The sequence below is a fragment of the Cherax quadricarinatus genome, unplaced genomic scaffold (genome assembly GCF_038502225.1).
Source record: "Cherax quadricarinatus isolate ZL_2023a unplaced genomic scaffold, ASM3850222v1 Contig162, whole genome shotgun sequence".
NCBI classification, from domain to species: domain Eukaryota; kingdom Metazoa; phylum Arthropoda; class Malacostraca; order Decapoda; family Parastacidae; genus Cherax; species Cherax quadricarinatus.
Window position 1 is genome coordinate 102,593 of NW_027195188.1, and position 72,089 is coordinate 174,681.

General features: G+C 45.4%; 1 long non-coding RNA gene across 2 annotated transcripts; it reads right to left on the reverse strand.

The window, feature by feature from the left end:
* Window positions 1-14,229: 14,229 nt before the first annotated feature.
* Window positions 14,230-50,360, reverse strand: LOC128695749 (uncharacterized). 2 transcript variants are annotated; one of them, XR_011391084.1, is made up of 3 exons: window positions 50,257-50,360; window positions 15,218-15,323; window positions 14,230-14,297 (listed from the first exon to the last, which is right to left on the reverse strand). It is a non-coding gene; the product is annotated as an uncharacterized lncRNA (long non-coding RNA). The 2 variants fall into 2 exon arrangements; XR_008408064.2 differs by lacking the exon at window positions 50,257-50,360 and having other exon boundaries at window positions 15,218-16,137.
* Window positions 50,361-72,089: the final 21,729 nt, after the last annotated feature.

The window sequence follows — 72,089 nt, forward strand, 5'->3', positions numbered from 1 at the left end:
ATACTAAGAGGAGGAGCCAGGAGCCCTCTCTCAACCCCTGCAAACAGATCGGAGCGAGCGAGCGCGCACACGCCAAACAGGCCAAGTGTCTTACCAACAAGTGCCTTTGACAATATGGTAACACACACATACACACATAAGATGAGGTATGATAAAGCTTATGAAGCAGTGTGACCCAGTAGCGACCACTCAAGAGGCGGGGCCAGGAGCTGTGAATCGACCCCTGCAACCACAACTAGGTGAGTACACACACACCATGAATCGACCCTTGTAACCACACTTAGGTGTGTACAATTAGGTGAGTACACACACACACGAACACTTTCAAATGGTTTGTCGAGACTGTTGAGGTCTGGTTGGTATTGTTTTAATGTCAGCGGTACAAGGTAAGCCAGCTAGCATGATCAGGGCCGTGACTCACAGCTAAGAGGCCCTATACAGCTGTTCCCTCCCCACCTACACAGTACTGTCACTCTTGACTTTATACTGAGGCAATGAAGAGTAATATGAACATTATCACCCGACTCCTGAACCGACATTAATAGTCGAAAATGTGACCTGGCTCAAACTATAGTTATTTGTGTGTGTTTGTGTACTCACCTAATTGTGGTTGCAGGGGTCGAGACTTAGCTCCTGGCCCCGTGGTGTGTGTGTGTGTGTGTGTGTATGCGCGCGCACACACACACACACAATTTATGTAATCTATGCCAATTTTTTTTTTATTTTTTAAAGGATTGAATTCCAGCTCAAAGGCCTATTTTTTATATTAAAAAGTATTAAACCCGCACGTGTCATACACAGTGGTGCTGGTATGTCTGTTGAGGTTGTGCTGCAGCGCCTGGGCCTTTTAAGAATATCTTCACAATGCCTCATTGCTCAAATTTTAACAAGTGTTGGAAAGTGTTGAGATCCAGCTCCTGAATCTTCTGGATGTAAATTTACAACTCCTGAGAGTACTGAAGTAAAGGTGCTGGGCTATAGCTGCTGGGCTCCTTGAACTGTGTTCCAGTTTCCTGAATTAAATCTGATTACCTTCCACATCCCCCCACAGGAGCTGTATAATCCTACGGGTTTAGCGCTTCCCCTTGATTATAATAATAATAATAATAATAATAATAATAATAATAATAATAATAATAAATACGATCTCATTTGCTTTGTCTGTTTCGTAAGGTGAAGTCCAGGATCTTCCCTTAATTCATGGTATAACTTAACAAATCTTCGTCGTCAGAGATTTACTAAGTTATACCATGAATTAAGAAAAGATCCTGGACTTCATCTTACGAAAGCAAACCAAATGGTACAATTCAGTTGTACCATAGCTCATTCTACCTCAAGACATAGTCAATACCAATTTCACTATATTAGACCATAGTGCAATTACTAGTGAGAGACTAGTGCTATTTTTAATTTGTACTTTTATATTATTAGATTAAACCTATTGTACTTTAGCTCATTCTAGCTCAAAACATAGACTCCACAAAAGTCATTATTAGACCTTAGTGCAATTACAAGTGAGAGTCTTGTTCTATTTTTAATTTGTATTTTTATATTACTAGTTTATACCTAGTTGTACTTTAGTTCATTCCAGCACAACACAGACAACATCAACTTCATTATGTGTAGTAGTGACTATACCCTACATGACCAAAATACTCTAGCTATATACTTGTCCAAACTTCCTACCACTACAGATATCAGTACTAGAACTCAACACACAACTCAGGATATAAATAACCATAATTTAAACCTAGAAGATGATTGATCACGTTGACCCTGATCTAAACCTCCATAATCTGACACCCAATCAAAACCTATTGGAAAGTAACTGCCTTTATTACACAGCATCACAAGCCACCACTATCCTAAACAATGCTAAAAGTCTATCAGTACTTAACTACAACATCAGGTCCTTAAGCAAACACTATGATGACCTCCTAGCACTCCTTGAATCACTAAAGACACCCTTCTCCTGCATTATTCTTACTGAGACCTGGCTTAAGCAGGACACAATAGATATCTACCCTCTACCAGGATACACAGCAATTCACAACTGCAGAACAAACCAAGTTGGGGGTGGTATTGCAATCTATTACTCTAACCAATTATCTTGTCTTAGCACCACTTGCTTTAGTGATGAATATGGGGAATACATTTTTGCTAATTTTACTGTAAAAAACCTTAAGACGCCTATAACAATCGGTGCCATTTACCGGATACCTCACACAAACATCTCAAATTTCAGTGAGAAATTAAAGTCACTAATAACAAACAGACAAATGAATAAGCACCACCTTCTCTTAGCTGGAGACTTCAACATCAACCTTGGCTTACTAGATGATCAGCCTGTAACTGATTTCATCAACAATATGAACAACACACTTCTCATACCAACAATAACTAAACCAACCAGGCTCACTGAGACAAGTGCAACCATAATAGACCACATATGGACAATATACTAGCCCCCCTTAAATCAGGGATAATCACAGATAGCACTACAGACCACTACCCTACCTTCCTCCTGACAAACATTAGTAAACCACCACTTGAATACAACAAAGTCTCATTTAGACTCCACGACAAGGCCTCAGTAAGGAAGTTCACAGCTGACCTAGAGACTGTTGATTGGCCTACAAAATTCTCCAAGGCCAATGGTATTGATGACCGGACAGACATTTTTCTTAACAAATTACTTAGACTATACAACAAACATTGTCCTATAAAAACAAAACAGATCACAAACAAATGGCTTGGTTGCCCATGGCTAACCAGCACCATTCTGAAATCCATTGACAAGAAACACCAATATGAAAAGCAATATAGACAGGGCTTAATACACAAAGATACTCTTAAACACTGTTCATCAGCTCTCACCAAAGTAATAAAAAAAGCCAGACAACTATACTAGTCCAGTAGATTCACAGACACTATAGGAGATATAAAAAAGTCCTGGAAAACACTCTCTCAGATTCTAGGGACCCACAAACTGAGAAAAACCAAGAATATTGTCCTAACTAAACCTAATGAAACACCACTACATCCCACTGACACAGCTAACAAGATAAACGACTTCTTCTCAAACATAGGATCTAATCTCGCCAGTAAAATCCCACATACCAATGCCCATGCCGGGGACTACCTAGATGGAAATTTCCCTAATTCCTTCTATTTTGCACCAACTGAGCCCACGGAAGTCATTGAGATCATAAAGTCACTTAAAAATAACTCGGGGAATCTGTCTCATGTCCCACCATTACTGTACAAGCGAGCGGCCCATGTCCTTTCGCATGCTATTTCATTACTTTTTAACAAGTCAATAGAGACTAGCACCTTCCCGAAACTACTCAAGATGGCAAGGGTTACACCAATACATAAAGGTGGTGACCCTACAGACTTAAACAACTATAGGCCAATATCTAACTTACCATTGCTATCCAAAATCTTTGAGAAACTCGTGCACAGGAGACTGTATTCATTTATAACGGCTCAAAACATACTCAACCCCTGCCAGTTTGGATTCAGGAAAAATAAAAGCACTAATGATGCAATCATAAAAATGCTAGATCTGCTTTACACAGCATTGGAAAATAAGGAATATCCACTAGGAATTTTTATTGACCTAAGAAAAGCTTTTGACACAGTAAACCACGACATCCTACTCCACAAACTTGATCACTACGGTATAAGAGGCCATGCGCTTGCTTATTTCAAATCTTACATTACTAATAGGTATCAGAACGTCACCATTAAAGACACAGCATCAGCAACACGGCCACTTGATACTGGAGTTCCGCAGGGAAGTGTCCTTGGTCCCCTGCTCTTCCTCATATACATCAATGACCTTCCAAACGTATCCCAACACCTGAAACCCATTCTCTTTGCTGATGACACGACTTATGTCATCTCTCACCCTAATCTTGCCACCCTCAACACCATTGTGAATGAGGAGCTGATTAAAATATCGACTTGGATGACAGCCAATAAACATAGGCTTAACACTGATAAAACCTACTATATTATGTTTGGTAAGAGAGCAGGAGATGCACAAATTAACATTAAGATTGGCAACACTCTAATTACCAGAAATAATGGGGGAAAATTCCTAGGCTTATACCTTGACAACAACCTGAATTTCAGCACCCATATCCAGCATATAGCCAAAAAAGTATCCAAAACGGTTGGGATCCTCTCCAAGATACGATACTACGTGCAGCAAAATGCCCTTCTCACACTATACCACTCACTTATTTATCCATACCTCACCTATGCTATTTGTGCTTGGGGATCAACTGCAGCAACACACCTAAAGCCAATAATAACCCAACAAAAAGCTGCAGTAAGAATAATCACTAAATCCCATCCCTGGCAACACACCCCCCCACTCTTCATAGATCTAAACTTACTCCCAGTTCAGTACATCCACACTTACTACTGTGCAATCTATATCTACAGGGCCTTAAACTCTAATATCAACCTTGACCTAAAATGCTTTCTTGTAGTTGTGACAGAACCCACAGGCATAACACCAGACACAAACATCTCTACGACATTCCCCGTGTCCGACTAAACCTTTACAAAAATTCAATGTATGTCAAAGGCCCTAAAATCTGGAATACCCTACCTGAGAACTCTAGAACTGCAGACACATTCATCACCTTCAAAACTACCATTAGAAAACATCTTATCTCCCTGATACACCCCGTCAACTAACTACACGAATACCACCTGGTGGTTCACACTTACACTCGCTCACTCATTTGACCATAAACAGAAATATTAATCTCAGTCTTAAAATAATGAATCCTGTGATACTCCAATACTGAAACTATGTACTGTGCCAAAACAAAAGCATTCACATTGCTAAACTCACAAACTAGTATTTAGTCACTTAGCCATAATACCAACTTACCTCATAATTTGTAATATTTTACAATTAAGAATAAAACTAAGTATGCCCGAAATCCCTAGCCATGCTAAGCGTTCTAGTGGTACACTCTGTAATCACAATTTTACTACATGTAAACCAAACAATAACCAAATTTCTGTAAACTCAGCATTGTAATCCTTATAGAGAATAAACTTTGAATTTGAATTTGAATTTGAAGGTAGATTATAGGGATAAATAAACATGATATTTGGAGACAGGGAACCTCAGGCGCCTCTTAAGATAAGATAAGGTAAGATTTCGTTCGGATTTTTAACCCCGGAGGGTTAGCCACCCAGGATAACCCAAGAAAGTCAGTGCGTCATCGAGGACTGTCTAACTTATTTCCATTGGGGTCCTTAATCTTGTCCCCCAGGATGCGACCCACACCAGTCGACTAACACCCAGGTACCTATTTTCTGCTAGGTGAACAGGACAACAGGTGTAAGGAAACGTGTCGAATGTTTCCACCCGCCGGGAATCGAACCCGGGCCCTCCGTGTGTGAAGCGAGAGCTTTAGCCACCAGGCCACCGGGCCACTAAGCCCCACTGTGTGAGTGTCAGTGAGAGTTCCATTTAACTCCACTTGCGTCTACCATCGTGTTGGTACCTACAAGTCCTTGAATCAAGAACATTTACTCTTTGGACCAATCGCCTTTCACATAAATAGTGTAAGTCAAGTTTATCAAAAACCGCAAGATGTTTCTGTCCATCCTGGAGCATTGTCGAGTCAAAATGGTCATAAAGTTACTCTCGTAAAAGCACTGCTTCTCTCCTGGTGAAGTGTTCGAGCCATGGTATCGTGGCTTCTTGTTCTTCAACACAGTCAATATCCCAGTCTTCGTATTACCTGGAGTTTACCTGGAGAGAGTTTCGGGGGTCAACGCCCCCGCGGCCCGGTCTGTGACCAGGCCTCCTGGTGGATCAGCGCCTGATCAACCAGGCTGTTGCTGCTGGCTGCACGCAAACCAACGTACGAGCCACAGCCCGGCTGATCAGGAACTGACTTTAGGTGCTTGTCCAGTGCCAGCTTGAAGACTGCCAGGGGTCTGTTGGTAATCCCCCTTATGTGTGCTGGGAGGCAGTTGAACAGTCTCGGGCCCCTGACACTTATTGTATGGTCTCTTAACGTGCTAGTGACACCCCTGCTTTTCATTGGGGGGATGGTGCATCGTCTGCCAAGTCTTTTGCTTTCGTAGTGAGTGATTTTCGTGTGCAAGTTCAGTACTAGTCCCTCTAGGATTTTCCAGGTGTATATAATCATGTATCTCTCCCTCCTGCATTCCAGGGAATACAGGTTTAGAAACCTCAAGCGCTCCCAGTAATTGAGGTGTTTTATCTCCGTTATGCGCGCCGTGAAAGTTCTCTGTACATTTTCTAGGTCGGCAATTTCACCTGCCTTGAAAGGTGCTGTTAGAGTGCAGCAATATTCCAGCCTAGATAGAACAAGTGACCTGAAGAGTGTCATCATGGGCTTGGCCTCCCTAGTTTTGAAGGTTCTCATTATCCATCCTGTCATTTTTCTAGCAGATGCGATTGATACAATGTTATGGTCCTTGAAGGTGAGATCCTCCGACATAATCACTCCCAGGTCTTTGACGTTGGTGTTTCGCTCTATTTTGTGGCCAGAATTTGTTTTGTACTCTGATGAAGATTTAATTTCCTCATGTTTACCATATCTGAGTAATTGAAATTTCTCATCGTTGAACTTCATATTGTTTTCTGCAGCCCACTGAAAGATTTGGTTGATGTCCGCCTGGAGCCTTGCAGTGTCTGCAATGGAAGACACTGTCATGCAGATTCGGGTGTCATCTGCAAAGGAAGACACGGTGCTGTGGCTGACATCCTTGTCTATGTCGGATATGAGGATGAGGAACAAGATGGGAGCTAGTACTGTGCCTTGTGGAACAGAGCTTTTCACCGTAGCTGCCTCGGACTTTACTCTGTTGACGACTACTCTCTGTGTTCTGTTAGTGAGGAAATTATAGATCCATCGACCGACTTTTCCTGTTATTCCTTTAGCGCGCATTTTGTGCGCTATTACGCCATGGTCACACTTGTCGAAGGCTTTTGCAAAGTCTGTATATATTACATCTGCATTTTTGAAAGTATTTGTTGACGGAGATGTATAGAAAAAACATGTAATACGAGATAAACTTAAGTTTATATACAAGGATGTGCCTATGAGTATACAGACACTAGGGCACAGATCAGTGTAGGTTAGGTTAGGCAAGGTTCCTCAGCAAACAGGACAAGTGTTTCCTGGCGCGGGTCTTAGTCATGTGATGACCTGCAGCTGGAACTTTTGGTCATCTGATCGAGGCCTCCCGCTGGCTTACCCCTCCATCCCTTTAGAAATTAAGGTTATGATTATAATAATTTTTCTTATATATTCAGTGTATATAAACTTGAAAGAACAGTTTATACCCACTGAACAGATATACCAGTGCAGTTATACTGAAGAAATACACCTGTGTATGAATAATGAGTTGTACACACACCAGAGACTCGTTTGTGTATACTGTATATACTGAAGAGAGATGCATGTATACACACACTGACGAGATTCACTGTGTACACACACTGACGAGAAACACTGCGCACATACTGACGAGATACACTGTGTACACACGCTGACGAGATACACTGCGCACATACTGACGAGATACACTGTGCACACACGCTGACGAGATACACTGCGCACATACTGACGAGATACAGTGTACACACACTGACGAGATGCACTGTGTACACACACTGACGAGATGCACTGTGTACACACACTGACGAGATACACTGTACACACACTGACGAGATACACTGTGTACACACACTGACGAGATACACTGTGTACACACACTGACGAGATACACTGTGTACACACACTGACGAGATACAGTGTGTACACACACTGACGAGATACAGTGTGTACACACACTGACGAGATACAGTGTGTACACACACTGACGAGATACAGTGTGTACACACACTGACGAGATACACTGTGTACACACACTGACGAGATACACTGTGTTCACACACTGACGAGATACACTGTGTACACACACTGACGAGATACACTGTACACACACTGACGAGATACACTGTGTACACACACTGACGAGATACACTGTGTACACACACTGACGAGATACACTGTGTACACACACTGACGAGATACACTGTGTACACACACTGACGAGATACACTGTGTACACACACTGACGAGATACACTGTGTACACACACTGACGAGATACACTGTGTACACACTGACGAGATACACTGTGTACACACACTGACGAGATACACTGTGTACACACACTGACGAGATACACTGTGTACACACACTGACGAGATACACTGTGTACACACACTGACGAGATACACTGTGTACACACACTGACGAGATACACTGTGTACACACACAGAGGAAAATGACACTTGTGAAGCTAACTGTACACAAGTGTTCTCTAAGCACTGAAAACATCCACACATCTGTGTATACAGACCGACGAATGCACCTGTACCCGCTTGTGTACATACACAGGGTACGTACATGTGTACATATACAGGATATACACATCTGTGCAGATTTTTAGGTTTTGGGTACATAATCTACATTATAGTCGCATAAAGTATGTAAAATTAACTTAGGATAACCAGAGATAACCTAGGATAACAAAAAAATAACCTAGGATAAAAACTAGGAGAGCCAAAAATAAAGCATAAATATGACACAGGATAACCAAAAATAACCTAGAATAATCAAAGATAATCTAAGATAACCAAATAGCCTAGGATAACCCAAAATAACAAAGTTTAACCTAGGATAATCAAAGATAACCTAGAATCATACAATCTAGGATTACCAAATAACCTAAGATACCCAAACAACCTAGGATAACCAAACATAACCTAGAATAACCAAGTATAACCTACCTGGAGGTTGTTCTGGTGGTCCTCGACCAGGCCATCCGGTGGTCTGGACCTGATCAGCCAGGCTGTTACTGCTGACTCAGGATAACCAAATAACCCAATAAAGACAATGCGACTTGTATCCAGTTAGTCCCAATACAGATACACTTTCCAGCAAATACACAACAAATCAGGGCTCCCAGATTCTTCAACTCATCGACACCGTCATGAAGCTTCTCTCTTCGTCGACCCCCAGATATTTATTATACGTAAATAAATTAATAAATATATAGGTAATGAGTTGGTAGACAGCAACTCCCAGGGAGGTACTACCGTCCTGTGGTAGTTGGTAGACAGCAACCACCCAGGGAGGTACTACCGTCCTGTGGTAGTTGGTTGACAGCAACCCCCAGGGAGGTACTACCGTCCTGTGGTAGTTGGTAGACAGCAACCCCCCAGGGAGGTACTACCGTCCTGTGGTAGTTGGTAGACAGCAACCACCCAGGGAGGTACTACCGTCCTGTGGTAGTTGGTTGACAGCAACCCCCAGGGAGGTACTACCGTCCTGTGGTAGTTGGTAGACAGCAACCCCCAGGGAGGTACTACCGTCCTGTGGTAGTTGGTAGACAGCAACCCCCAGGGAGGTACTACCGTCCTGTGGTAGTTGGTTGACAGCAACCCCCAGGGAGATACTACCGTCCTGTGGTAATTGGTTGACAGCAACCCCCCAGAGGTACTACCGTCTTGTGGTAGTTAGTTGACAGCAACCCCCAGGGAGGTACTACCGTCCTGTGGTAGTTGGTAGACAGCAACCACCCAGGGAGGTACTACCGTCCTGTGGTAGTTGGTTGACAGCAACCCCCAGGGAGGTACTACCGTCCTGTGGTAGTTGGTAGACAGCAACCCCCAGGGAGGTACTACCGTCCTGTGGTAGTTGGTTGACAGCAACCCCCAGGGAGGTACTACCGTCCTGTGGTAGTTGGTTGACAGCAACCCCCAGGGAGATACTACCGTCCTGTGGTAATTGGTTGACAGCAACCCCCCAGGGAGGTACTACCGTCTTGTGGTAGTTAGTTGACAGCAACCCCCAGGGAGGTACTACCGTCCTGTGGTAGTTGGTAGACAGCAACCACCCAGGGAGGTACTACCGTCCTGTGGTAGTTGGTTGACAGCAACCCCCAGGGAGGTACTACCGTCCTGTGGTAGTTGGTAGACAGCAACCCCCCAGGGAGGTACTACCGTCCTGTGGTAGTTGGTAGACAGCAACCACCCAGGGAGGTACTACCGTCCTGTGGTAGTTGGTTGACAGCAACCCCCAGGGAGGTACTACCGTCCTGTGGTAGTTGGTAGACAGCAACCCCCAGGGAGGTACTACCGTCCTGTGGTAGTTGGTTGACAGCAACCCCCAGGGAGGTACTACCGTCCTGTGGTAGTTGGTTGACAGCAACCCCCAGGGAGATACTACCGTCCTTTGGTAATTGGTTGACAGCAACCCCCCAGGGAGGTACTACCGTCTTGTGGTAGTTAGTTGACAGCAACCCCCAGGGAGGTACTACCGTCCTGTGGTAGTTGGTAGACAGCAACCCCCCAGGGAGGTACTACCGTCCTGTGGTAGTTGGTAGACAGCAACCCCCCAGGGAGGTACTATCGTAAAGGGTTCTTGAATGGAGATATCGTAGGTTGAAGATAGACACACTTGTAGGATGGTAAATGTATTGTCAGACTGAGATGAGGGATGGAGCCCCAGCTGCCTTGCCTGTCTACGCCTGTATGGTCTGCCGCCGAGTGAGGCTGGGACAGAGGAATGGGCCTCCTCGTGTGCATCCCGTGACGTCACACAAAGCCACAGGCCTACGAGGGGTCTCGTGTCTAAAGCACATGGATGATGCTACTGCTATGCTATATAATACTGGGAATACAGGGATCAGCAACTATGCTGACAGTACTACCGTCCTGTGGTAGTTGGTAGACAGCAACCCCCCAGGAGGTACTACCGTCCTGTGGTAGTTGGTAGACAGCAACCACCCTGGGAGGTACTACCGTCCTGTGGAAGTTGGCAGACAGCAACCACCCAGGGAGGTACTACCGTCCTGTGGTAGTTGGTAGACAGCAACCACCCAGGGAGGTACTACCGTCCTGTGGTAGTTGGTAGACAGCAACCCCCCAGGGAGGTACTACCGTCCTGTGGTAGTTGGTAGACAGCAACCCCCCAGGGAGGTACTACCGTCCTGTGGTAGTTGGTAGACAGCAACCCCCAGGGAGGTACTACCGTCCTGTGGTAGTTGGTAGACAGCAACCCCCCAGGGAGGTACTACCGTCCTGTGGTAGTTGGTTGACAGCAACCCCCAGGGAGGTACTACCGTCCTGTGGTAGTTGGTAGACAGCAACCCCCCAGGGAGGTACTACCGTCCTGTGGTAGTTGGTAGACAGCAACCCCCAGGGAGGTACTACCGTCCTGTGGTAGTTGGTAGACAGCAACCCCCCAGGGAGGTACTACCGGCCTGTGGTAGCTGGTAGACAGCAACCCCCAGGGAGGTACTCCTTGTATGACCCACACGAGTTTAGTTTCTTTTATATAATAATCCATTTCGTACATTAACATTAAAAGTTGTCACAAGAGTTGAATGTACGATTTACTGAAATAGTTTGTGTATTACGGTTTGTGTTTGCTAGGGTCTTGTCTGCTTGTTGTGCAGACTGAATAAGTAAGTTTTTTCAGGTATACACAAATACAGTTACATAGATTATCATACATAGCAGCAGTATTAGTATTAACATTAGTATTTTTTGAACCTTTCATAATGAAGTAGCTATTTGTTCTTATTCTTGTGTCTGGTACTTCTGTGTATCATATTCAAATAAATAAATAAATAAAACTGGTCCATCCATTTAAAAATTATGGTTACGATTATAACCTTTTAACATTCTACAGCAGCTTCAAAGATTTTCTTGCAGCACAGCGTGAGTTGTAAGTGGGAATTATCTCTCAGCATGGTATATTCCACCGTTAGCAAGACAGGAGAATATAGCCCAGCTGGGTGAGACTAGGGTGTTCCGGTCATGTGATACTCATTAATCCCCGCCCCTCCACCTTTATCCTACTCCTCCTCCTCTATCCTACTCCTCCTCCTCTATCCTACCCCTCCACCTCTATCCTACCCCTCCTCTATCCTACTCCTCCTCCTCTATCCTACCCCTCCACCTCTATCCTACCCCTCCACCTCTATCCTACCCCTCCTCCTCTATCCTACCCCTCCTCCTCTATCCTACCCCTCCTCTATCCTACTCCTCCTCTATCCTACCCCTCCACCTCTATCCTACCCCTCCTCTATCCTACCCCCCCTCCTCTATCCTACCCCTCCTCCTCTATCCTACCCCTCCTCCTCTATCCTACGCCTCCTCCTCTATCCTACGCCTCCTCCTCTATCCTACCCCTCCTCCTCTATCCTACCCCTCCTCTATCCTACCCCTCCTCCTCTATCCTACCCCTCCTCCTCTATCCTACCCATCCTCCTCTATCCCACCCATCCTCCTCTATCCCACCCCTCCTCCTCTATCCCTCCCGCTCTATCCTACCCCTCCCGCTCTATCCTACCCCTCCCGCTCTATCCTACCCCTCCCCCTCTATCCCACCCCTCCACTCCTATCCCACCTCTATCCTACCCCTCCTCCTCTATCCTACCCCTCCTCCTCTATCCTACCCCTCCTCCTCTATCCTACCCATCCTCCTCTATCCCACCCCTCCTCCTCTATCCCTCCCGCTCTATCCTACCCCTCCACCTCTATCCCACCCCTTCTCCTCTATCTTACTCCTCCACCTCCATCCTCCCCCTCCACCTCCATCCCACCCCTCCACCTCCATCCCACCCCTCCACCTCCATCCCACCCCTCCACCTCCATCCCACCCCTCCACCTCCATCCCACCCCTCCACCTCCATCCTACCCCCATACCGCCGCAGTTGCTCCTATTCCGCCTCAGCGCCGCTCAACCAGCTGAAGATGCAACCCACACCAAGACCTGTTTAGGCAGTGACGTACCAGACATAGCAGTGATAGGCGGAAGGATGCTCATTACTGCTGCAAGTACCTGGTAATGACGTGTGGTGCTCCCAAGCTCAAGGTATTTCAAGAGAAATTTAAGATACCGTTTTGTTCGGATTTTTAACCCGGAGAGTTAGCCACCCAGGATAACCCAAGAAAATCAGTGCGGTTCTTTAACTCACTAAAGAGAGAGAGAGATTTCGTTCGGATTTTTAACCCCGGAGGGTTAGCCACCCAGGATAACCCAAGAAAGTCAGTGCGTCATCGAGGACTGTCTAACTTATTTCCATTGGGGTCCTTAATCTTGTCCCCCAGGATGCGACCCACACCAGTCGACTAACACCCAGGTACCTATTTGCTGCTAGGTGAACAGGACAACAGGTGTAAGGAAACGTGTCGAAATGTTTCCACCCGCCGGGAATCGAACCCGGGCCCTCCGTGTGTGAAGCGGGAGCTTTAGCCACCAGGCTAAAGCTGTATATTTTGTAGAATGGTCTGAAGTATATTTAATTTGGAAACCTACGCGCGCCCTATTATACGACCTAGAGAGCTTGCATTTAGCCACGAGGTACCTACCCGAGCCACGAGGTACCTACCCAAGCCACCTACCCGAGCCACGAGGTACCTATCCGAGCTACGAGGTACCTACCCGAGCCACTAGGTACCTACCCGAGCCACTAGGTACCTACCCGAGCCACTAGGTACCTACCCGAGCCACTAGGTACCTACCCGAGCCACTAGGTACCTACTCGAGCCACTAGGTACCTACCCGAGCCACGAGGTACCTACCCAAGCCACCTACCCGAGCCACGAGGTACCTACCCGAGCCACGAGGTACCTACCCGAGCCACTAGGTACCTACCCGAGCCACGAGGTACCTACCCGAGCCACTAGGTACCTACCCGAGCCACGAGGTACCTACCCGAGCCACGAGGTACCTACCCAAGCCACCTACCCGAGCCACGAGGTACCTATCCGAGCCACGAGGTACATACCCGAGCCACGAGGTACCTACCCGAGCCACGAGGTACCTACACGAGCCACTAGGTGCCTACCCGAGCCACTAGGTACCTACCCGAGCCACGAGGTGCCTACCCGAGCCACGAGGTACCTACCCGAGCCACTAGGTACCTACCCGAGCCACTAGGTACCTACCCGAGCCACGAGGTACCTACCCGAGCCACGAGGTACCTACCCGAGCCACGAGGTACCTACCCGAGCCACTAGGTACCTACCCGAGCCACTAGGTACCTACCCGAGCCACGAGGTACCTACCCGAGCCACTAGGTACCTACCCAAGCCACTAGGTACCCACCCTAGCCAAAAAATAAACGTAATACTCACCACGGAAGGAGTGAGCGTAGGTGCCCATGTTGGTAAGTATCCTCAGCTCACTTAACAGTGGTAGTACTCTGTAAACCAATGAAAAGGTACACATGTAATTCTAATTTATCCGTACTACAATATACACAAAAACTTTAATTAAACTTAGGCCTTAACAGTAGTTTTCTGTAAAAATGATTTACAGAATATAATAGCACCTATAATTAAGTTACAAATCTTACTATAGAAAGTATTTTTATTATTATAATCAAAAAGAAGCGCTAAGCCACAAGGGCTAAACAGCACTGTAGAAAGTAGAAATCTAAAATTATTGTAAAAAGGGACATTTCTAGCCCTCCGTTGCAAAAAAAAAAAAAAAAAAAAAAAAAAATGGGTAAGCATTACGATGTAAAGTGTAATTAACATATAATTTTTTTTTTTACTTCATGTTATAAGGGTCATAATGGATACATGTTACTTATATTCGACTTTTTGTTGCTATCCTTGGTAATTGTAAGAAGCCAAACATTGTGTAAATGTAACTAAAACCTACTTAAATGCATAAGAATTTTACAATGGTGTTAAAGACATTTTATCCTAGGATTATCTATGTAATTTACACATACCTTATTGTACTAACCAAGGATAAGTGGAGTTAAACAATGCGACTTACTCCCACAGGTGTCACAATGACAGTGTAACGAGAGCTACATAACCCAGTCCACTATTACATAATGTAAAGGGCATAATACCGTGACTGGAACAATAAACAGATAATCCGCATATAGGAGAGAGGAGCTTACGAAGACGTTTTGGTCCGACTTGGACCAGTGAGTTAAATGGTCCAAGCCGGACCGAAACGTCGTCGTAAGCTCCACTATATTTCTGTAAAGCACTAAAACCGTTTAGATCATTCAGAACGGTGGTAGAGGACTGATCATGAGTCTACAGCACGCTAATACAACTACCCAGCTGTGACAACTAGCCTTCACTAAGCTAGAATACTCACCTTTAACAGCTGAAGATGAGGTTTAGTGGTGGAGGTGGTGAGTGTTGATAATGAAGGTGGTGGTGATGTGAGTGTTGGAGCTGGCTCCTCTCCTGCACTTCCAACACTGCGCACACAAACAATTTACCTCAATATATCTTATTAAATTCATATATACTTTCTGCTTAAGTCACAGAATAATAACAAAATAATGAAACTATGCCTTAAGACATGTTCTAACGATAGTACAACGTTTATGAGTGCAAGAATAATGTAAACAATAAAACTATAACTGGCTCCACTACTAGGAGCAGTTGCCTCTCCCATCCATATTACACTATTGGTCTGCCTATATTAGCCTCTAAACTCTTGCCCACTGTGTCTTTATAAGATGAATTTAACGTTCTTTTTAATTGTGCATTGTATGGGATCTCTAATTACTATATATATCATACAATCATCTGATATAAAGAATTGTTTTGAATTTGTGGCGTTGCCAGATTGGTAGTTCAAACTCCAGGCGTGTTAGAACGTGCTGTGATGTGTTAGTACGTGCTGTGACGTGTTAGTACATGCCGTGATGTTAGTACGTGCTGTGACGTGTTAATACATGCTGTGACGTGTTAGTATGTGCTGTGACGTGTTAGTATGTGCTGTGACGTATTAGTACTTGCTGATGTGTTAGTACGTGCTGTGACGTGTTAGTATGTGCTGTGACGTTACTACGTGCTGTGACGTGTTACTACGTGCTGTGACGTGTTACTACGTGCTTGACGTGTTAGTACATGCTGTGACGTGAATACTTCACTTCGTTGTATACACTGTCAGAGAGTATATATATAAATTTACCAGTGTCTGTATATACATAAACTCAATGGAAATAAGTCGATGACTTTTTTTTGGGTTATCCTAGGTAATCTAAACCGTATGATAATTGTACTTAAGTGCGCCTGTGCTTAAATAAACATTACTTAGTTAATCTCAAAACAAACAAATTTTATTTCTTTGTGTACTATACAAAATGTAGTTTACATGAAATAAAATATTGTTAAGCACAAAGAAAGCCACTAGCGTACATACACAGTTTTACTGAATCCAAATTCTAGGTCATATAAAAATATTACTCCAGGTGTTGAAATGCGTATTTGCTGACGCAGCTACACAAGAGTCGCAATAAAACTAACTACGGCGCGACAAAACGTGATTTAATATATATCTTGGTGAAGAACTAATCCCATGTGGGTTATTTGGCTCAAGGAGTGGTGGAGGCTCGATCCTCTGTACGGTCCATAGCTGACATTTTTCTTCACCCGAATAAACACACACACACACACACACACACACACTCGACCCCCGCAACCTCAACTAGGTGAGTACACACACACACACACACACGCACACACGCACACACACACACACACACATATATATATATATATATATATATATATATATATATATATATATATATATATATATATATATATATATATATATATATATATATATATATATATATATATATATATATATATATATATATATATATATATATATATATATATTGTTAAGACCCGCGTCAGGAAACACTTGTCCTATTTCCTGACAAATTTTACCGAATCCTAACCATATATTCTGATAATATATATCCATACAAACATTACTGCTTTTTATCTTTTTTACTTGTAAAATCCGTGGTTACTTTTGTACTAAATTGTACTAAAATTGTAGGATATATATATATATATATCGTGCCGAATAGGCAGAACTTGCGATCTTGGCTTAAATAGCAACGCTCATCTTGCCATATAGGACAAGTGAAAATTTGTGTATGCAATAATTTCGCCAAAATCATTCTTAACCTAACGAAAAAAAATATATTTCACTGTGTTTGTTTAGTATTAAATTATTGTAAACAAATCTAAAATATATTTAGTTGGGTTAGGCTAAAATAAATTGTTCTTGTTATAATAAGGTTAGGTAAGTTTTCTAAGATTCTCTTGGAGCAAAATTAAATTTTTTTACATTAACATTAATGAAAAAAATATATCTTAAAATGTATAAGAGAAAATTTTAGAAAGGATTTAATTTTAAATGAGTTCTTGCTAAATGACCAGTTTTACATATTCGGCACGACATATATATATATATATATATATATATATATATATATATATATATATATATTATATATATATATATATATATATATATATATATATATATGTTTTTTTTTTTTGGTTGACCTTGGCAGCAGGCTTCTGTAGTGGAATGCATGTGACTAAGATACTGAGACATTTGAAGAGGTAGAGATTTTGATGTTTTTCAATCCCTCAGTTTCCAATACCTTAAGTTATCTCTGAAGAATCCTCCTGCGCAGGCAAAACGTTTTGGCAATGACGATTAAGTTTATTCAGGTATACACAAATACAATTACATAGATTATCATACATAGCAGCATATGTGTAGAGAACCTAGGATAACCCAAAAAAGTCAAAGTGACTTATTTCCATGCAAATTACTCCTCTACTTGTTGGTATTGTGTGCCATTGTAATGAAACTTGTCTGAAACAGGAAGTATGGGTAATGGGCGATGAGGAAGTTGTAAATAGAATGACCTGGAAATCTGGGATAGTCCCAAACAGTGCTGCGTTCCTTGCTTTGTCAGTGCAAAGTGGTGTATTTACGTCACAGTTGTGGTGGGTTGCTTAGTGTGTGTGTGTGAAGGTGTGCCAGCCCCGCTGGCACCACACCAGGTAACCTTTCTACACTGTTTACAAACATGTATCAGCATGGGAAGAGGTCAAACTGGTTCAGATTACACTGGTTCATTTAAAAACTCGGATGTTATATATATGTACATAGTAACATTTGCAAGAGATATTATCTGTTAGCGGTAATCTACACATCTGCTGCTATGTATGATAATTTATATAACTATTTATGTGTACCTGTTGTAAAAACGTTGGTAAGACATACCGACAAGTTGGTTTAGAAAGACACGTAAGCAAACACTAGGACAAAGATGATTTAAGGTACGCTTGTGTCCCCCACAGGGACTCCACGGGACATTTGATGAATTGGGATGAGGCACAGTTTGTCCACACCGAACAAGATCTCGGACGTTGACGATGGTGCCGGTGACTGATAATTGCAGTCACCGACACCATAGAACATAATACTGGAAACTACAAAATTTCTAACACATTCGCACACATGATACTCAACCACGCAAAGCACCACCTACCTAACAACACAGGAGTCACATGATCACATTGTCTACCTGTCCTCATCCCAATGTAGCATTCTTCGGGTCACTATGTCACTTACCTCACTCTCCTCCTATATATACTATCTTTTTAACCTCTATATGTTAGAAATGATCAAGGTCCCAGCACCGAAACGTTTTCTAATAAATGTCCTAGTGTTTGCTGACATGTGTACCTACTATCTGAGTCAACTTACTAGCGTTATAACAAATGGTAGGGACCTCAGCTCACACAGAGAACCGGGTTCGAGCCCTGGACAAGTGGAAATGTTGGGTAATATTTAAGAAAGAATGAGCACTGAAGCAGGCCTACTGGCCCGTTCTAGGCAAGTCCAAGTCACCTACTGGCTTGATTTCCTTACACTTGCCGCCCCTATTCATCTAGCAGTAAATAGATACTAGGGTGTTAGGCGACTGTTGTGGGCTGAATCAATACACAGCATTTCCCATAGTACACTTTAAATATTTTTAAAGGGGTGGACCGGTAAGCCAGCGGAAGGCCTCGGTCAGATAACCAAAGCTCCAAAGGCGAGTCATCATCTGACTAAGACCCGTGTCAGGAAACACTTGTAATGTTTCCTGACAAACCTTACCTAACCTAACCTAGCATTTCCCATATTATGTCATATTCTCACTGAGTACACTTGTACCACTGTTCACTTTATAATACTTTTGTATGTTAAAATCTATTAAAATAGGCCTACAACCCACTTGCATTTTTTTGTCCTCATGAAAGTGTCTACAAAAACTATGCAAAAAACAATATACTATTAAGACTGAAGTGGTACACGCATATTGAGTATAATGGTATCTGTATGTGCGATACAGGATTAACGTTACATAATATGATACAGGATTAATGGTACATATGTGATACAGGACTGACAGGACATGTGTGATATAGGACTGACAGGACATGTGTGATATAGGACTGACAGGACATGAGTGATACAGGACGGACGGGACATGTGTAATACAAGACTAACAGGACATGTGTAATACAAGACTGACAGGACATGTGTAATACAAGACTGACAGGACATGTGTAATACAAGACTGACAGGACATGTGTAATACAAGACTGACAGGACATGTGTAATACAAGACTGACAGGACATGTGTAATACAAGACTGACAGGACATGTGTAATACAAGACTGACAGGACATGTGTAATACAAGACTGACAGGACATGTGTAATACAAGACTGACAGGACATGTGTAATACAAGACTGACAGGACATGTGTAATACAAGACTGACAGGACATGTGTAATACAAGACTGACAGGACATGTGTGATACAAGACTGACAGGACATGTGTGATACAAGACTGACAGGGCATGTGTGATACAAGACTGACAGGACATGTTTAATACAAGACTGACAGGACATGTGTAATACAGGACTGACAGGACATGTGTGATACAAGACTGACAGGACATGTGTGATACAAGACTGACAGGACATGTGTGATGCAAGACTGACAGGACATGTGTGATGCAAGACTGACAGGACATGTGTGATACAAGACAGACAGGACATGTGTGATACAAGACTGACAGGACATGTGTGATACAAGAATGACAGGACATGTGTGATACAAGAATGACAGGACATGTGTGATACAAGACTAAGAGGACGTATTTGATGCAAGGCTAACGGTACATACATGTGATACAGGACCAGCGGTACTTATGTGATACATGACTAACGGTATGCACATGTGATACATGATTAACGGTGCACAGGTGTATGATACATCAGTAACCTTGAGGAGAGTGGAAAAGAAAGAAGCAGGGTGTCCCTCACTGTGCTCAGGCTACACTGAGGCTGAGGCTACACTGTGCTGAGGCTACACTGAGGCTGAGGCTACACTGAGGCTGAGGCTACACTGTGCTGAGGCTACACTGTGCTGAGGCTACACTGAGGCTGAGGCTACACTGTGCTGAGGCTACACTGAGGCTGAGGCTACACTGAGGCTGAGGCTACACTGTGCTGAGGCTACACTGTGCTGAGGCTACACTGAGGCTGAGGCTACACTGTGCTGAGGCTACACTGAGGCTGAGGCTACACTGAGGCTGAGGCTACACTGTGCTGAGGCTACACTGAGGCTGAGGCTACACTGTGCTGAGGCTACACTGAGGCTGAGGCTACACTGTGCTGAGGCTACACTGTGCTGAGGCTACACTGTGCTGAGGCTACACTGAGGCTGTGGCTACACTGTGCTGAGGCTACACTGAGGCTGAGGCTACACTGTGCTGAGGCTACACTGAGGCTGAGGCTACACTGTGCTGGGGCTACACTGTGCTGAGGCTACACTGTGCTGAGGCTACACTGTGCTGAGGCTACACTGTGCTGAGGCTACACTGAGGCTGAGGCTACACTGTGCTGAGGCTACACTGTGCTGAGGCTACACTGAGGCTGAGGCTACACTGTGCTGAGGCTACACTGAGGCTGAGGCTACACTGAGGCTGAGGCTACACTGTGCTGAGGCTACACTGAGGCTGAGGCTACACTGAGGCTGAGGCTACACTGTGCTGAGGCTACACTGAGGCTGAGGCTACACTGTGCTGAGGCTACACTGAGGCTGAGGCTACACTGTGCTGAGGCTACACTGTGCTGAGGCTACACTGTGCTGAGGCTACACTGAGGCTGAGGCTACACTGTGCTGAGGCTACACTGAGGCTGAGGCTACACTGTGCTGAGGCTACACTGAGGCTGAGGCTACACTGTGCTGAGGCTGAGGCTACACTGTGCTGAGGCTACACTGTGCTGAGGCTACACTGTGCTGAGGCTACACTGTGCTGAGGCTACACTGAGGCTGAGGCTACACTGTGCTGAGGCTACACTGTGCTGAGGCTACACTGAGGCTGAGGCTACACTGTGCTGAGGCTACACTGAGGCTGAGGCTACACTGAGGCTGAGGCTACACTGTGCTGAGGCTACACTGAGGCTGAGGCTACACTGTGCTGAGGCTACACTGTGCTGAGGCTACACTGAGGCTGAGGCTACACTGTGCTGAGGCTACACTGTGCTGAGGCTACACTGAGGCTGAGGCTACACTGTGCTGAGGCTGAGGCTACACTGAGGCTGAGGCTACACTGAGGCTGAGGCTACACTGTGCTGAGGCTACACTGAAGCTGAGGCTACACTGTGCTGAGGCTACAATGAGGCTGAGGCTACACTGTGCTGAAACTACACTGAGGCTGAGGCTACACTGTGCTGAGGCTACACTGAGGCTGAGGCTACACTGAGGCTGAGGCTACACTGTGCTGAGGCTACACTGTGCTGAGGCTACACTGAGGCTGAGGCTACACTGTGCTGAGGCTACACTGAGGCTGAGGCTACACTGAGGCTGAGGCTACACTGTGCTGAGGCTACACTGAAGCTGAGGCTCCACTGTGCTGAGGCTACACTGAGGCTGAGGCTACACTGTGCTGAGGCTACACTGAGGCTGAGGCTACACTGAGGCTGAGGCTACACTGTGCTGAGGCTACACTGAAGCTGAGGCTCCACTGTGCTGAGGCTACACTGAGGCTGAGGCTACACTGAGGCTGAGGCTACACTGTGCTGAGGCTACACTGAGGCTGAGGCTACACTGAGGCTGAGGCTACACTGTGCTGAGGCTACACTGAGGCTGAGGCTACACTGAGGCTGAGGCTACACTGTGCTGAGGCTACACTGAGGCTGAGGCTACACTGAGGCTGAGGCTACACTGTGCTGAGGCTACACTGAAGCTGAGGCTACACTGTGCTGAGGCTACACTGAGGCTGAGGCTACACTGTGTGAAACTACACTGAGGCTACACTGAGGCTGAGGCTACACTGTGCTGAAGCTACACTGAGGATGAGGCTACACTGTGCTGAAGCTACACTGAGGCTGAGGCTACACTGAGCTGAGGCTACACTGAGGTTGAGGCTACACTGAGGTTGAGGCTACACTGTGCTGAAGCTACACTGAGGCTGAGGCTACACTGTGCTGAGGCTACACTGAGGCTGAGGCTACACTGTGCTGAGGCTACACTGAGGCTGAGGCTACACTGCTGAGGCTACACTGTGCTGAGGCTACACTGAGGCTGAGGCTACACTGTGCTGAGGCTACACTGTGCTGAGGCTACACTGTGCCGAGGTTACACTGAGGCTGAGGCTACACTGAGGCTGAGGCTACACTGAGGCTGAGGCTACACTGAGGCTGAAGCTACACTGAGGCTGAGGCTACACTGTGCTGAGGCTACACTGTGCTGAGGCTACACTGTGCTGAGGCTACACTGAGGCTGAGGCTACACTGTGCTGAGGCTACACTGAGGCTGAGGCTACACTGTGCTGAGGCTACACTGAGGCTGAGGCTACACTGAGGCTGAAGCTACACTGAGGCTGAGGCTACACTGTGCTGAGGCTACACTGAGGCTGAGGCTACACTGTGCTGAGGCTACACTGAGGCTGAGGCTACACTGTGCTGAGGCTACACTGAGGCTGAGGCTACACTGAGGCTGAGGCTACACTGTGCTGAGGCTACACTGAGGCTGAGGCTACACTGTGCTGAGGCTACACTGAGGCTGAGGCTACACTGAGGCTGAGGCTACACTGTGCTGAGGCTACACTGTGCTGAGGCTACACTGAGGCTGAGGCTACACTGTGCTGAGGCTACACTGAGGCTGAGGCTACACTGAGGCTGAGGCTACACTGTGCTGAGGCTACACTGAGGCTGAGGCTACACTGTGCTGAGGCTACACTGAGGCTGAGGCTACACTGTGCTGAGGCTACACTGTGCTGAGGCTACACTGTGCTGAGGCTACACTGAGGCTGTGGCTACACTGTGCTGAGGCTACACTGAGGCTGAGGCTACACTGTGCTGAGGCTACACTGAGGCTGAGGCTACACTGTGCTGAGGCTACACTGTGCTGAGGCTACACTGTGCTGAGGCTACACTGTGCTGAGGCTACACTGAGGCTGAGGCTACACTGTGCTGAGGCTACACTGAGGCTGAGGCTACACTGTGCTGAGGCTACACTGAGGCTGAGGCTACACTGTGCTGAGGCTACACTGAGGCTGAGGCTACACTGAGGCTGAGGCTACACTGTGCTGAGGCTACACTGAGGCTGAGGCTACACTGTGCTGAGGCTACACTGTGCTGAGGCTACACTGAGGCTGAGGCTACACTGTGCTGAGGCTACACTGTGCTGAGGCTACACTGAGGCTGAGGCTACACTGTGCTGAGGCTACACTGTGCTGAGGCTACACTGTGATGAGGCTACACTGAGGCTGAGGCTACACTGAGGCTGAGGCTACACTGTGCTGAGGCTACACTGAAGCTGAGGCTACACTGTGCTGAGGCTACACTGAGGCTGAGGCTACACTGTGCTGAAACTACACTGAGGCTGAGGCTACACTGTGCTGAGGCTACACTGAGGCTGAGGCTACACTGAGGCTGAGGCTACACTGTGCTGAGGCTACACTGTGCTGAGGCTACACTGAGGCTGAGGCTACACTGTGCTGAGGCTACACTGAGGCTGAGGCTACACTGAGGCTGAGGCTACACTGTGCTGAGGCTACACTGAAGCTGAGGCTACACTGTGCTGAGGCTACACTGAGGCTGAGGCTACACTGAGGCTGAGGCTACACTGTGCTGAGGCTACACTGAGGCTGAGGCTACACTGAGGCTGAGGCTACACTGTGCTGAGGCTACACTGAAGCTGAGGCTACACTGTGCTGAGGCTACACTGAGGCTGAGGCTACACTGTGCTGAAACTACACTGAGGTTGAGGCTACACTGAGGTTGAGGCTACACTGTGCTGAAGCTACACTGAGGATGAGGCTACACTGTGCTGAAGCTACACTGAGGCTGAGGCTACACTGAGCTGAGGCTACACTGAGGTTGAGGCTACACTGAGGTTGAGGCTACACTGTGCTGAAGCTACACTGAGGCTGAGGCTACACTGTGCTGAGGCTACACTGAGGCTGAGGCTACACTGAGCTGAGGCTACACTGAGGCTGAGGCTACACTGTGCTGAGGCTACACTGTGCTGAGGCTACACTGTGCTGAAGCTACACTGTGCTGAGGCTACACTGTGCTGAGGCTACACTGAGGCTGAGGCTACACTGTGCTGAGGCTACACTGAGGCTGAGGCTACACTGTGCTGAGGCTACACTGCGCTGAGGCTACACTGTGCTGAGGCTACACTGTGCTGAGGCTACACTGTGCTGAGGCTACACTGAGGCTGAGGCTACACTGTGCTGAGGCTACACTGAGGCTGAGGCTACACTGTTCTGAGGCTACACTGAGGCTGAGGCTACACTGTGCTGAGGCTACACTGAGGCTGAGGCTACACTGAGGCTGAGGCTACACTGTGCTGAGGCTACACTGAGGCTGAGGCTACACTGAGGCTGAGGCTACACTGTGCTGAGGCTACACTGAAGCTGAGGCTACACTGTGCTGAGGCTACACTGAGGCTGAGGCTACACTGTGCTGAAACTACACTGAGGTTGAGGCTACACTGAGGTTGAGGCTACACTGTGCTGAAGCTACACTGAGGCTGAGGCTACACTGTGCTGAGGCTACACTGAGGCTGAGGCTACACTGAGCTGAGGCTACATTGAGGTTGAGGCTACACTGAGGTTGAGGCTACACTGTGCTGAAGCTACACTGAGGCTGAGGCTACACTGTGCTGAGGCTACACTGAGGCTGAGGCTACACTGAGCTGAGGCTACACTGAGGCTGAGGCTACACTGTGCTGAGGCTACACTGTGCTGAGGCTACACTGTGCTGAAGCTACACTGTGCTGAGGCTACACTGTGCTGAGGCTACACTGAGGCTGAGGCTACACTGTGCTGAGGCTACACTGAGGCTGAGGCTACACTGTGCTGAGGCTACACTGTGCTGAGGCTACACTGTGCTGAGGCTACACTGTGCTGAGGCTACACTGTGCTGAGGCTACACTGAGGCTGAGGCTACACTGTGCTGAGGCTACACTGAGGCTGAGGCTACACTGTTCTGAGGCTACACTGAGGCTGAGGCTACACTGTGCTGAGGCTACACTGAGGCTGAGGCTACACTGAGGCTGAGGCTACACTGTGCTGAGGCTACACTGAGGCTGAGGCTACACTGTGCTGAGGCTACACTGTGCTGAGGCTACACTGAGGCTGAGGCTACACTGTGCTGAGGCTACACTGTGCTGAGGCTACACTGAGGCTGAGGCTACACTGTGGTGAGGCTACACTGTGCTGAGGCTACACTGTGCTGAGGCTACACTGAGGCTGAGGCTACACTGAGGCTGAGGCTACACTGTGCTGAGGCTACACTGAAGCTGAGGCTACACTTTGCTGAGGCTACACTGAGGCTGAGGCTACACTGTGCTGAAACTACACTGAGGCTGAGGCTACACTGTGCTGAGGCTACACTGAGGCTGAGGCTACACTGAGGCTGAGGCTACACTGTGCTGAGGCTACACTGTGCTGAGGCTACATTGAGGCTGAGGCTACACTGTGCTGAGGCTACACTGAGGCTGAGGCTACACTGAGGCTGAGGCTTGACTGTGCTGAGGCTACACTGAAGCTGAGGCTACACTGTGCTGAGGCTACACTGAGGCTGAGGCTACACTGAGGCTGAGGCTACACTGTGCTGAGGCTACACTGAGGCTGAGGCTACACTGAGGCTGAGGCTACACTGTGCTGAGGCTACACTGAAGCTGAGGCTACACTGTGCTGAGGCTACACTGAGGCTGAGGCTACACTGTGCTGAAACTACACTGAGGTTGAGGCTACACTGAGGTTGAGGCTACACTGTGCTGAAGCTACACTGAGGCTGAGGCTACACTGTGCTGAGGCTACACTGAGGCTGAGGCTACACTGAGCTGAGGCTACACTGAGGTTGAGGCTACACTGAGGCTGAGGCTACACTGTGCTGAGGCTACACTGAGGCTGAGGCTACACTGTGCTGAGGCTACACTGTGCTGAGGCTACACTGAGGCTGAGGCTACACTGAGGCTGAGGCTACACTGAGGCTGAGGCTACACTGAGGCTGAGGCTACACTGAGGCTGAGGCTACACTCCCTATTCTACATCACACCACTTCCAAGTCCTCTTGTGTTAACTTGTTCTCGTCAGTACTGCTAACGTAGACATCCATTCACTGTCCACACTGAACTGTGCTAAATTCTTGCCTCGTCGAACAAATTAAGCAATTTATTTCGTTATATGAGGTAAATTATGCATATACGTATTGTATTGTTTTTATGTAATGCCATACTACTCATAGGCTTTCTTATTCATCCGTTAGTTTTCCTACTCTTCTGCTCTCTTAACCTTCTTCATCACCTTTCAAGTTTCTTCTCATATTTCCGTACCGTTGCCTTCTTCCCACCCCCGCTAAACATCAGATACTCCCTTCTCCTCTCACTTTCCTCTCTCTCCGCCTCCATTCTCTGTTCCTTCCTCCCTCTTCCTCGGCTCATTTCCTCCACCCCCTTTTCCCCCTCCCTCCGTTCCTCCTTCCTTTCTTCCTGCCTCATGGAGCACGAAACACAGCAACCTCAAGTAACACAAAGGAAACTATCCCACTTCGACATATCTTAAAATAGTTTCATCTAACTTAACAAAAATAAGGGACAACAGAATAATTTAAGGAAATTAAACTATCTATATGTTACTTTAATCTAACTTTCCTAATCTAACTATAATTGACCTTATCTAATTTTATGTTTTTTTTTTTAACTTAGCATAAAGTAGATAATTTTACTAAATAAACTAAGGTAGTCTAATCAAATTTAACTTAATCTTGCCTTAGGTGCCCCGCGGCCTGATGCCTAAAACTCTCGCTTCACACGGCGATGTCCAGGTTAGATTCCCGGCGAGGGTAGAAACATTGGGTATTTTTCCTTACGCCGGTTGTCTATTTTCCTCATCAGTAAAATGGGTACCCGGGTGTTAGTTGACTGGCGTGGGTCGCATTCTGGCACAAAACTGACATAATTTGCCTGAAATGCTCTGCATAACAAGGGGCTTTCTATATAGTATGTCACTGATGTCAGCTAGGACTGTACACCTTGTACATGTACTTGTAGAAATATTATTATTATTATTATTATTATTATTATTATTATTATTATTATTATTATTATTATTATTATTATTATTATTATTATTATTAGCTAATTCAGCATAACATAGCTAAATTTTACTTAGCTTAGGCTAAGATAAGTTAGCCTAAGCTAAGTTACCTTAGGCTTAGCTAACCTAAGGTAAACTAAGCCTTGGCTAAACAGAATGTAAGACTTTTATCCAGAACGGGACGGATCAATACGCTTATGCAGTTTGTTGGAGTGTTTGTACTCATAAGCTGTACTCACATATATATAGTTACAGGGGTCGATTCACAGCTCCTGACCCCGCCTCTTCGCTGGTCGCTACTACGTCACTCTCTTTCTCTGCTCCTAGAGCCTTATCATACCTCATCTTAATGCTATGGATGGGACGCGCCTCTACTACTTCACTCTCCAGATTATTCCACTTCCTGACAGCTCTAAGGCTAAAGAGATACTTCCTAACATCCCTATGACTCATTTGGATTTTCGGCTTCCAGTTGGGGCCCCTTGTTCCTGTGTACAACCTCTAAAACATTTGGCTGTACTCCTGCAATCGTTGTCCTTCTCCAAGCTTCATGATTTTGCACTTGGTGGGGTTCAGCTCCAGAGGCCATTTGTTGGACCAATCTTGCAGTCTGTCCAGACCCTCTTGTGGACTTACATGATCTTTGTCTGCTTGTATTCTCCTCATTAGTTTCACATCGTCTGTAAACAGGGACACCTCTGAATGTATCTCTTCCGTCACGTCATTCACATATACCAGAAACAGCACCAGACCTAGGACTAACCCTTATGGAACTCCACTCGACACCTCGTCATGTACCAACACACGTTGTTTCCTTCTTGTTAGGTATTCCCTGATCCACTGCAGTACTTTCCCTGCTGTTCCTGCCTGCTCCTCTAGCTTTTCAACCAATCTCTTGTTTGGTACTATGTCGAAAGCCTTCTTACAGTCCAAGAAGATGCAGTCTACCCATCCCTCTCTCTCCTGCCTTACTTATGTTACCTTGTTATAGAACTCCAGTAGGTCTGTGACGCAGGATTTTTTTTGTATTAATGTTGGTAGAATTACCCACAATATGTTAGGTAAAAGGACTCAGTTGCAACTAATGTGACATTTTATTGTGGCAACGTTTCGCTCTCCAGAAGCCGTATATATAGGCTTCAGAGTGTATATATAGGCTTAGAGTGAAGTGCAGTACTTTCCCTGCTGTTCCTGCCTGCTCCTCTAGCTTTTCAACCAATCTCTTGTTTGGTACTATGTTGAAAGCCTTCTTACAGTCCAAGAAGATGCAGTCTACCCATCCCTCTCTCTCCTGCCTTACTTATGTTACCTTGTTATAGAACTCCAGTAGGTCTGTGACGCAGGATTTTCTTTGTATTAATGTTGGTAGAATTACCCACAATATGTTAGGTAAAAGGACTCAGTTGCAACTAATGTGACAGTGAGTGAGTGAAGTACCACCACCCACCCTACACCACCACCCACCCTACACCCACCACCCACCCTGCACCACCACCCACCCTGCACCACCACCCACCCTGCACCACCACCCACCCTACACCCACCACCCACCCTACACCCACCCTACACCACCACCCACATACTGCAAACTTGGTTCGTATAAATACATCTTGCATATTACTGGCACCAGCAAGAGAAAGGTAAAGTGGAAATCAGTTTTCTTCCGTGGCATACAGTGTAGTAGGATACAGACAGGATGTCAGCACAGCATATCTGTGGGACATGTAAAAAAATCCTTGGAAGGAATTCCAGAATCACATGCAACCTATGCTCTTCCAAACACCATATCTCTTGTACTAGACTAAATATAGCCTCAAAAAATGACCTTGAACTAGCAAGGTGCTTCTGGTTGTGCAATAAAGATGTAGAACTTTGGGCAGGTATCAGAAAGGTACTAAGGAGAGTAATAAATGATAAAAATAATCAAGAAAACAAGGATGACCTCTTGGATAGTCTACCAAAAATATATAAAACATGGGAGAAAGAGATAGTGTATCAAAAAATGCAGAATGTCCATACCACAACAGATGACTCGAAACTACCTAGTCACCCACATGGTGCTAAGCCAGACCCATCCCCCAGTCTTAGCACTAATACCCACAGTGATGGTGCTGGCCCAAGCTCCCCCAGGCATAGCACCAATACCCTCAGTGCTGGTGCTGGCCCAGACCCAGCCCCACCCCCAGCCCCAGTGCTGACCCAGACCCAGCCCCCAGCCCTACTGCCAGCCCAGACTCTCCTAGGGACACTACCCAAACCACCACAAAAACAGTAAATATACAACCATCATTGCACAAGACCGTGGCCCACAGTACAGATGTTGGAGAGGAGTCTCCTCCTTCCTCTACTGGGGAAAGTAGATGGAATCCAGGACGGGGTGGGCCTGGCTTGGATACTGAGGATTATAGTGCAGTCCCAGAACCTGCAGAAATTGACAACACACCTCCCAACAATTCTCAACCAAAGGTGAATTTGTGCAAATATTATGCTTGGGGCATCTGTAAGCATGGAATAACAGGGAAAAAAATGGGACATGCTACTTTGACCATCCCAAAAAATGTAGCGACCTCCTGTCTAAAGGAGTGTGTCGTTCTTCTTCCTGTACTTTCTTTCACCCAAAAATGTGCCACTCCTCGGTCCTCCAGAAGCAGTGTTACAACATCGAATGCCCTGCATACCATCTAAAAGGGACCAGGAGGCACAGACCCCACAAGACAAACAATAGTAGCTACGACAACCCAACTCCAGGTGATTTTTTAGTGGCAGGAAACGAAAAAAGAAAATGGAAGGAAATAACAAAAATAGTCCACCACCTTGGAGCCTTGTTGGACTGGAGGCGCAGCCAGTGGCCACCCATGGCCCTCCAGAATTATTACAACTACTGATGCCAATAACAAAATCCCCCCAACAAACACAGAATACAACCTCGTTCATATTTGCTAATATACAGGGCCTTAAGCCATCCACCAACAACAAAATACCTTTTATCAGTGGACTTCTAGTGGAGTCTAATGCAATGTTTGCAGCCTTCACAGAGACTCACACAAAAGATCACTTTGACAGTGAAATATGGATAAGTGGTTACAACCTTTTTAGATGCGACAGAAAAAACAGGCAACAAGGGGGGGTTGGCCTGTATGTCAAAGAGTTCCTTATCTGCACGGAGTTGCTGAACACCACAAATGAGGTAGTTGAAGTTCTATCAATAAAGATCGAGAACCAAAACCTAGTCATTGTGGTTGTATACAAGCCACCAGATGCAACCTCCCAACAGTTCAAGGAACAGCTACTGAAAATCGATTACTGTTTGGAAAACCTTCCAGCTCCATCCCCAAACATCTTACTGCTTGGTGATTTCAACCTAAGGCATACAAAATGGAAGAATGTAGCAAATAATGTTATAGCTGAAACAATCCCTGGAGGTAGCGCAGATGAAAGGTCACACACACATGAGCTACTAAGTCTCTGCGAAAAACACACCTTAAGCCAGCAGATAGTGGAGCCAACAAGACTAGAAAACACACTTGACCTTATCTTCACAAATAATGAGGACCTGATAAGAGACATAAGAATATCAAAAACAACTAATTCCGATCACAATCTAATCGAAGTCCAGACATACATGCATAGGGGTCCTGAACAACAGAATGCATGTACCTGTGAAGGTGTCTTCACAAAATACAATTTCAACAACAAGAACATCAACTGGGACCAGGTAAACCATGTCCTAAACGAAACATGTTGGGAAGATGTCTTAAATGACATGGACCCAAACCAGTGCCTTGAAAGGATCAACTGCCTGGTAGCCGAAGCATGTTCTAGGCATATTCCCCTAAGAAAGAAGAAGAGCAGGAGTAAACTGGAGAGAAAAAGACGCTCCCTCTACAGAAGACGACGAAGAGTCACTGAGCTCCTCAGGAGTGCTAGAATATCTGATACACGAAGGGAGGCGCTGACCAGGGAAGTGGAAACTATCGAACTTAAGCTAAATGACTCTTACAGGAACCAGGAGAGGCAGGAGGAGCTTAAAGCTATTAGTGAAATTGAAAGAAATTCAAAATATTTCTTTTCATATGCCAAAAACAAGGCAAATACCACATCTAGTATCGGGCCCTTACTCAGACAGGATGGGACTTACACAGACGACAATAAGGAAATGAGTGAAATATTGAAATCCCAGTATGACTCTGTGTTTAGTGAACCACTAATCGGTCCGAGGATCGACGACCCAAATGATTTCTTCATGAATGAGCCTCAAAACTCCATAAATGTATGCCAGATTTCCGACATTACCCTAACTCCGATAGATTTCGGAAAAGCCATTGACAACATGCCTATGCACTCAGCCCCGGGCCCAGACTCGTGGAACTCTGTTTTCATTAAGAACTGCAAGAAACCCCTCTCGCGTGCCCTAAGTACACTATGGAGGAGGAGCTTGGACATGGGTGAAATTCCACAGTCACTTAAAACAACGGATATAGCCCCACTCCATAAAGGTGGCAGCAAAGCATTAGCTAAGAACTATAGACCAATAGCTCTGACATCCCACATCATAAAAATCTTTGAAAGAGTGCTAAGAAGCAGGATTGCAAATCACCTGGATTCCCAAAATCTGCACAATCCAGGGCAACATGGGTTCAGGGCAGGTCGCTCCTGCCTCTCACAACTACTGGATCACTATGACATGGCCTTGGATGCACTGGAAGAAAATCAGAATGCAGATGTAATATACACAGACTTTGCAAAAGCATTTGACAAATGCGATCATGGCATAATAGCCCATAAAATACGTGCTAAAGGAATAACTGGGAAAGTGGGGAGATGGATCTTCAACTTCCTAACAAATCGAACACAAAGAGTAGTGGTCAACAGAGTTAAATCGGAGGTTGCCATAGTGAAGAGCTCTGTTCCACAAGGTACAGTACTCGCCCCCATCTTATTCCTTATCCTCATATCAGACATAAACAGAGATATACACCACAGCACCGTATCGTCCTTTGCGGATGATACTAGGATCTGCATGAGGCTGTCATCTGCTGAGGACGCGGTTAACCTCCAAGAAGATATAAACAAAGTTTTCCAGTGGGCAACGGTAAACAATATGATGTTCAATGAGGACAAATTCCAACTACTCCGTTATGGAAAACTGGAGGAGATAATAACTAGAACAGAGTATACTACTGACTCCGGCCATACAATAGAGCGGAAAAATAATGTAAGGGACCTGGGAGTAGTAATGTCTGAGGATCTCACTTTCAAGGATCACAACAGTGCCACGATCGCACGTGCAAAGAAAATGATAGGATGGATAATGAGAACTTTCAAAACGAGAGATGCCAAGCCCATGATGATCCTTTTCAAATCACTTGTTCTCTCTAGGCTGGAATACTGCTGTACATTAACATCTCCATACAAAGCAGGTGAAATCGCAGATCTAGAGAGTGTACAGAGATCCTTTACTGCACGTATAAGTTCTGTCAAGCACCTTAACTACTGGGAACGCTTGGAAGCACTTGACTTGTACTCGTTGGAACGCAGGAGGGAGAGATATATCATAATCTACACTTGGAAAATCTTGGAAGGAATGGTCCCAAATCTGCACACAGAAATCACTCCCTACGAAAGTAAAAGACTGGGCAGGCGATGCAAAATGCCGCCAATAAAAAGTAGGGGCGCCATTGGTACACTAAGAGAAAACACCATAAGTGTCCGGGGCCCAAAACTGTTCAACAGCCTCCCATCAAGCATTAGGGGAATTGCCAATAAACCCCTGGCTGCCTTCAAGAGAGAGCTGGACAGATACCTAAAGTCGGTGCCGGATCAGCCGGGCTGTGGCTCGTACGTCGGACTGCGTGCGGCCAGCAGTAACAGCCTAGTTGATCAGGCCCTGATCCATCGGGAGGCCTGGTCGTGGACCGGGCCGCGGGGGCGTTGATCCCCGGAATAACCTCCAGGTAACCTCCAGGTAACCACTAGTATTATTACACCTCACTCTAAGCCTATATATACCCTCTGTGTCCATGTATTGTTTGTAAAGCCTTGATAAAGATCATGGAGACCGAAATGTTGCTACAATAAATTGTCACATTAGTTGCACTTGTGCCCATTTACCTAACAGGATTTTCCTTCCCTGAAGCCGTGCTTGTTGTCATGTATAAGCCCGTTCCTTTCTAGGTCTCCCACCACTATTCTCCTGATAATCTTCTCCATAACTTTACATACTATACATGCCAGCTACACTGGTTTGTACTTAAATGCTGTCTGTCTATCTCCTTTCTTAAAAATTGGGAAACTTTTTCTGTCTTCCACACCTCAGGCAGTTGCCCAGTTTCGATAGATTTATTGAAGATTGTTGTTAGCGGTACACACAGTGAGTCTGCTCCCTCTCTCAGGACATACGGAGAGATATATTTTCTGGGCTCACTGCCTTCGAAGTATCTACTTCACCTAGCAGTTGCTTCACCTCTTCCTCGATTGTATGCAGTATGTCCAGCACATAATGGTGCACCCTACAGCCTCGGTGTGCTGGAAGCCTCTGTCTCCACTGTGAATTCCTCCCTAAATCCTGAGCTGAGCTCCTCACATACTTCCGGGTCGCTACCTGTGAGCTCCCCTTCTTCCTTCCTTAGCCTGATTACCTGGTCCTTACCTGATTGGATTAGATTTGGCTTTTGACACTGTCGTTGTAGTATTGCCGCTGGGCCTCTCTCCTTATCCATGCATATTTATTTCTGGCTCCTTGGCTTAATTACTTGTTTTTCTGAGTCCTTTGCCTTCTATATATTTTTTCCATGCTCTAGCACACCTGGCTTTGGCCTCTCCACACCTCCGGGTAAACTATGGGCTCAATCTGGTCTTCCCATTGTTTCTGTTGTTGCCCCATGGTACGAACTTTTCAGCTTTCCTGCATTTGTGGTCACGTGTACTCACCTATTTGTGGTTGTAGGGGTCGATACATAGCTTCTGGCCCCGTGTGTGTGTGTGTGTGTGTGTGTACTTACATAATTGTGTGTGTGTGTGTGTGTGTTTGTATGTACGCACCTGTTTGTGGTTGCAGGGTTCGAATCGCACCTCTTGGCTCCGCCTCTTCACTGATCGCATATGTGTGTACTTACCTGTATGTGGTTGTAGGGGTTTAGTCCTACCTCCTGACCTTGCTTCTCAACTTGCTGCTTGCCAGATCCATTCAATCCCTCTTCGTATCTCCTTTTAAAGCTAAGTATGGAGCCTGCCCCCACCACTTCTTCGTCGAGGTCAATCCAATTTCCGACCATTTTGAGACTGAAGAGATACTCCCTGACGTCACCGTGATTCATGTATGTCTTTAACTTCAGACATGTACAGACATGTAGTAGATAAAAGAACAGCATATGTGTGGAGAATGAGCTTATACAGTGTGGACAGGTGAGGTGAAGGCGTCGTAGGCGGTGTTACCTTGGACAAACTAACAGGTTGAAGTAGGTCATGCTTATAGGTTAGGCAAGCGTAGAATTCCCTGTATCAAGATCCCAAGAAGTTGCTGTGTCTGAGAGGACTGTAGATAAATAGTTCAGAGAACCTACAGGATGATGAATTAGACACTTGTGTAACACTTGGGTATCTGCACTGAACTGAAGAATCCGTTGACTGGCGAAACGTTTCTACAATAAAGATACCCAAGTGTTGCACAAGTGTCTAATTCATCATCTTGTTGGCTTTATTGCCCACTTATCTACATTCCTGTCAGACACAGCAACATCTTTTGAATTTTATACAGGAAGAGAGTGAGAGAGGGAAGGAGGGAGGGGGAGAAGGAAGGAGGGAGGGATGGAAAGCGAAGGAAGGAGGGAGGGAGAAAGGAGCCTGCTTATTTCATTATCTTTCCTCATACTCTCGACTTCCCAGATCTCATGATTTGTTTTCCCATCTGATAATTTCAGTATAGACCAAATTATCTCTGTCTCTCTCTCTTTCTCTCACCGATTGTAAACCAATATAGATTCACAATAATACTAGATTTGTAAGTAAGTATATTCAGGTATACACAAATACAGTTACATAGATTATCATACATAGCAGCATATGTGTAGAGAACCTAGGATTACCCCAAAAAAGTCAAAGTGACTTATTTCCATTGAAAATGATACCGACAAGTTGAAGAGTAAGACACATATGCAATAGTTAAGATAAGATTTGTTCGGGTTTTTAACCCAGGGGAGGGTTAGCCACCCAGGATAACCCAAGAAAGTAAGTGTGTAATCGAGGACTGTCTGTCTAATTTCCACTGCGGTCCTTTAATCTTGTCCCCCAGGATGCGACCCACAACAGTCGACTTACATCCAGGTATCTACCTACTTCTAGGTGAACAGGGACAGCGGGTGTAAGAACACATGCTCAACGTTTTCACCCTTGCCGGGGATTGAACCACGGACACTCAGTGTGTGTGTGGCGAGTGTTTCGCATACGAAGTAGGCTTCTTGTTAAATATAAAGGTGAATAAATTGGAGGCATCATGATGATTGATGATGATGATGATGATGATGATGATGATGATGATGATGATGATGATGATGATGATGATGATGATGATGATGATGATGATGATGATGATGATGATGATGATGATGATGATGATGATGATGTGTGATTTGCCGGAGTAATTATCACCATAATTTTTAAAGGGGTGGACCGGTAAGCCAGAAGAAGGCCTCTGTCAGATGACCAAAAGCTCCAGTGGCGGGTCATCATATGACTAAGACCCGCGTCAGGAAACAACTGTCATGTTTTCTGACAAATCTACTTAATGTAGTCCCCGTCCGGGTCTTGTTCATGAGGTGACCGGACACTGAAGGAACCTCCAGACTATGTCGCTGAACTCTTCTCCAGGCTGAGGGACCGGCCACCTAAAACACTACCTCTCTAAGGTTGATGGAATGATTACATCATCATTACCTCGCCACTGCTCCTACTGCTTACAGTTTTTTCTCCTCTGTGTTTGACTGAAGAAGCCTACTGAGTAGGCGAAGTGTTTTAGTCAACAATAAAGATACCGAGCTGTTGCACACTTGTCTTAACTCTTCAAAACTAGATTTGTTTCGGCCGCTGTGTGAACCAAGAAAGGTGTCTCCGGATCTCTGCCTCAGTACACGAAAAAGAAATATTACAGCGAACATTTCTGAGGATGTTAATAAAACGAAATAATGTTTCGAAGACAGTTCATTACATTTTTTTTATGAAAAGAGGAATGAAAAATAAAGTAAAATACAAATATACAACCAGTTGGAAAATTAGACTCAAATATAAAATACATACACATAAAATTATGCCAAACTAAATCAAACATTATTATTATCATTATTATAAGCAAAACATAAACTGAAAATGAATCATCGACACCATGCCTAACCCTTCTAGGGTAAGGTAGGTGCCTGAGCCGGAGCTTGCAGCTCACAACACTGTCATTCCCATTAGTCCCCTTGGGGCGGGGATGGCAGACCAGAGAGGCCTAGCTTCTGGCTAGGCCTGGGGACAGTTGGTCCCAAGATGAGGTACTTGTGCCTCCTCCCATGGAGACCTAGGTCTCAGACACTCACTAAAGAGGGAGCCAAGGCCGGGCCACCACTTGGAAAAGGCCCGGGCCGGGAGAATACCGGCGAATCTTTAATAATAATGAAAATGAATCTGCTCTATCATGAAGCAACCCATGATAGTGGTCTTGCTCTCATCCACTCTGGATAACACGCTAATTCGTGTCTTGGTTGGTAGAGCGTCCTCAGCTCACACATACTGAAGGGTCTGGGATCGACCCTCTACAGGGGTAAAATGCTGGGCATGTTTCCTAACACCTGCTGTCCCTGTAAGCAGTAAGTAGGTACCTGGGTGGCAGTTGACACCCACCGTTGTGGGTCGCATCCTGGAGGACAAGATTAACCAAGTTGCCCGAAATGCTCTGTATAACCAGGGGCTTTGTACATAGATAGTCATGATGCCAGCTAGGTCTGTATCAGTTTTATCATATACTTGTAGAAATAAAGATTATTATTATTATTTATTAAAGTGACATACAGAATCGCCCTGGAAGATGGAAGCAGAAGATTTTGTCACCTCAAACTGAAGACAGATCTACACACCCGTGGTAGGATAGGTCTGAGCCCTAATGAGCACACGCAAGGTGTAGTGTAGAAAAACTCAAGCACAGATCTGAGGAAACCCTTCAGTGAAGCTGTGGACCAGCTGGCCGAAGTCTCGCATCAATACAAGGAGGTAATAAGTAGACAGAAGAGTAAGTATATTAGATGCAGGTACACATAAGTACAATTATCATACATAGTTTAACATATGTGTAAATTACCTAGGATAACCACTAAGAGTCCAAGTGACTTATTCTCACTGGGGTCCTTGAGGAGAAGCATAGCTCCTAGAATGATAGTCTCACATTTATGTCGACTTGATTTCCACAGACACAGGATATGAATTGATGGTAGATTAGTTCTCTGACTTGTTTTTAACCAAAATCAAAATGGATCATTCAGTCCCTCGAAATTTTGCTGCCCTTTTCAAAACACTCAGGCCGGGGAAGAAAAACGCATACAAGTGTTATCATAACGACCAGTGGTTCCCTCACTTGATAATCTGAAGACTAAAGATGGATGAAATAAAAATTAAGTATAATTTTACGTTAAAAAACAAGGTACCACAAAATCAAGACGGATAACAACTGTCTGGAAATTTATGTACATAGATCCCCACAATAGGCTAGTAAATATTAAGTATTTCGTATCTTGAGTTGCATGCACGTAACAGTATAGTTACCCTTCAAGTGCCAGGAACCCTTGGACTATAAACCCTAACACTTTTCAGGGGCTTTAGACCTTAGTATTAACCCTTAAACAGTCCAAACGTATATATACGTTTTTTTTCAACATTTGAAAGTATGTAAAAAAATGTACATCATCTTTTTTTTTTTTTACATTTGAAAATGTGTAAAAAAACTTTTATCTACTTTTTTGTTATATTTGAAAATATGTAAAAAGAAAACATAGATCTACTTTTGGAGCACTACGGATTTGAACGTCGATCTATTTGGACCGTTTTTAATTCAAAAGGTTTTGAGTCATTATTAAATAATACTAGAACTGTGGAAAATAATTTCCCAAAATAATGCTGTATATTTTTTATAATGTAAATATACCTAATTAATACATTACTATTGCTCTAAAGTGTATTTTAAAGAAGTGAACGGACAGGGAAGCTCTGCGCCTGTGCTGGGGAGCAGAGGAGACGCCATTGTTTTGAATGTGGTACAGGCACGCTAGTGAAATGTGCATAAATTTCGTTGCTCTGGAAGTTAAATTGTGTTTGAAACTTCCCAAATAGGAGCCGAAATTGTTGGATTTGCAGTTCTGCATAACATGAGCATTAAGCAGATGGACAGGACAGCTTAGGAACCCCAGCTAAGTCGTTGTCTATTTATGTTGAGATTCTGGCCATTATTTTCTTCATATTTAGGCAGGGGTTTGTGTAGGATACACAATAATCTCCAGACAAATTGGTGAGTGTTATGATTATAAATTCTCCTTCTGTTACATAAATGTGTATATGTAATCATTTATTAATTTTAATATACAGTCCACATATTTATATTAATGTTTTTACCAGAATTTCTGGTGATGTATATTTCATTTGAAATTAATATAGGTCCAGAGTGACTTGTGGAGAGATAGATTATAGCAGGCATCGAAGGGGGACATTTTTTACGACCTAGGTGTCCTAAAATTCCTATTTGTCTCTGTAACCTTGATAAAGAATAATTATCTTTGTTACCATTTACTGGTATATATCTTATGAATTACATCCAGGTAAATTTAATTTTCCACAAGAACTATCAGAATAATTTAGGATATTAATATTAGATCATTACCTTTGGAAACGAAATTTAGTGGTACCTGCGCTGCAATAACAGTTCTAATCGTCTCGTCTACATAGGATACATTCCTGGTGAAAGTTTGAAGACGATCGTAAGAAGCTTTCTCAAATTATTGCACAGAAACCAGATTCAGGCATGGCTTAAAATGTTGACAGAAATGAACCTGACCATCCTATTAGTACCGTGAACTTTCCTTAGTTATAATTCATTGTAAGCTCCTTGTAGATATTTCAAAGATCTCGCCAAACTCATTGACATCATCAGCATTTGTGAGAGCCTCAAGACACTAAACCAATAATTTCCTCTGAGTAACTCACCATCCAGCCTACATAGCAGTAATGGTATATAATACTGACAATACACAGATAACCTGCACATAGGGGACTGAAACTTATGAAGATGTTTCGGTCCAACTGAACCACAGTATTGTGCCTTTTATTCTTTATAATATCAACAGGATAATAAGACATGTGCAGCACCTTGGTATCTTTATTCTAAAGACGTTTCGCCAACCAATGGTTTTATCAATTTATTGCAGAAGTTATTTGACAGTGTTGAAACTACAAACAATAAAAGACAAGGGAATCAGTCCCTCAGCCTAGATGAAGGTGTTCACCACCGTAGTCTTGAATCTGAAGCAGATTCAAGACTACGGAAGTAGGTCATGCCCAAGAGATGGGCCATGGAATCCTGGTACAAAGGAATACTTTCTTCGATCTCTAGCTCAACTCTTGGGCATGATCTACTTGTACCAATGGGGCCGCTCATCATGACGATGCCTTCAACTGCTGCACCTCATCTTACTCCTACATAAGCGACCATCTTCCTGCTTTTGCAACAGATTCATCAAGACTGTGGTGGTGAGTACCTTTATCTAGGATGAGGGACTGATCACCTCGTCTTCTACTGTCTCTAGTTTCAACGCCTTCAAATAACCTATATACTGAATCGAAAAGCAACTGGTTGGCGAAACCTCTTCAGATGTTGCACATGTGTCTTAGCCTCATCCTAGACGTGCTATCTCTCACCCTCTCCCACGCCTCACACTGCTTGGGGACTAAGTCCAACACAGTGTTTTGTACCCAGGTAAATATGTTAACGAAAGTCAGACATTCAAGAGTCTTTCGATTTAACCCATTTCTTCGTTGACACTTCAAAACGCAGGATCCTAGAATCGTTACTAATCAGCATATTAGACAATTTCAACGATAACAGCGGCTTCCACAGCGTAGTTGAACCTCTTGCCAGAAAGCTTCTACATCGTTTTCCCGCTTAACGATAGAATGGAGCATTGCGGTAGATATACTGGCCCACGCGAGACAGATCTGTCTCAAATTCCAATCTTGCCCAGTCATACACTTCCCTGACTGTTTTTGGAACTCCCTTGCTACGCTCCCAAACATTTCGCCCACGCAGTGGGCTTTAGCAAGTCACAGAGAAACCTACATGAAAACACACACACACACACACAGACCTTGTCCTACGAAGAAAGGTTAAGGGAAATAGGTCTGACGACACTGCAGGACAGGAGGGTCAGGGGAGACATGATAACGATATCAAATACTGCGAGGAGTTGACAAAGTGGAATAAGACAGGATAAGGCAGGAAATGGCAGAAATCGTACACCAAATCCAGTCATTCCTGGAGTGGAACCACAGTCGATAGCCTCCACTCCAAACCAACAGATACAGATACTAATGCCGGAAAAAAAATCCCCCCCCAGTACCAACAATACCACCAGTCCGATAACATTCTTCTTTGCAAATATACAGGGTCTAAAGCCAGCAACAAACAACAAAATACCTTTCATCCGTGGACTGCTTGCAGAGGCAAAGGCAATGTTCGCGGCTTTCACTGAGACCCACATAAAGGATCACTTGGACAACGAAATATGGATCCCAGGTTACAACCTATACAGATGTGACAGAGTGAACAGGCAAAAGGAAGGGGGGGTTGGCCTGTACATTGCAGAGTCACTTGTTTGCACAGAACTGCTTAATGCCTCAAATGATGTAGTGGAAGTTTTAGCAGTAAAGGTCGAGAACCAAAACCTAGTCATTGTGGTAGTCTACAAGCCTCCGGATGCAACATCCCAGCAATTCCAGGAACAGCTGTTAAAAATTGACCACTGTCTGGAAAACCTTCCAGCTCCTGCACCCAACATCTTGCTCCTGGGGGATTTCAACTTAAGGCACCTAAAATGGAGGAATATAGCAAATAATATTGTTGCAGTAATAACACAAGGAGGCAGCTCTGATGAAAACTCACACTCACACGAGCTTTTAAATCTCTGCACAAAATTCAATTTAAACCAGCAAATAATAGAGCCTACTAGACTGGAGAATACACTAGACCTCATCTTCACTAACAATGATGATCTGATAAGAAATGTCACCATATCAAAAACAATATACTCAGATCACAACATAATTGAGGTTCAGTCATGTATGCGCGGAGCCCCAGACCGACATAATGAGATTAGTCACGAGGGAACATTCACCAAATTCAACTTCAATAACAAAAACATAAAGTGGGACCAAGTAAACCAAGTCCTAACCGATATAAGCTGGGAAGATATACTAAGCAACACAGACCCCAACTTATGCCTAGAACAGATTAACTCGGTGGCACTCGATGTATGCACAAGGCTTATTCCTCTAAGAAAAAGGAGGAGTAGATGTAAAACAGAAAGAGACAGGCGCTCCCTTTACAGGCGACGGAAAAGAATAACAGAGCGGCTAAAAGAGGTCAATATATCTGAAATGCGTAGGGAGACACTGGTCAGAGAAATAGCAAGCATCGAACTTAAGCTAAAAGAATCCTTTAGGAGTCAGGAATCGCGGGGAGAACTAAAAGCCATAAATGAAATCGAAAGAAACCCAAAGTATTTCTTCTCCTATTCCAAATCAAAATCGAGAACAACGTCCAGTATTGGGCCCCTACTTAAACAAGATGGGTCCTACACAGATGACAGCAAGGAAATGAGTGAGCTACTCAAGTCCCAATATGACTCAGTTTTTAGCGAGCCGCTAACCAGACTGAGAGTCGAAGATCAAAATGAATTTTTTATGAGAGAGCCACAAAATTTGATTAACACAAGCCTATCCGATGTTATCCTGACGCCAAATGACTTCGAACAGGCGATAAATGACATGCCCATGCACTCTGCCCCAGGGCCAGACTTATGGAACTCTGTGTTCATCAAGAACTGCAAGAAGCCCCTATCACGAGCCTTTTCCATCCTATGGAGAGGGAGCATGGACACGGGGGTCGTCCCACAGTTACTAAAAACAACAGACATAGCCCCACTCCACAAAGGGGGCAGTAAAACAACAGCAAAGAATTACAGACCGAGAGCACTAACATCCCATATCATAAAAATCTTTGAAAGGGTCCTAAGAAGCAAGATCACCACCCATCTAGAAACCCATCAGTTACACAACCCAGGGCAACATGGGTTTAGAACAGCTCGCTCCTGTCTGTCTCAACTATTGGATCACTACGACAAGGTCCTAAATGCACTAGAAGACAAAAAGAATGCAGATGTAATATATACAGACTTTGCAAAAGCCTTCGACAAGTGTGACCATGGCGTAATAGCGCACAAAATGCGTGCTAAAGGAATAACAGGAAAAGTCGGTCGATGGATCTATAATTTCCTCACTAACAGAACACAGAGAGTAGTCGTCAACAGAGTAAAGTCCGAGGCAGCTACGGTGAAAAGCTCTGTTCCACAAGGCACAGTACTCGCTCCCATCTTGTTCCTCATCCTCATATCTGACATAGACAAGGATGTCAGCCACAGCACCGTGTCTTCCTTTGCAGATGACACCCGAATCTGCATGACAGTGTCTTCCATTGCAGACACTGCAAAGCTCCAGGCGGACATCAACCAAATCTTTCAGTGGGCTGCAGAAAACAATATGAAGTTCAACGATGAGAAATTTCAATTACTCAGATATGGTAAACATGAGGAAATTAAATCTTCATCAGAGTACAAAACAAATTCTGGCCACAAAATAGAGCGAAACACCAACGTCAAAGACCTGGGAGTGATCATGTCAGAGGATCTCACCTTCAAGGACCATAACATTGTATCAATCGCATCTGCTAGAAAAATGACAGGATGGATAATGAGAACCTTCAAAACTAGGGAGGCCAAGCCCATGATGACACTCTTCAGGTCACTTGTTCTGTCTAGGCTGGAATATTGCTGCACACTAACAGCACCTTTCAAGGCAGGTGAAATTGCCGACCTAGAAAATGTACAGAGAACTTTCACGGCGCGCACAAAGGAGATAAAACATCTCAATTATTGGGAGCGCTTGAGGTTCCTAAACCTGTATTCCCTGGAACGCAGGAGGGAGAGATACATGATTATATACACCTGGAAAATCCTAGAGGGACTAGTACCGAACTTGCACACGAAAATCACTCACTACGAAAGCAAAAGACTTGGCAGACGATGCACCATCCCCCCAATGAAAAGCAGGGGTGTCACTAGCACGTTAAGAGACCATACAATAAGTGTCAGGGGCCCGAGACTGTTCAACTGCCTCCCAGCACACATAAGGGGGATTACCAACAGACCCCTGGCAGTCTTCAAGCTGGCACTGGACAAGCACCTAAAGTCAGTTCCGGATCAGCCGGGCTGTGGCTCGTACGTTGGTTTGCGTGCAGCCAGCAGCAACAGCCTGGTTGATCAGGCTCTGATCCACCAGGAGGCCTGGTCACAGACCGGGCCGCGGGGGCGTTGACCCCCGGAACTCTCTCCAGGTAAACTCCAGGTTCCAGAGATGGGACACAGAAACAAGGGGTCACAATTGGAAGTTGAAGACTCCGATAAGTCAAAGGGATGTTAGAAAGTATTTCTTCAGTCATAGAGCTGTCAGGAAGTGGAAAAGCCTAGATTCTTTATCTTTAAATCCCACACCTCTTCCCAACACTCAAGCATTCACTTCTCTTACAACCCCATCTATAAATATATTGAAAAACCATGCTAAAATCACACATCCTTGTCTAAGGCCTACTTTCAGTGAGAAATAATCTCTCCTACATACTCTAACCTGAGCCTCACTGAAAGTGACGTAGTGGAGGCAGGGACCATACATAGTTTTAAGACGAAGTTTGATATGTATATATATATATATATATATATATATATATATATATATATATATATATATATATATATATATATATATATACATACTAGTATAATCTAATCTTTAGACTGCCACCCAGAGGATAAATATGGTAAGGCTGAGGGACTGACCACCTGCTCAATATTTTCTCCAAGGTTGATGGACTGATTACATCATCTTTACTAAACCACTACTGCTGCCTACAATCCATTCTAGTCGGTATTTCACTGAAGAAGTCTACTACCTAAGCTAAACGTTTCAACAATTAAGATACCAAACTATTGCACATGTGTCTTACTCATCATGGTGACTACCACCCACATGGCAGATACTGAGGAACTACCACCCACATGGCAGATACTGAGGAACTACCACCCACATGACAGATACTGAGGAACTACCACCCACATGCCAGATACTGAGGAACTACCACCCACATGGCAGATACTGAGGAACTACCACCCACATGGCAGATACTGAGGAACTACCACCCACGTGGCAGATACTGAGGAACTACCACCCACATGGCAGATACTGAGGAACTACCACCCACATGGCAGATACTGAGGAACTACCACCCACATGGCAGATACTGAGGAACTACCACCCACATGGCAGATACTGAGGAACTACCACCCACATGACAGATACTGAGGAACTACCACCCACATGGCAGATACTGAGGAACTACCACCCACATGGCAGATACTGAGGAACTACCACCCACATGGCAGATACTGAGGAACTACCACCCACGTGGCAGATACTGAGGAACTACCACCCACATGGCAGATACTGAGGAACTACCACCCACATGGCAGATACTGAGGAACTACCACCCACATGGCAGATACTGAGGAACTACCACCCACGTGGCAGATACTGAGGAACTACCACCCACATGGCAGATACTGAGGAACTACCACCCACATGGCAGATACTGAGGAACTACCACCCACATGGCAGATACTGAGGAACTACCACCCACATGGCAGATACTGAGGAACTACCACCCACATGGCAGATACTGAGGAACTACCACCCACATGGCAGATACTGAGGAACTACCACCCACATGGCAGATACTGAGGAACTACCACCCACATGGCAGATACTGAGGAACTACCACCCACATGGCAGATACTGAGGAACTACCACCCACATGGCAGATACTGAGGAACTACCACCCACATGGCAGATACTGAGGAACTACCACCCACATGGCAGATACTGAGGAACTACCACCCACATGGCAGATACTGAGGAACTACCACCCACATGGCAGATACTGAGGAACTACCACCCACATGGCAGATACTGAGGAACTACCACCCACATGGCAGATACTGAGGAACTACCACCCACATGGCAGATACTGAGGAACTACCACCCACGTGGCAGATACTGAGGAACTACCACCCACATGGCAGATACTGAGGAACTACCACCCACATGGCAGATACTGAGGAACTACCACCCACATGGCAGATACTGAGGAACTACCACCCACGTGGCAGATACTGAGGAACTACCACCCACATGGCAGATACTGAGGAACTACCACCCACATGGCAGATACTGAGGAACTACCACCCACATGGCAGATACTGAGGAACTACCACCCACATGGCAGATACTGAGGAACTACCACCCACATGGCAGATACTGAGGAACTACCACCCACATGGCAGATACTGAGGAACTACCACCCACATGGCAGATACTGAGGAACTACCACCCACATGGCAGATACTGAGGAACTACCACCCACATGGCAGATACTGAGGAACTACCACCCACATGGCAGATACTGAGGAACTACCACCCACGTGGCAGATACTGAGGAACTACCACCCACGTGGCAGATACTGAGGAACTACCACCCACGTGGCAGATACTGAGGAACTACCACCCACGTGGCAGATACTGAGGAACTACCACCCACATGGCAGATACTGAGGAACTACCACCCACATGGCAGATACTGAGGAACTACCACCCACATGGCAGATACTGAGGAACTACCACCCACATGGCAGATACTGAGGAACTACCACCCACATGGCAGATACTGAGGAACTACCACCCACATGGCAGATACTGAGGAACTACCACCCACATGGCAGATACTGAGGAACTACCACCCACGTGGCAGATACTGAGGAACTACCACCCACGTGGCAGATACTGAGGAACTACCACCCACGTGGCAGATACTGAGGAACTACCACCCACATGGCAGATACTGAGGAACTACCACCCACATGGCAGATACTGAGGAACTACCACCCACGTGGCAGATACTGAGGAACTACCACCCACGTGGCAGATACTGAGGAACTACCACCCACGTGGCAGATACTGAGGAACTACCACCCACATAACAGATACTGAGGAACTACCACCCACATGGCAGATACTGAGGAACTACCACCCACATGGCAGATACTGAGGAACTACCACCCACATGACAGATACTGAGGAACTACCACCCACATGGCAGATACTGAGGAACTACCACCCACATGACAGATACTGAGGAACTACCACCCACATGGCAGATACTGAGGAACTACCACCCACATGGCAGATACTGAGGAACTACCACCCACATGGCAGATACTGAGGAACTACCACCCACATGACAGATACTGAGGAACTACCACCCACATGGAAGATACTGAGGAACTACCACCCACATGACAGATACTGAGGAACTACCACCCACATGGCAGATACTGAGGAACTACCACCCACATGGCAGATACTGAGGAACTACCACCCACATGGCAGATACTGAGGAACTACCACCCACATGGCAGATACTGAGGAACTACCACCCACATGGCAGATACTGAGGAACTACCACCAACATGGCAGATACTGAGGAACTACCACCCACATGGCAGATACTGAGGAACTACCACCCACATGGCAGATACTGAGGAACTACCACCCACATGGCAGATACTGAGGAACTACCACCCACATGGCAGATACTGAGGAACTACCACCCACGTGGCAGATACTGAGGAACTACCACCCACATGGCAGATACTGAGGAACTACCACCCACATGGCAGATACTGGGGAACTACCACCCACATGGCAGATACTGAGGAACTACCACCCACGTGGCAGATACTGAGGAACTACCACCCACATGGCAGATACTGAGGAACTACCACCCACATGGCAGACACTGAGGAACTACCACCCACGTGGCAGATACTGAGGAACTACCACCCACGTGGCAGATACTGAGGAACTACCACCCACATGGCAGATACTGAGGAACTACCACCCACATGGCAGATACTGAGGAACTACCACCCACATGGCAGATACTGAGGAACTACCACCCACATGGCAGATACTGAGGAACTACCACCCACGTGGCAGATACTGAGGAACTACCACCCACGTGGCAGATACTGAGGAACTACCACCCACGTGGCAGATACTGAGGAACTACCACCCACATGGCAGATACTGAGGAACTACCACCCACATGGCAGATACTGAGGAACTACCACCCACGTGGCAGATACTGAGGAACTACCACCCACGTGGCAGATACTGAGGAACTACCACCCACATGGCAGATACTGAGGAACTACCACCCACATGGCAGATACTGAGGAACTACCACCCACATGGCAGATACTGAGGAACTACCACCCACATGGCAGATACTGAGGAACTACCACCCACGTGGCAGATACTGAGGAACTACCACCCACGTGGCAGATACTGAGGAACTACCACCCACGTGGCAGATACTGAGGAACTACCACCCACGTGGCAGATACTGAGGAACTACCACCCACATGGCAGATACTGAGGAACTACCACCCACATGGCAGATACTGAGGAACTACCACCCACGTGGCAGATACTGAGGAACTACCACCCACGTGGCAGATACTGAGGAACTACCACCCACATGGCAGATACTGAGGAACTACCACCCACATGGCAGATACTGAGGAACTACCACCCACATGGCAGATACTGAGGAACTACCACCCACATGGCAGATACTGAGGAACTACCACCCACGTGGCAGATACTGAGGAACTACCACCCACGTGGCAGATACTGAGGAACTACCACCCACGTGGCAGATACTGAGGAACTACCACCCACATGGCAGATACTGAGGAACTACCACCCACATGGCAGATACTGAGGAACTACCACCCACATGGCAGATACTGAGGAACTACCACCCACGTGGCAGATACTGAGGAACTACCACCCACATGGCAGATACTGAGGAACTACCACCCACATGGCAGATACTGAGGAACTACCACCCACATGGCAGATACTGAGGAACTACCACCCACATGGCAGATACTGAGGAACTACCACCCACATGGCAGATACTGAGGAACTACCACCCACATGGCAGATACTGAGGAACTACCACCCACATGGCAGATACTGAGGAACTACCACCCACATGGCAGATACTGAGGAACTACCACCCACATGGCAGATACTGAGGAACTACCACCCACATGGCAGATACTGAGGAACTACCACCCACATGGCAGATACTGAGGAACTACCACTCACAGGACATACTGAGGAACTACCACCCTCATGGCAGATACTGAGGAACTACCACCCACATGGCAGATACTGAGGAACTACCACCCACATGGCAGATACTGAAGAACTACCACCCACATGGCAGATACTGAGGAACTACCACCCACATGGCAGATACTGAGGAACTACCACCCACATGGCAGATACTGAAGAACTACCGCCTACATGACAGATACTGAGGAACTACCGCCCTCATGGCAGATACTGAGGAACTACCACCCACATGGCAGATACTGAGGAACTACGACCCACATGGCAGATACTGAGGAACTACCGCCCTCATGGCAGATACTGAGGAACTACCACCCACGTGGCAGATACTGAGGAACTACCACCCACGTGGCAGATACTGAGGAACTACCGCCCTCATGGCAGATACTGAGGAACTACCACCCACGTGGCAGATACTGAGGAACTACCACCCACATGGCAGATACTGAAGAACTACCACCCACATGGCAGATACTGAGGAACTACCACCCACATGGCAGATACTGAGGAACTACCGCCCTCATGGCAGATACTGAGGAACTACCACCCACATGGCAGATACTGAGGAACTACCGCTCATGAGATGGGTATAGTGTTTCTGTCGCCCACAGGTTAAATATGGTGTGACTACCGACATAAGATGCTAGGCTGCTCTTACATTCAACAATTCTTAGACACATTTTTCACTGCCCTGTATGTCTTTCACTAACTGTTGAAACCAAACATGACGTCAGAGTTATTAAAACTCTATTAAACCGTGAATCACCTAGACCACACAAATAATAATAAAGATATTTTAATACCAAGTAGGTGAGTTACATTAAACTTAGTGTACACACTGAGGGATACATAGCATCTCTCGGGGAGATACATCTCTGTGTAGAAACATTGAGAGATACATACCTCTTATCGTATATACACTAGATATATAAACACCAGTGTATACACAGTAAGAGATAAACACCTCTCAGTATCCATACACAGCGATACCCTCCCTTCTGTGTATATATACTATGTTAAAACCTACCTGTTATATGCTAGAAAGTTGAACACACCGCAGTGCGTGTTTGTAAGAATCTGAAGGCTAGGATGTGTCATCCAGTTATTTCCACCATCCTCCGTCAAGGTGAAGATTGTTGTTCACACACACACACACACACACACACACACACACACACACACACACACACACACACACACACACACACACACACACACACACACACAAGGTTAGTTCCAGATTATTATTATTATTATAATCAAGGGGGAAGCGCTAAACCCGGAGGATTATACAGCGCCTGGGGGGGGATGTGGAAGGCATTCAGGCTTAATTCGGGGAACTGGAGCACAGATCCAATTCCTTAAATCAAGAGCCCCTCACCAACATCAAGGAACCTTCCTTGAGGGGGGTTAGTTCCAGAGCTAAGGGAAATGTCCTATGAAGAAAGATTAAGGGAAATCGGCCTGACGACACTGGAGGACAGGAGAGTCAGGGGAGACATGATAACGACATATAAAATACTGCGTGGAATAGACAAGGTGGACAAAGACAGGATGTTCCAGGGAGGGGACACAGAAACAAGAGGCCACAATTGGAAGTTGAAGACACAAATGAGTCAGAGAGATATTAGGAAGTATTTCTTCAGTCATAGAGTTGTAAGGCAGTGGAATAGCCTAGAAAATGACGTAGTGGAGGCAGGAACCATACACAGTTTTAAGACGAGGTTTGATAAAGCTCATGGAGCGGGGAGAGAGTGGGCCCAGTAGCAACCGGTGAAGAGGCGGGGCCAGGAGCTAAGACTCGACCCCTGCAACCACAAATAGGTGAGTACAAATAGGTGAGGTGAGTACCTCCGTCTTTCGAGGAGACAGAAGGGGCTCCAGAAAGACGGAGAGGTGGGGCACACCACCATGTGCTGGACACAGTGCACACAACCGAGGAAGAAGTGAAGAGGCTTCTGAGTGAGCTAGATACCTCAAAGGCAATGGGGCCAGATAACATCTCCCCATGGGTCCTGAGAGAGGGAGCAGAGGCGCTATGTGTACCCCTAACAACAATATTCAATACATCTATCGAAACAGGGAGATTGCCTGAGGCATGGAAGACAGCAAATGTAGTCCCAATCTTTAAAAAAGGAGACAGACATGAAGCACTAAACTACAGTGTCACTGACATGTATAGTATGCAAAATCATGGAGAAGATTATCAGGAGAAGAGTGGTGGAACACCTAGAAAGGAATGATCTCATCAACAGCAGCCAACATGGTTTCAGGGACGGGAAATCCTGTGTCACAAACCTACTAGAGTTCTATGACATGGTGACAGCAGTAAGACAAGAGAGAGAGGGGTGGGTGGATTGCATATTCTTGGACTGCAAGAAGGCGTTTGACACAGTTCCACACAAGAGATTAGTGCAAAAACTGGAGGACCAAGCAAGGATAACAGGGAAGGCACTACAATGGATCAGGGAATACTTGTCAGGAAGACAGCAGCGAGTCATGGTACTTGGCGAAATGTCAGAGTGGGCACCTGTGACCAGCGGGGTCCCACAGGGGTCAGTCCTAGGACCAGTGCTGTTTCTGGTATTTGTGAACGACATGACGGAAGGAATAGACTCTGAGGTGTCCCTGTTTGCAGATGACGTGAAGTTGATGAGAAGAATTCACTCGATCGAAGACCAGGCAGAACTACAAAAGGATCTGGACAGGCTGCAGACCTGGTCCAGCAACTGGCTCCTGGAGTTCAATCCCACCAAGTGCAAAGTCATGAAGATTGGGGAAGGGCAAAGAAGACCGCAGACGAAGTACAGTCTAGGGGCCAGAGACTACAAACCTCACTCAAGGAAAAAGATCTTGGGGTGAGTATAACACCAGGCACATCTCCTGAAGCGCACATCAACTAAATAACTGCTGCAGCATATGGGCGCCTAGCAAACCTCAGAACAGCATTCCGACATCTTAATAAAGAATCGTTCAGGACCCTGTACACCGTGTACGTTAGGCCCATATTGGAGTAAGCGGCACCAGTTTGGAACCCACACCTAGCCAAGCACGTAGAGAAACTAGAGAAAGTGCAAAGGTTTGCAACAAGACTAGTCTCAGAGCTAAGAGGTATGTCCTACGAGGAGAGGTTAAGGGAACTCAACCTGACGACACTGGAGGACAGGAGAGATAGGGGGGACATGATAACGACATACAAAATACTGAGAGGAATTGACAAGCTGGACAAAGACAGGATGTTCCAGAGACTGGACACAGTAACAAGGGGACACAGTTGGAAGTTGAGGACACAGATGAATCACAGGGATGTTAGGAAGTATTTCTTCAGCCATCTGCTAGAAAAATGACAGGATGGATAATGAGAACCTTCAAAACTAGGGAGGCCAAGCCCATGATGACACTCTTCAGGTCACTTGTTCTATCTAGGCTGGAATATTGCTGCACACTAACAGCACCTTTCAAGGCAGGTGAAATTGCCGACCTAGAAAATGTACAGAGAACTTTCACGGCGCGCATAACGGAGATAAAACACCTCAATTATTGGGAGCGCTTGAGGTTCCTAAACCTGTATTCCTTGGAACGCAGGAGGGAGAGATACATGATTATATACACCTGGAAAATCCTAGAGGGACTAGTACCGAACTTGCACACGAGAATCACTCACTACGAAAGCAAAAGACTTGGCAGACGATGCACCATCCCCCCAATGAAAAGCAGGGGTGTCACTAGCACGTTAAGAGACCATACAATAAGTGTCAGGGGCCCGAGACTGTTCAACTGCCTCCCAGCACACATAAGGGGGATTACCAACAGACCCCTGGCAGTCTTCAAGCTGGCACTGGACAAGCACCTAAAGTCAGTTCCGGATCAGCCGGGCTGTGGCTCGTACGTTGGTTTGCGTGCAGCCAGCAGCAACAGCCTGGTTGATCAGGCTCTGATCCACCAGGAGGCCTGGTCACAGACCGGGCCGCGGGGGCGTTGACCCCCGGAACTCTCTCCAGGTAAACTCCAGGTAAACAGAGTAGTCAGTAAGTGGAATAGTTTGGGAAGCGATGTAGTGGAGGCAGGATCCATACATAGCTTTAAGCAGAGGTATGATAAAACTCACGGTTCAGGGAGAGTGACCTACTAGCGATCAGTGAAGAGGCGGGGCCAGGAGCTCGGACTCGACCCCTGTAACCTCAACTAGGTGAGTACACACACACACACACACACACACACACACACACACACACACACACACACACACACACACACACACACACACACACACACACACACACACACACACGCACACACGCACACACACACACACGCACACACACACACACACACACACACACACACACACACACACACACACACACACACACACACACACACACACACACACACACACACACACACACGGATATCAAAATCCTCAGGAAAGACAGAGGGAGGAGAGGGGGAGGAGGAGTTGCACTGCTCATTAAAAACCAGTGGGGTTTTGAGAAAATGGAAGGAATGGATATCACGGGTGAAAGGGACTACTTAGTAGGAACAATCCAGTCTGAGGGACACAAGGTGATAATTGCAGTAATGTACAACCCACCACAGAACTGCAGGAGACCAAGAGAAGAATACGATGAGAGCAACAGAGCCATGGTCGACACACTAGCCGAGGTAGCCAGGAGAGCACACATGGGGAAACAAAGTTACAAGTTATGAGTGATTTCAATCACAAGGAGATTGACTGGGAAAATCTGGAGGCCCATGGGGGTCCCGAAACATGGAGAGCCAAGATGATGGATGTAGTACTGGAAAACCTCATGCATCAACATGTTAGAGACACTACCAGAGAGAGAGGAGAAGATGAACCAGCAAGACTGGACTTTGTATTCACCTTGAGTAGTTCAGACATCGAGGATATCTTGTATGAAAGGCCCCTGGGAGCTAGTGATCATGTGGTTCTGTGCTTCGACTACATAGTTGAGCTCCAAGTGGAGAGAGTAGCAGGAATAGGCTGGGAAAAAACAAACTACAAAAAGGGGAACTACTCAGGCATGAGGAACTTCCTTCAAAACATTCAGTGGGAGAGGGAACTGACAGGAAAACCAGTACAAGAAATGATGGACTATGTGGCAACAAAATGCAAGGAGGCAGAGGAGAGGTTTGTTCCCAAGGGAAACAGAAATAATGGGAAGAACAGAACGAGTCCTTGGTTCACTCAAAGGTGTAGGGAAGCAAAAACTAGGTGTACTAGAGAATGGAAAAGGTACAGAAGACAGAGAACTCAGGAAAATAAAGAGATTAGCCGAAGAGCCAGAAACGAATATGCACAGATAAGAAGGGAGGCTCAGCGACAATATGAAAATGACATAGCATCGAAAGTCAAGACTGACCCGAAGCTGTTGTACAGCCACATCAGGAGGAAAACAACAGTCAAGGACCATGTAATCAGACTGAGGAAGGGTGATGGGGAATTCACAAGAAACGACCGAGAGGTATGTCAGGAGCTCAACACGAGATTTAAAGAAGTATTTACAGTGGAAACCAGTAGGACTCCAGGAAATCAGAACAGGGGGGTACACCAGCAAGTGCTGGATGAGGTACATATAACCAAGGAGGAAGTGAAGAAGCTGCTATGCGAACTTGACACCTCAAAGGCGGTGGGGCCAGACAACATCTCTCCGTGGGTCCTTAAAGAGGGAGCAGAGATACTGTGTGTGCCATTAACAAAGATCTTCAACACATCATTTGAAACTGGGCAACTCCCTGAGGTATGGAAGATGGCAAATGTAGTCCCAATTTTTAAAAAGGGAGACAGACATGAGGCACTAAACTACAGACCTGTATCACTAACGTGTATAGTAGGCAAGGTCATGGAGAAGATCATCAGGAGGAGAGTGGTGGAGCACCTGGAAAGAAACAAGTGTATAATTGACAACCAGCACGGTTTCAGGGAAGGAAAATCCTGTGTCACAAACCTACTAGAGTTTTATGACAAGGTGACAGAAGTAAGACAAGAAAGAGAGGGGTGGATCGACTGCATTTTTTTGGACTGCAAAAAGGCCTTCGACACAGTTCCTCACAAGAGGTTACTGCAAAAGCTAGAGGATCAGGCACACATAACAGGAAAGGCACTGCAATGGATCAGAGAATACCTGACAGGGAGGCAACAACGAGTCATGGTACGTGACGAGGTGTCAGAGTGGGCGCTTGTGATAAGCGGGGTTCCACAGGGGTCAGTCCTAGGACCTGTGCTGTTCTTGGTATATGTGAACGACATAACGGAAGGGATAGACTCAGAAGTGTCCTTGTTTGCAGATGATGTGAAGTTAATGAGAAGAATCAAATCGGATGAGGATCAGGCAGGACTACAAAGAGACCTGGACAGGCTACAAGCCTGGTCCAGCAACTGGCTCCTTGAGTTTAACCCTGCCAAATGCAAAGTCATGAAGATTGGGGAAGGGCAAAGAAGACCGCAGACACAATATAGTTTAGATGGCCAAAGACTGCAAACCTCACTCAAGGAAAAAGATCTGGGGGTGAGTATAACACCGAGCATATCTCCTGAGGTGCACATCAATCAGATAACTGCTGCAGCATACGGGCGCCTGGCAAACCTACGGATAGCGTTCCGATACCTCAGTAAGGATTCGTTCAAGACTCTGTATACCATTTACGTCAGGCCCATACTGGAGTATGCAGCACCAGTTTGGAATCCACACCTAGTCAAGCACGTCAAGAAATTAGAGAAAGTGCAAAGGTTTGCAACAAGGCTAGTCCCAGAGCTACGGGGATTGTCCTACGAAGAAAGGTTGAGGGAAATCGGCCTGACGACACTGGAGGACAGGAGGGTCAGGGGAGACTTGATAACGACATAAAATACTGCGCGGAATAGACAAGGTGGACAAAGACGGGATGTTCCAGAGAGGGGACACAGACACAAGAGGTCACAATTGGAAGTTGAAGACTCAGATGAATCAAAGGGATGTTAGGAAGTATTTCTTCAATCATAGAGTAGTCAGACCGTGGAATAGCCTAGAAAGTGACGTAGTGGAGGCGGAACCATACATAGTTTTAAGGCGAGGTATGATAAAGCTCATGGAGCGGGGAGAGAGAGGACCTGGTAGCGGTCGGTGAAGAGGCGGGGCCAGGAGCTATGACTCGACCCCTGCAACCACAAATAGGTGAGTACAAATAGGTGAGTACACGCACACACGCACGCACAGAGTCGTTCAGGACTATGTACACCGTGTATATCAGGCCCATATCGGAGTATGCAGCACTGGTTTTGAATTCACACCTGGTCAAGCATGTCAAGAAATTAGAGAAAGTGCAAAGGTTTGTAACGAGACTACTGCCGGAGTTAAGGGGCATGTCCTGCGAGGAGAGGTTAAGGGAAATCAACCTAACGACACTGGGAGACAGGAGGGACAGGGGGGACATGATAACAACATATAAAATTCTGAGCGAAATCGACAAGGTGGACAGGGACAGGATGTTTCAGAGATGGGACACACCAAAAAGGGGTCATAATTGGAAGTTGAAGATTCAGATGGCCCACAGGGGTGTTAGGAAGTATTTCTTTAGTCACAGAGTTATCAGGAAGTGGAATAGTCTGGAAAGGGAGGTGGTGGAGGCAGGATCCATACATAGCTTTAAGAAGAGGTACGATAAAACTCTTGGAGCAGGGGGAGAGTGGATCTAGAAACGACCAGCGAAGAGGCGGGACTAGGAGCTGTGAATCGACCCCTGCAACCACAAATAGGTAAGGACTTACACACCAGATTAGTTTAATATCTTCATTATGCACCACATACCCATCCTGTGGGTGGTAGTCACCCAGAGGTTCATAACGGCTCCAGGGACTGATCTACAAAGTTGTAATAGCTGATCAAATTACAGAGGTAATGAACCGTTTACATGTTTATATCTCGTTACAATTTTACGTAATGAGTTATTTATGTAGACATGAATTGTCACAAAAATATTACCTTATATTTTAAGCAAGATATGCTTGTAAAAAAAATTGAATGGTTTTGTTTAAGGCATATCTGACAGGAAGGAAACAATAAATAATTGTCCATGAAGATGTGTCGGACAAGTGGCTACTGAGGTTTAACCCCACCAAGTGCAAAGTTATAAAGTTTGGGAAAGGGCAAAGAATACCGCAGATGGAGTACAGGTTCGAGGGCAAAGACTGCAAACCTTACTGAAAGAGTGAGTATTGGAGTGAGTATTGTACAAAATATATTGCCTGAGGCGCACATCACCCAAATAACTGCTGCAGCAAATGCGCGTCGGGCAAATCTACTACTAGCTTTTAGACAAGTAAATAGGAAGTCATACACAACACTGTATACCGTATACGTTATTTTCGTACTGGAGTATGCAGCACCAGTATGGAACCCACACCTGGTCAAGCACGTCAAAAAACTGGAGAATGTTCTGAGGTTTGCAACAAGTCCTGGAGCTATGAGGAGATTAAGGGAACTCAACCTGATGACACTGGAGGAAAGAACTACAGGAGGATATGAAAACGTGCAAAATACTGAGAGGAATTGACAGGGTAGAGAGGAACAGATTATTTGAGAGATGGGAAACGGACACGAAGGCACACCTGAACGTTGAAAATAACAGATGAGTCACAGGGACATTAGGAAGTATTTCTTCAGTCTTAGAGTTGTTAGGAACTGAAACGACCTGGAAAATAAAGTGGTAGAGGCGGAATCCATATTAGTTTTAAAAATAGGTACGATAAGACTCTCGAAGCCAGGAGAGAGTGAACCTAATTGCGACCAGTGAAGAGATGGTATCAGGAGCTGAGACTCGACCCCTGCAACCACACATAGGTGAGTACACACACACACACAATACGACTATGCAGGCGTGAAGAACTTCCTGAGGGGGGTTCAGTGGGACAGAGAATTGGCAAGGAAGTCGGTACACGAGATGATGGAATATGTGGCAACAATATGCAAGGAAGCTGAGGAGAGGTTTGTACCCAAGGGTAACAGGAATAACGAAAAAGCCAGGACGAGCCCGTAGTTCACCCAAAGGTGCAGGGAAGCCAAAAACAAGTGTGCTAGGGAATGGAAGAAGTATAGAAGACAAAGGACCCAGGAGAACAAGGAGAGCAGTTGTAGAGCCAGAAATGAATATGCACAGGTAAGAAGGGAGGCCCAAAGACAATACGAGAATGACATAGCAGCGACAGCTAAATAAGAACATAAGAACATAAGAACGAAGGAACACTGCAGAAGGCCTACTGGCCCATGCGAGGCAGGTCCAAGTCTCCTACCGGCTTAAGCCAATGCACCCAACCTAGTCAGGTCAGGTCACATTGACTTAAGGGAGGAACACGGCAACCGACCTGGTAGCACAAGCTATCAGGTCTAACTCACACCCACCCACATCCACTCATGTATTTATCCAACCTATTTTTAAAGCTACACAACGTTCTGGCCTCTATAACGGTACTTGGGAGTTTGTTCCACTCATCCACAACTCTATTACCAAACCAGTACTTTCCTATATCCTTCCTGAATCTGAATTTTTCCAACTTAAAACCATTGCTGCGAGTCCTGTCTAGGCTAGATATTTTCAGCACACTATTTACATCCCCTTTATTTATTCCTGTCTTCCATTTATACACCTCAATCATATCCCCCCTAATTCTACGTCTTTCTAGAGAGTGCAGATTCAGGGCCCTTAGTCTATCCTCATAGGGAAGGTTTCTGATACATGGGATCAACTTTGTCATCCTCCTTTGTACATTTTCCAGAGAATTTATATCCATTCTGTAATAAGGTGACCAAAACTGTGCAGCATAATCTAAATGAGGCCTAACCAATGATGTATAGAGTTGAAGAACAACCTGAGGACTCCTATTATTTATGCTTCTTGATATGAAGCCAAGGATTCTATTAGCTTTATTGCGAACACTTATGCACTGTTGTCTTGGTTTCAGATTACTGCTAACCAGAACTCCTAAATCTTTTTCGCAATCCGTAATATTAAGATCTACATTATTTAGTTTATATGTGGCATGGTTATTGTCCTGTCCAACATTTAGAACTTTGCATTTGTCTATGTTAAACTGCATCTGCCACTTCTCCGACCACTGCATCAGTCTATTCAAATCTTCCTGGAGTGCTCGAATGTCCTCGTCAGAATGAATTCGACGGCCTATTTTGGTGTCATCGGCAAACTTGCCGATGTCGCTCTTTATGCCCTCATCTATGTCGTTTATGTAGATTGTGAACAGCAGGGGGCCCAACACTGACCCCTGTGGAACACCGCTCGTGACACTTCCCCACTCTGATTTCTCCCCATTTATGCAAACTCTCTGCTGCCTATTTGTCAACCATGCCTCTATCCAGGAAAAAATTTCTCCTCCTATTCCATGTGCTTTAATTTTCCTCAATAGTCTCTGATGTGGGACCCTGTCAAAAGCCTTACTGAAGTCCATATACACAATATCATATTCATTACCATGATCTACCTCCTCAAATACCTTAGTGAAAAAAGTTAATAAATTCGTAAGGCAGGAACGCCCCTTTGTAAAACCATGCTGAGATTCGTTGATTAATTTATGCTTTTCAAGGTGGCTACGAACTGCCTCGGCAATTATTGATTCCATAAATTTTCCCACTATGGAGGTTAGGCTTATTGGTCTATAGTTCGAAGCTAAGGACCTGTCACCTGTTTTGAAAATAGGTATCACATTTGCCATTTTCCACTTATCTGGCACCATGCCAGTTTGTAGTGATATGTTGAAAAGATTAGCCAAAGGTGTGCTAAGCTCCTCTGTTGTACAGCCACATCAGGAGGAAAACAACAATCAGGCTGAGGAAGGAAGGAGGGGAGGTCACAAAAAATGACCGTGAATGTGTGGAGCTCAAGATGAGATTCAAATTATTGTTCACAGAGGAGACAGAAGGGCCTCCAGAAAGGCAGAGAGGTGGGGTACACCATCAAGTGTTGGACACAATACATACAACCGAGGAAGAAGTGAAGAGGCTGTTAAGTGAGCTAGATACCTCAAAGGCGATGGGGCTGGATAACATCTCTCCATGGATCCTGAGAGAGGGAGCAGAGGCACTTTGTGTACCACTAACAACAATCTTCAGCACATCTATCGAAACAGGGCAACTAACTGAGATATGGAAGACAGCAAATGTAGTCCCAATTTTTAAAAAAAGGAGACAGACACGAAGCATTAAACTAGAGACCATTGTCACTGTCATGTATAGTATGCAAAGTCATGGAGATTATCAGGAGAACATTGGTGGAGCACCTTGAAAGGAATAAGCTTTTCAACAACAACTAGCACGGCACGGGAAATCCTGTGTCACAAACCTACTAGAGTTCTATGACAGGACGACAGCAGTAAGACAAGAGAGAAAGGGGTGGATAGATTCCATTTTCTTGGACTGTAAGGCGTTTGACACAGTTCCACACAAGAGATTAGTGCAAAAGCTGGAGGACCAGGCAGGTATAACAGGGAAGGCACTACAATGGATCAGGGAATACCTGTTGGGAAGACATCAGTGAGTCATGGTATGTGACGAGGTGTTAGAGTGGGCGCCTGTGACGAGCGGGGTTCCACAGGGGTCAGTCCTATGACCGGTGCTGTTTCTGGTATATGTGAACGACATGGCGGAAAGAATAGATGCAAAAGTGTCCCTGTTTCCTGATGTGAAGTTGATGAGGAGAATTAAATCAGACGAGGACCAGGCAGAACTACAAAGGGATCTGGACAGGCTGCAGGCCTGGTCCAGCAACTGGCTCCTGGAGTTCAACCTCACTAAGTGCAAGGTCATGAAGACTGGGGAAGGGCAAAGAAGACAGCAGATGGAGTTCAGTCTAGATGGCCAGAGACTACAAACCTCACTCAAAGTAAAGGATTTTGGGGTGAGTATAACACCGGGCACATCTCCTGAGGCATATATCAACCAAATGACTGCTGCAGCATATGGACGCCTAGCAAACCTAAGAATAGCATTCCGACATCTGAATAAGGAATTGTTCAAGACCCTGTACACTATGTACGTTAGGCCTATATTGGAGTATGCAGCACCAGTTTGGAACCCACACCAAGCTGAGCACGTAAGGAAATTAGAGAAAGTGCAAATGTCAACATAGTTGCTGATCCCTGTGTTATATAGCATAGCATATAGTATCATCCATGTACTTTAGATAGGAGATCCCTTTTAGGCCTGTGATTTGTGTGACGTCACGGGATGCACATGTGCACGTTCGTACCTCTGCCCCGGTCTCAGATGGCGTGTAGACCTACAGGCATAGACAGGCAGAAGCTGGGCTCCACGTTCATCATCCCACCGCTGGTGTGTGTCCACGTCTTCGGACATGACGATTACGTCGTCTACACCATAAGTGCTTTACCTACAAGACCTCTAAAGATGTTGGTCATGAGTCTAGAGAACGTGATAGGAGACGATCGTAATCCAAATGCCATACGGAGGAAGTGATAATGATCTGTGGGAGTGGAGAATGCAGTTAACTCTTGGCTGTCCTCGTGAAGAGGGACTTGCCAAAACCCTTGTAACAAGTCCAGGGTTGAGAAGACTTTGTTATGTCTGATATTGCATAAAAGGTCACCTAGTACAGGAAGTGGGAAGCGATCTGGAATGGTTTTCGCATTTAACTTCCTAAAGTCAATCACCGGGCGCCAAGTGCCGTCCTTCTTAGGCACTAGGATCAAGGGCACATTCCAGGGTGAATTGCTATGTGCAATAACTCCATCACTGAGCATTTGATTGATCAGTTCCTCTGTGACAGCAACTTGGGAATGAGGCATTCTGTACGCAGGTATATAAATAGGTCTGGTACCAGGTTCAGGTGGAATACGATGGGACAATAAGTTCGTTATACCCATCTTCTCACATGGTAAGGCAATGGCTGTACAATGTTTGTTCAACAGCGTCAACAAGCGCTGGACTTCGTCTGGGAAATCAGTGGGAGCTAAGTCTTTCTCCTCAACTGGTGGGATAGATTGATCCAGCGGAGTGGATGAGGTCTCCACTGTTGAAATAGCACCGACCCACTGGTCAAGTGGCGCATCATCCTGTACTTGAACAGGGTAAGGATAGTGAACTAGGTCAACGAGGTTGGTATTTGCTCTGAGACGAACACTGTGACCCGAAGTGTTAGCAAGGAATAAATTGATCTTACTGTCTCTTACAACATGTAAGGAAGGTTCAACAAATAAACCCTTGACCTTGCAGGAATCACTGTCAACTAGGACGTTATCACCATCTGGAACATTAGGAACAACAACAGACACTCTAGTGAGAGCACTAGCCGCAACAGAGACGTCTTTCTGCAGACGGCATGTGACATCAACAAGAGATGGCATTACTAGTTTCAAGTAAACATTTTCTGACAAGGCATCCCCTGTGGAGAAACTACTACTCGAACTAGCAGTCATTGCAGGGATAGGCTGTGCACTCAAGGCAGTCTGAGTGTCCTCGGACACTTGAGGCAACGGAACACTATCCTGCAAGTCTGAAGGTGTAGGTGGAACACAGATGGGAGCGACAGAATTACCAGTGCCTGACCGCTTGGGTACGCTACTGGAGAATGCATTGGCTTGTAAGGACTTAATGCGTACATCATACTCTGCAGCAGTATGACAGATTTCTGATCCAAGCTGGTAACCCCAGAATGGAACGATCAAGTCGTCAATTTGGGCATGCCATCGGTACGGGTCGAGCACAATGCGTAAGTCTCGCATGGAAGCAAATCCCAGTAGAAGGTCACCAGGGAAAGTAATCTGGTCGACAACAAGGAAAGCAGCAGTAAAGTCTCTGCCTTGGATAGTAAAGGTGAGCGAAGTCTGACCTCAGACTCGCAGAAGGGAACCAGCTACTCCACTAAGGGAGGTTACAGTAGTTGGTTCAACGAGGAGGACACGTCGTAACTGCTTCTCTTTAAACAAGCTAGACCTAATGATATTAACTTGCGCACCAGAGTCCATGAACACATGAACGGGCGCATTATGGACAGAAGCTTGTACTAATGGACCATTCGTTTCGTTAGGAGTTATATGCAAACAGAAAGGTGGGTTGTCATCGGAGAAGGTATTTTCTACTTCATCCCCAAATTCCTCTACGTCAGAGACGTGTGAAGCAGCATCAACAGCAGGGCTGTCAATCTCAAGGCTGGCTAAGGCTTCATAGGAATTCTGGACTGGGATGGTGTACTCGTTATCACCTACTACTGTCACGACTGGACGAGTAGACTTGGGCGCTCGGATTCCCCCGAATTGGAAGAATGAGCCTGGTTCTGGTTAGTTTGTGAACCACGACGTCTGTTTCCTCTCCTGGCTCTGCGGTTGGAACGGCCACGGAAAGATCTAGAGTACTGCAGGTTGTAGAGAACATTGCACTCAGAAGTGTCATGTCCGAAGACGTGGACACACACCTGAATAGACTTGATACAGTACTTGGCAAGCTTGAAGAAGCCAATTTAAAGATCAAACTGTCCAAATGTCAATTTTTCAGATCAGAAATTAAGTTTCTTGGTCACGTAGTCACTCCTAGAGGGGTTACGACTGATCAAAGTAAAGTAACTGCAGTACTAAATTTTCCAACTCCCAAAACTGCTGATGCCGTAAGATCCTTTGTGGGCTTAGCAGGTTTTTATAGATCTTTCATTGCCAATTTTTCTTCCATAGCTGCTCCGCTAACTGAATTGCTTAAGAAAGATGCTCCTTTTGTTTGGACCTTCCGTCAAGAAAGAGCATTCCAAACTCTAAAAGAAAAGTTAACATCTGCTCCAATTTTGAAATTCCCAGATTTTTCTAAGCCCTTCTATCTGACAACTGATGCTAGTTCAATTGGCATAGGTGCCGTACTAGCTCAAAAGACTGATGGCAAGTACAACACAGTTGCATTTGCTAGCCGAGTCCTTACGAAGGCTGAACGTAATTATACAGTAATGGAGCAAGAAGCTTTAGCAATAGTATGGTCTTTAAAGCACTTCCGAGACATTATTAACCAGTACCCTGTTCATGTCTTGACAGACCATGCACCACTGATACCTTTATTCCAGAACAAACAGCCTACTGGAAGGTTAGCCAGATGGACCTTGACTATCCAAGAGTTCAATCCCACTTTTGAACATTTACCTGGCAAGTCGAATGTAGTCGCAGATGGTTTATCGCGACACGTTAGTGTAGTTACTGCAGATCCTCCATTTACTGTCGAGGATGTCAAAAATGCCCAAAGAACAGATCCCATGTGGTCTGGTGTGATTCGATTCCTGCTCCAGGAAGATCTTATTCTTACTGTGAAGCCACCAGCACCCATTAGTGACTTTGTAATGAGCCAAGAATTACTGTATCGAACAGCAGAGTTGGGTACTCCAAGCAGAAGAGTTTACCAGTTAGTAATTCCACAGTCACTAGTGAACGTAGCTCTACAGCTAGTTCATGATGCACCAGGTGTTGCACACCCTGGTATGGATCGTTCTGTGAAACAAGCCAGAATGAAATACCTTTGGCCACGTATGGCAACTGACATTTCCGAGTATGTTAAGAAATGTAGTGTCTGTATGCAACATAAAGGAAATGTCAATGGTCCTAATCCAATCCTAGTGTACCCAACCACTAGCGAACCGTGGGAAAGAGTTGCCCTTGACTTGTTAACCAATTTTAAATGTTCCCTCCAAGGCAACAAACATCTGTGTGTTATGGTAGACCATTTCACCAGATATTGTGAGTTAGTTCCTATTGCAAATAAGACTGCAGAGACAGTAGCTAAAGCGTTTAAAGAACGCATTATCTGCAGGCATACCACTCCAAAGTCCTTAGTAACAGATAATGGAGGTGAATTCTGTAATGAGATTCTTTAAAATTTGTGTACTTTATACAAGATCTCTAAATCCACCATTGTTCCTCATCATCCTGCCAGCAGTCCTGAGAGCCACTATCAACTCCAATAGTGAAACTTGGGATGAAGTCATACCAGATGTCCAGTGTGCCATAAATTCTGCTTACAATGCTTCCATAGGTGATACTCCACATTATGCATTGTATGGTGTAGACAAGCACTTACCCTATGAGTTGTTATATTCCACTCCGAAACCTAATTACAACCCTGATGATTTCATAGCAACTCGTACCAGCATAGCTCAAAGTGTTTTTAGAAGAATCCGTGAAACACTTCAGAAATCAACAGCAGAATTTACTAGAGTAACTAATAGCCGTGCTAAGCCATCAAAAGTAAAAGTAGGTTCAAGAGTAATGCTGACAAATTTCAACAAAATATCCGAAATGCCTAAGCTCGATCAAAAGTTTGTCGGACCTTATCGAGTTGTAGAACATATCTCTGGTAATAAGTATAAGGTTAGAGAAATTAGTACTGGTAAGTACAAAGAAGAAAATTAAAGGTGAATACAGGAAAGAGTAAGGTTATGAGGATAACAAAAAGATTAGGTGATGAAAGATTGAATATCAGATTGGAGGGAGAGAGTATGGAGGAGGTGAACGTATTCAGATATTTGGGAGTGGACGTGTCAGCGGATGGGTCTATGAAAGATGAGGTGAATCATAGAATTGATGAGGGAAAAAGAGTGAGTGGTGCACTTAGGAGTCTGTGGAGACAAAGAACTTTGTCCTTGGAGGCAAAGAGGGGAATGTATGAGAGTATAGTTTTACCAACGCTCTTATATGGGTGTGAAGCGTGGGTGATGAATGTTGCAGCGAGGAGAAGGCTGGAGGCAGTGGAGATGTCATGTCTGAGGGCAATGTGTGGTGTGAATATAATGCAGAGAATTCGTAGTTTGGAAGTTAGGAGGAGGTGCGGGATTACCAAAACTGTTGTCCAGAGGGCTGAGGAAGGGTTGTTGAGGTGGTTCGGACATGTAGAGAGAATGGAGCGAAACAGAATGACTTCAAGAGTGTATCAGTCTGTAGTGGAAGGAAGGCGGGGTAGGGGTCGGCCTAGGAAGGGTTGGAGGGAGGGGGTAAAGGAGGTTTTGTGTGCGAGGGGCTTGGACTTCCAGCAGGCATGCGTGAGCGTGTTTGATAGGAGTGAATGGAGACAAATGGTTTTTAATACTTGACGTGCTGTTGGAGTGTGAGCAAAGTAACATTTATGAAGGGATTCAGGGAAACCGGCAGGCCGGACTTGAGTCCTGGAGATGGGAAGTACAGTGCCTGCACTCTGAAGGAGGGGTGTTAATGTTGCAGTTTAAAAACTGTAGTGTAAAGCACCCTTCTGGCAAGACAGTGATGGAGTGAATGATGGTGAAAGTTTTTCTTTTTCGGGCCACCCTGCCTTGGTGGGAATCGGCCGGTGTGATAATAAAAAAAAAAAAAAGTACAAAGAATTGCATTTAGATCATATGAAATTAGTATGCGATGTTGATGATATTGCTACCCAGACTAATGTGACAGATGCTGAAAATCCTCTTGACTCTGTACCCTCTACCTCAAATACTCAGTCAGATAACCAACCTGAATGTCGTTACTCCTTGCGTACTAGACAAGTAATGAGAAACCCACAAGTATCTTTTGTAGATACTTGTTCAGATCTCCCTCAGTCAAGGCATGTGTTAGCCATTGCAGAGGAATTCGATCCTCCCAGAGATGATAACCATTCTGCATATGTAAACCTCACCCTCGCAGAATTGGGTTTAAATGTACATAGTCTGTATAACTAGATGTCCGAGATGAAGTAAATTGTCAACTGTCTGTTATTAACTGATTAGTTTTTCAGAATTTTTTTTTTTCCTCGTATTCACGTTCCCTCCGTATTCTGAGAATTTGACAGTAATGATCTGAGTGTGCACCAGATGCCTTTGCTGTTAATTTCACCTTGTATGTATATATTTATTCTTCCTCAGAATCCGTAGAGTGCATGAATACAGATCGATCGATCAATTCCATCCATATTATATAATGATTTGATCTTATAATTTGTAATGCATTACGTTAAAAGTGATTACGTTAACACCCAGTACGTAAAACTCATTTTGTTAACATCCATTATGATACCATCCATTAGTCCTAAGTTATATATGAATTTGTTATTGTATAGAATCAGCCCAGAACCACCTGCCTGTTCAGCCTATAGATAGTAGTGTATGTCGAGACGACATACGTAACATGACCGAGCTGTCAACATAGTTGCTGATCCCTGTGTTATATAGCATAGCATATAGTATCATCCATGTACTTTAGATAGGAGATCCCTTTTAGGCCTGTGACTTGTGTGACGTCACGGGATGCGCATGTGCACGTTCCTACCTCTGCCCCGGTCTCAGATGGAGTGTAGACCTACAGATGTAGACAGGCAGAAGCTGGGCTCCACGTTCATCATCACAGTCTGACAATATATGTTACCATCCAACAAGTGTGTCTACCTTCAACCCTCGATATCTCCATTTAAGAACCCCTACGATACAAAGGTTTGCAACAAGACTAGTCCCAGAGCTAAGGGATATATCCTACAAGGAGAGGTTAAGGGAAATCGACCTGACGACACTGGAGGACAAGAGAGATAGGGGTCGTCACAGTTGGAAGTTGAAGACTGAAATGAATCACAGGGATGTTAGGAAGTATTTCTTCAGTCGCAGAGTTATCAGAGAGTGGAATAGTCTGGGAAGCGATGTAGTGGAGATGGGATCCATACCTAGCTTTAAGAAGAGATATGAAAAAGCTTATGGAGTAGGAAGAGTGATCTAGTAGCAACCAATGAAGAGGCGGGGCCGGGAGCTGTGAATCAACCCCTGCAACCAGAACTAGGTGAGTACACACACACACACACACACACACACACACACACACACACACACACACACACACACACACACACACACACACACACACACATGCACACACTGTGTGTACCATTACCACTAACAACAATCTTCAACACTTCTGTTGAAACAGGGCGACTATCTGAGGTATGGAAGACAGCAAATGTGGTCCTAATTTTTAAAAACAGGAAACAGACACTTAGCATTAAACTATAGACCAGTGTCACTGACATGTATAGTATGCAAAGTCATTGAGAAGATTATCAGAAGTGGTGGAGCACCTAGAAAGGAATGAGCTTATCAACGACAACCAGTACGGATTTAGGGATGCAAAATCCTGTCACAAACCTACTGGAGTTCTATGACAAGGTGACAGCAGTAAAACAAGAGCCAGAGAGGGGTGGGTAGATAGCGTTTTCTTGGACTGTAAGAAGGCGTTTGACACAGTTCCACACAAGAGATTAGTGCAAAAGCTGGAGGACTAGGCAAGTATTACATTGGATTATAGAATACTTGACGGGAAGGCATCAGCGAGTCATGGTACGTGACGAGGTGTTAGACTGGGCGTCTGTGATGAGCGGGGTTCCACAGGGGTCAGTTCTAGGACCTGTGCTGTTTCTGGTATATGTGAATGTCATGATGAACGGAATAAACTCAGAATTGTCCCTGTTTGCAGACGATATAAAGTAAATGAGGATAATTCAATCGGAGGAGGATTAGGCAGGACTACAAAGGGATCTGGACAGGCTGCAAGCTTGGTCCAGCAACTGGCTCTTGGAGTTCAATCCCACCAAGTGCAAGGTCATGAAGATCTTGGAAGGGCAAAGAAGACCGCAGGCAGAGTACAGTCTAGGGGGCCAAAGACTACCAGCTTCACTCAAGGAAAAGGATCTTCGGGTGAGCATAATACCGAGCACATCATCTGAGGCGCACATCAACGAAATAACTGCTTGAGCATACGGGCGCCTGGCAAACCTAAGAATAACATTCCGACATCTCAGTAAGGAATCGTTCAGGACTCTACACGTGTACGTCAGGCCCATATTGGCGTATGCAGCACCAGTTTGGAACCCACACCTAGCCAAGCACGTCAGGAAAGTAGAAAAAGTGCTAAGGTTTGTAACGAGAGTAGTCCCGGAGTTAAGGGGCATGTCCTGTGAGGAGAGGTTAAGGGAAATTGACCTGACGACACTGGAGGACAGGAGGGACAGGGGGGACATGATAACAAGGTATAAAATATGAGAACAATCGACAAGGTGGACAGAGACAGGATGTTCCAGAGATGGGACACACCAACAGGTTGAAAAGTCAGATGAGTCACAGATGTTAGGAAGTATTTCTTCAGTGATAGAGTTGTCCAGAAGTGGAATAGTCTGGAGAGTGATGTAGTGGAGGCAGGATCCATACATAGCTTTAAGAAGAGGTATGATAAAGGTCATGGAGCAAGGAGAGAGTGGACCTAGTCCCGACCAGTGAAGAGGCGGGGCGAGGAGCTATAACTTGACCCCTGCAACTACAATTAGGTGAGTACACACACGCGCACACACACGCACACACACACACACACACACACACACACACACACACACACACACACACACACACACACACACACACACACACACACACACACACACACACATATAGGTTTGATAAAGCTCACGGTTCAGGGAGAGTGACCTAGTAGCGACCAGTGAAGAGGCGGGGCCAGGAGCTAGGACTCGACCCCTGCAACCTCAGCTAGGTGAGTACAACTAGGTGAGTACACACACACACACACACACACACAGTAAGTGGGGGTTGTCATATGATCAAGACCCGAGCCACGTGATTTTTCCCCTGATGAATAAATTCCCAGTAACAACTACAAGATGAACATTACTGTGGCAGTGAGCCAAGTACAGGGCAGCAAGTGGCAGTGTGTTGTGTGGCACTCACTGCCAGGCTTGATTTTTAGTCAATGAATGTATCAATGGTTCCTACCTCGCCTGTTTTAATAACTGAGAATGAAGATAAGATAAGATAAGATTTCGTTCGGATTTTTAACCCCGGAGGGTTAGCCACCCAGGATAACCCAAGAAAGTCAGTGCGTCATCGAGGACTTTCTAACTTATTTCCATTGGGGTCCTTAATCTTGTCCCCCAGGATGCCACCCACACCAGTCGACTAACACCCAGGTACCTATTTGCTGCTAGGTGAACAGGACAACAGGTGTAAGGAAACGTGTCGAAATGTTTCCACCCGCCGGGAATCGAACCCGGGCCCTCCGTGTGTGAAGCGGGAGCTTTAGCCACCAGGCCACAATACAACAATAAGAGATTTTAGCAGAGTGAAAAGTTACAATACCATGGCTTGAACAGTGGTCCTGAAGTGACCGAAACGTCGTCAAAATGTTCTTTTCGTAATGTATGTATGTGTGTGTGTGTGTGTGTGTGTGTGTGTGTGTGTGTGTGTGTGTGTGTGTGTGTGTGTGTGTGTGTGTGTGTGTTTTTGTGTGTGTGTGTGTGTGTGTTTTTGTGTGTGTGTGTGTGTGTGTGTGTGTGTGTGTGTGTGTGTGTGTGTGTGTGTGTGTGTGTGTGTGTGTGTGTGTGTGTGTGTGTGTGTGACTCAACAATCAATATTTGCACCAATAACTCACTACAGTTGTGACCGGGTGTGGAAGTGTGAATTGCTCATTACACTATAATTTGTTCATGATTGTAGCCATGTATAAACGTAAGTAACCATTCTTACAGGATTCATTACCTTTGTAACTTGTGAGTTCATTACCTTTGTAACTTGTGAGTTCATTACCTTGTACCTAGTTCAGCCATCAAAACTTTGGAGCCCGGTCCCTGGATCCATTACGTACCTCTGTAATCTGTAAATACCTTTGTAACTTGTCATGATTGTGACTAGACCTACCTGGAGTTCATTACCTTTGTAAATTGTGAGTTCATTACCTTTGTAAATTGTGAATTCATTACCTCTGTAACTTGCTCAGCTATCAAAACTTTGGAGTCCAGTCCCTGGACCCATTATGTACCTCTGTAATCTTTTGACTACCGCCCACAGGATGGGTATGGGGTGCATAATAAACATATTAAACTAACTCTTGAAGGACTACTGGTAGAAATGGTTGAGAAATATAACTCGATTCGTGTCGACAGCTGCAGTCATGTTTCATCATTAAATATAAACTCAGTAAAAAAAAAAAAAAAACCTCAAAGTCAACCTCATTTACATGTATTACTTCAGCGACGGGGGTTATCAACCTCCGCCATGAACCTCCTCCTTCATGTGGGTGAGGGGGGGGGGATGGAGGGTGGCTTAGTGAACTCCTGTTCTCAAGATTGTAAACTGTGAGAGGACTGTTGTTTATAGAGTAGCAAATGGCTGGCTGCTGTTCTAGCATGCATGAACACTGAGTATCATCATAACAATATTATTAACGTTGATGATGATAATTTCCTAGAGACCTCATTCCAGAGGTAATTCCTATCACGCTTATAGCTAGATGTATTTCGTTCACTGGGCGATCTGATAAGGGTATCCCTGTATTCTGTAACACTACTGCTACTAATAATAATAATATTTATTTCTTCAAGTACATGTACAAGGTATACAGACTTAGGTGACATTAATGACATACTACTATACAGGAAGCTCTTTTTATGCAGAACATTTCGGGCAAATTAGGTCAGTTTTGTTCCTGGATGCGACTTACACCAGTCAACTAACACCCAGGTACCTATTTTACTGATAGGTGAATATGGACGGCAGGTGTCTTAAGGAAACACGTCCTAATGTCTTCAGCCAGGTCCCCAATAACTCAGTGCGGCGACTGGAAATGCACAGAGTGCGGCAACAATTGACAGCACACTTAAATATCAGCGTTAAGACCTGCAGGGAATCAGAAGAGGCATTCATAAGTCATCACAAGAAAACTAATATCCAAATTTCTTCAGTGATAATGGTAAATTAGCATTTTACACAACTCAAATATAACTCAAGCCGTTCAGAGGGACCACAAGATCAGAATCTTAAAATACACAAGCATATTAATTAATCTTGAAGACATTTAGAAGTTGCATCACTAAGTTA